At 46.5% G+C, this 52,014-nt stretch overlaps 4 protein-coding genes across 10 annotated transcripts; 2 read left to right on the forward strand and 2 right to left on the reverse strand.

The window, feature by feature from the left end:
• The first annotated feature begins 2,390 nt into the window (after positions 1–2,390).
• Positions 2,391–21,303, forward strand: DOC2A (double C2 domain alpha). The gene is made up of 11 exons (XM_028701754.2): positions 2,391–2,582; positions 5,781–6,027; positions 11,464–11,543; positions 13,682–13,756; positions 14,541–14,650; positions 14,779–14,905; positions 15,751–15,810; positions 16,928–17,085; positions 17,454–17,535; positions 17,664–17,760; positions 18,100–21,303. Exons 2-11 carry the CDS (start codon positions 5,796–5,798, stop codon positions 18,237–18,239), a joined length of 1,161 nt encoding a protein of 386 aa, XP_028557587.2. The 5' UTR covers positions 2,391–2,582; positions 5,781–5,795; the 3' UTR covers positions 18,240–21,303.
• A 138-nt stretch (positions 21,304–21,441) lies between these two features.
• Positions 21,442–30,832, reverse strand: INO80E (INO80 complex subunit E). Of its 2 annotated transcripts, XM_028701757.2 has the most exons (7): positions 30,627–30,821; positions 27,989–28,059; positions 27,264–27,316; positions 26,655–26,730; positions 25,108–25,225; positions 23,174–23,302; positions 21,442–22,302 (listed from the first exon to the last, which is right to left on the reverse strand). In XM_028701757.2, the coding sequence occupies exons 1-7, from the start codon at positions 30,714–30,716 to the stop codon at positions 22,099–22,101; spliced, it is 741 nt and encodes a 246-aa protein (XP_028557590.2). In that variant the 5' UTR covers positions 30,717–30,821; the 3' UTR covers positions 21,442–22,098. The 2 variants fall into 2 exon arrangements, with proteins under 2 accessions (XP_028557590.2, XP_028557591.1); XM_028701758.2 differs by lacking the exon at positions 23,174–23,302 and having other exon boundaries at positions 30,627–30,832.
• A 492-nt stretch (positions 30,833–31,324) lies between these two features.
• On the forward strand, positions 31,325–40,905 carry HIRIP3 (HIRA interacting protein 3). Of its 3 annotated transcripts, none has more exons than XM_028701753.2 (7): positions 31,325–31,443; positions 33,073–33,193; positions 33,345–33,498; positions 36,118–37,553; positions 38,295–38,469; positions 39,314–39,412; positions 40,139–40,905. In XM_028701753.2, exons 1-7 carry the CDS (start codon positions 31,367–31,369, stop codon positions 40,279–40,281), a joined length of 2,205 nt encoding a protein of 734 aa, XP_028557586.2. In that variant the 5' UTR covers positions 31,325–31,366; the 3' UTR covers positions 40,282–40,905. The 3 variants fall into 3 exon arrangements, with proteins under 3 accessions (XP_028557586.2, XP_077773137.1, XP_077773138.1); XM_077917011.1 differs by having other exon boundaries at positions 36,121–37,553; XM_077917012.1 differs by lacking the exon at positions 33,073–33,193 and having other exon boundaries at positions 31,334–31,443.
• A 1,183-nt stretch (positions 40,906–42,088) lies between these two features.
• On the reverse strand, positions 42,089–49,875 carry LOC114581933 (dual specificity protein phosphatase 14-like). Of its 4 annotated transcripts, none has more exons than XM_028702659.2 (2): positions 49,595–49,875; positions 42,089–45,561 (listed from the first exon to the last, which is right to left on the reverse strand). In XM_028702659.2, the coding sequence occupies exon 2, from the start codon at positions 45,554–45,556 to the stop codon at positions 44,915–44,917; it is 642 nt and encodes a 213-aa protein (XP_028558492.2). In that variant the 5' UTR covers positions 45,557–45,561; positions 49,595–49,875; the 3' UTR covers positions 42,089–44,914. The 4 variants fall into 4 exon arrangements, with proteins under 4 accessions (XP_028558492.2, XP_028558493.2, XP_028558491.2 ...); XM_028702660.2 differs by lacking the exon at positions 49,595–49,875 and adding an exon at positions 48,269–48,891; XM_028702658.2 differs by lacking the exon at positions 49,595–49,875 and adding an exon at positions 48,188–48,888.
• Positions 49,876–52,014: the final 2,139 nt, after the last annotated feature.

Consider the following 52,014-nt stretch of genomic DNA (forward strand, 5'->3'; position numbering starts at 1 on the left):
GAGAACAGAAAGCCATCTTATTTCTGACAGTTTTGCGAAGGCAGGTACCTCGCTGCCTTTCTTTGAGTTATGAATTTAACTGTCAAGTTCAGAGATAACACAAGCTGACACTGTAAATGTTCTTCCAATCAGTCAGACGTTTGGGGCTCAGACTTTTAAAGCCGAGCAGAAGCAAGAAATATGTGTGGCTCTTCCCCGCAATGGTAGCAATGCTGAACACTTGCTGCAAGGTCCAATTGTGACTATGAAATATACAGGGTTTTCTTTTAAAACCTGTGCTTCACAGTCCTTTGCTCAATCCAAGGTCGTTTCTGAAGCACAATAAAGCGTTGTCTTTCTCAAGGTTAGTTTATTTGGTTAATCAGTATGCTTTCTGAATCTGTGATTAAAACTCCAGTTGATGAATTGCCCTGGTTAATTGATTTCGCAGCTTCCAGCCCTAGTTAAAATCTTATCATAAGCCTAGATGTGTTAATTAAGCATTTATACACCTCCTGGGATCCCAGGAGTTGTGGATCCCATTTTCTCCTGCTCTCCTACTCCAAACCTAGGAGACTTTGGGACAGAAGGCACTCTGAACCTCCACATTTTGGGTCACCCCAGACATCTGTTTTATTCATGATCATTTGTGCACAGGATGCTATCAGGGAGGTCAGACGCATCCCTGCTTTCAATACACAATGTGCATGTGCAAAAGGTTTAGAGGCAGTCCTACTGCTTTTTTCCAATCAGTACATATCCTGTAACTTCTTGCTGAAATCCCATAACTTTTGATAACACAGATTTGTGGGGGGCAGGGCGGCGTTGTCCTGCTTTTGTTATGCTATACCCACTCCAGAGAGCAATAATGTGGCAGCACTGGGGAAGCATTGCAGAACGACCGATAAAGCAGAATAAATCCACCACGAATACACCATGTTGTGTCACAAACATGTTGCGGAATACACCCTCCAGTCTGGAGTGGGGGCCTTATTCTGTTCCACATATTCCAGGCAGGCCCTCACAAACAATGACTCTGATTAAGCCCCCTTTTCCAAGAAACTCGGGATTTCTGGCCTGGCTCCCCCTGCCTATGGAAAACGCAGGTTTATCTATTTGACTAACACACTTAAAATGTCATTCAACAGCATATGCAGCATCACAAATATTTCCTGGTCTGGAGTAGGTCCAGGACAGGGTTGCCATAGTAACAGAGGGGAGGGGAGGGGGGAGAGCGAAAAAACTTCAGTCCCCCAAAACTCAAGGGACGCAATAATGCCACGCAGCTTCAGATATTTTAAAGGTCCTCTGGGCTGCATTTGCAACCTCACGACACAACCCACATAAAACGAAAACGGAGTGGCAAGCTGGGTAGAATTCACTGTCTTGGGAGGGGGGGAGGCACCCCCACCCCTGTGGGGTGGGCAAGAACTTGTGGGTTGAGGTGGCAGGACCATGGTCCAGGGCTGACTTCTTCGGAGAAACCCACAGAATTGCTGCCATAGACTCCCTGTCACTAGCGTGCCCCTACGGCTCCTGTGCCTGCTTGCCTTTTGCCCAACTCTGGCACGATTCATGCCCAGGTTCAATACACACACACACACAACTTGTACAAACTGCCCTGCCATGGGGCACGCAACACCCCCTCCTTCCCCAGCCACCCTTGGAATTAAGCCAATGACTTTTCATCCTTTTACCCTGGCCCCAAACCTCTAGGGCCAGCTCCCCACTGAATCACCCACATCTACAAACATCACCACTTTTTTCTTTACTTTTCCCTATACAGTGTCTCGCTGCAGGGTGGGCAGGGTGCCCCCCCCTTTCCATCCATTCTCCATACTTGCAAATACTCTTTATCTTACACACACACACACACACACACACACACACACACACACAATTCCCATCCCGTCTGTCACATCAGACCCCTTCTCCTGCCTGTAGCCCATTCCTTCTCCTGACAATCCATTGCATTGGTAGGTGTTTTAAACTGCATTTTCCATGTGGTTTTGCAAAGCTTGTTTTTTTTTTAAAAAAACAAAAATCCCCACCTACCCTAAGACTAAAGCAAAATTCTTCAACCTGCTATCTTTCCTTCCCCCTATTCACTATGTACACACTTAGAAGGAGATTTAGGACACATATATTCTATCCAACTTTCTACTTAGATATTGCAGATCAGAAATGCTTGTATCACCCCTATTCCTATGTTATCAAGCCCCAATCTTTAGATCTGATTATCAGACGCCAGATCACTCTCTCTGGGTGTAAATACATGCACAGACTGTGCAGCCAGTTTTCTCTTGCTAGACACAGGCGTTCAGCCCAAACAGATAAAGTCCATCCTTCATCGTCTATCGGATCTAATCTATGTATTGCATATCAGATCTCTGCACCCTGCACCTCCCTTCCCCGGTTCTCCATTGTCTCCACCTCCCTGCCTGCAACCCCCCCCCCTTCCCTTGCGCTCTCTCTCTCCTTCCCTCCCTCCCTCCCTCTCTCTCCCTCTCTCTCTAAGTCTGTGGGATCCCCCAATCGGCCGCCTCTCATTCGCTGCGCTATCCCCCTCCCCACCGTTACCTGTTGACAGGAGCAGCACCCAGGTAGGATGGGGGCAGAGGGTGGGGGGGGGGAGGTTGGGGTCCCGTGGGTGCGAGGATAAGGTGCAGGCACTACTTTGGGGGAAGGTGGGAAGACAGTTGTGGGGGGCAAGTTGGGGGAAAGGGGGTGGGATGTGGGGTTCCAGGTTCTGGAGGAGTTTCTGAAGAAGTGGGGGAGTTGGAAGAGTTGCTTGAGAGGTCTTTTTGTGCATTGGGGTGGGGGGGCTAGTGCAATTTGGGGGAGGTTGGTGGGGGGTAGAAAAGGCAGATCCTAGGGGCAGTTTTTCGGATGTGGGGCTAGTGCAAGATGGAATCACAGGGAAAGGGCAATTCAGGCATCTTTCTTGGAGTCCGGTGGGGAATTAAGGATGTATTTGGAAAGTATGGGGGGAGAAGTGAAGGGGTAAATTGCTTAGAAGTGGGGGGAGAGCAAGATGTTAGGTAATTACAGGTTATTTGCTTTTATTTACATATGTGTGGGGCAGATCCTGGGCAGGAAGATCAGAGGGCAATTCTGAGAGTAGGTGAAACTGATTGAGAATTGACGAGTGAAGAGAGAAAAAAATCCACACAGACATAAAAGAAATAATAATAAAAAGACAACTCAATTTAGCAAACTCATTCTATTAATATCGGTTAATAATCCAATACCAATTAATTAAAAATAACCCTCGCAGGAACGCCGGTCTCTAAAGAAACTGTCATATCAAAATGCCATTATGCTTCTGGCGATGCAATTTCCTTATTCAATTAGAATCGGCTCACTACCACACACACACACACACACACACACACACACAAAACCAGCACAGTAAATGAATTCTACAGCTTTTGCCTGCGTGTCTACGGAGTTGTAAATCTTGCTGCTTGGCCCATCGACATTCCATTACAACATGACATCGATTTGTGAATGCTTCATTTAATGTCACTTCTAACACACTGTGGGGTTTTATAAAAACAAACAAAAACAGAAGTCACTCGCCATGCGAGCCTATATTGCCTACTCAGGAGTAAGCCCCACTGAGTTTAGTGAGACCTACTCCCAGGTAAGTATGTGCAGGATTGCAGCCTCAGTGCATGGATGGACCTCTGAAGAGCTCAGTTCTGATGCTTCAGAGGGGGGGGGGGGGGAGAGCCACCAGTTTTGCCCATTGCTCCTCACTCTGTAACTTTTGACTTTCAATAAACGAACATAAAACTCATTTTTAAAAAGATGGACAGGAGAGAGCAGATTTCCTGCATAATGTGAACAGATGCAGCTGAAAGTTCTTCCTTGGTATTTTCCAGCAAAAGAGAGAGAAAAATCCACCATTAAGCCGAAACATTCCTTTCGGTTTTACTGGGAAAGTTTCCCTTCTTTAGAGAATGGGAAGCATATAGAAAATGGGCACCAGCACAGATCTTTGTGGTGCTCAGTTTACACCCATAGCGTGTGAAGGAAGGCGAAATGTGTGGCTCTCTAAAGAAACATTGGATACGGGAACCAGCTGTAAGGAATCAGAAATCAGCCTGCCTGGTTAGAAAAGGCCAACACATTTAAGGGCTCTCTCTTAGGAAAACGATGACTGGGGAAGGGTCACAGTCAAGGAGCATAAATTTACACTTGGTGTGGACAGAGAAAAATTCTCTCTCCCTCATAACACGTGAATTTGGGATTATCCAGTAAAATTGATGTGGAAAAGATCAGGGCACAGGAAACATTTCTTAACACGATGTGTAATTGGTTTATGGCATTTGTTGTCACAGGATGTAGTGGTTGTGGTCTGGGGCTTAGACCGCTTTAAAGAGGGATGAGAAAATTTCATGGGGGGTGTCTATTGTTCCATCTAATAGTTAATTTGGGATTGGAGCCACTGAGGATAGAGGAGGGATTTTCACCTGCTTGCAGAAGTACCCCCACAAAAAAACTTTTGTAAAAATAAATAAATCCCTAGAGGGAGGGTGGGGAGGGCGTAAAACAATCCATTAAGGGCTGAGCCTGCTCAGTAACCATGGAATTGTTGCTGCTGGCATCCTTCTGTCTCGAGAGACAATGGAGTGTGCCTTCAAACCGTTGTGCTAGCAGCACCAAAGTGACCTCCCAGGAAACAAGCCTGAGCAGGGCATATGGAGGTCCTGGGCTGCCCCAGATGGCAAGATCCTTCTTTTGGCCTCACTGATGTGGTCCAAAGGAAAGCAGGGCAATAGGTTTGGCACCAGCTTGGCTGCAGGAGTTGCCAGAAGTGTACAAGCCACCACCCAACCCTCTTAGGGATTCCTCTCTGGATTTGTGTAGGGTTTACTCCTAGCCTTTACTTCTCCTGAAGACATCCTGCAAAGCAGCAGAGGTTTCGGATCGGAGCGTTTCTTCTTCTAGATGGGCTACCTTCCCAGGTTGAGAAACTCAGAGGGTGGAATGGAGTGCCCTGGTGGGAGGCATGGCTGGCTAGCACCCGAAGCAGGAGTACTCTTGCTAGGTGAAGATTCACTGGAACACTTTGCTGCATATCCCACTCATTGATGGCTGTCAGTCACGGTGGGCTGAAAAGGTAAACGGACCCCTGACCATTAGGTCCAGTCGTGACCGACTCTGGGGTTGCGGCGCTCATCTTGTTTTATAGGCCGAGGGAGCCAGTGTACAGCTTCCGGGTCATGTGGCCAGCATGACTAAGCTGCTTCTGGCAAACCAGAGCAGCGCACGTAAACGCCGTTTACCTTCCCGCCAGAACAGTACCTATTTATCTACTTGCACTTTGACGTGCTAGGTTGGCAGGAGCAGGGACTGAGCAACCCGTTGCTCACCCCATCGTGGGGATTCGAACCGCCAACCTTCTGATTGGCAAGTCCTAGGCTCTGTGGTTTAACCCACAGCGCCACCCGCATCCCAAGGTGGGCCAAGTGGAACAACAATAGTCAGAGGAGGCACTATGCCCCTGACTACTACCTGCTAGGAGTTTGCTAAGGGTGCTGGGAATTGTAGCAATGTGGTGTGTGGTTCACAGTTCCCAGGATTCTGTGGGGGAAGTAATGTGCTTTAAATACATGGTGTGTGTGCATCCTTCAACTGCTGCACAAACCTGGGCACCCTTACCTGAGAGCGACGGCACCATGAAGACTTACTTCTGAGTAATTAGACTTAGGATTGTGTTCCACATCAGCCTACACCTGGTGCTCACGATGGAATAATGAATCAAAATAAGCATTTCTTTCCATCCTCCACAGCTGACTGCACCTCCAATGACCGTCCGACGTGGAGAACGTGCTCCAGTCCCTATCCGGGAACATATGGCCATTGATGTGTCCCCAGGGCCAATCCGGCCCATTGCCCAAATCTCTGCCTATTTCCCACATCCTGGGCTGGAGGGAGTGTTGGCGACACGAGACAGGATGAGGGGTCAAGGGGCTGCGGCCATGCCCCCTGGAACCGGGGAAGGAGAATCGGCGGACGGAGACGATTCTGATGACAGCAGTGAGTATGAACCCTCTCTTCCATGCCTTTGAAGGGGAGAGGACCCAGGTGTTCTGGATCAAACCATTTATTCATTCCATGGGGGGTGGAGAGGGGTGTAGGCGGCCTGAACCACATATCTGATACATGCATGTTCACACATGCAGACTCTCTCTCTCTCTCTCTCTCTCTCTCACACACACACACACACACACACACTGGCTGTCATCTTACGCACCAGCTCTCTTGCCTTTGCACATTTTTACAGCCACACACGTGCACAAGAGAGAGTGGCTGCATACACACCACCTGCTGAATTACACTGAAAGCACATTTACCCTCCAAAGAATCTTGGGATCTGTAGTTTGTTAAGGGTGCTGGGAACTGTAGCTCTGTGGGGTGAACCACAGTTCCCAGGATTCTTGGGGGGAAAGCCATGTGCTTTAAATGTTGAGTGAATGTGCAGCTAGTAGCTCTGTCTTATGTGCATATGTATAAAAGAGTCTTAAACCAAAACAGGCACAAATTCGAGAGACATTTTCACACATATAAATGTCCATAATTTTTTCACATACTGTCACCCAGGGCTTCACTACAAGAGTCCTGCCAGCTGCTTTTTTATACCTATATTTTCTCTCCCACACACTTACTTCCTTAGATACTATCTCTCACCTGCATCTGAGAACGTAAGTCTTGCATTTTGTCACAATGCATTTCATGCAGCGGTTCTCAGAAACACCAAGCCTGTCAGATGATCTATACCTCCCAGCCCTCCCATAAAACAAACACACACTTGCCTAAATTTTACACAAGAATTCCCACTCAGAAGGGGTGCCCCCTAGAACCTCCTTTACATGTCAATACATTGAGAGGGCTCTTGTGGCCAGCCCTGTTTTCACCACAGAATGACTCAGCAATCACATCACTTGGTGGGAAAGTTCTCCCTTGCACTCTCACTCACAGCCTTGCATGCAGACCCTCATTCTTCCTCCCTGCCTCCTTGTATACACATATCAAGGCATTCCTGAGACACACGCTGACCTGCGAGAGGAAGCCCCCCTGACCTTACTTCTGGACTTACCTCTGAAGATAGGGATGCAGGTGGCGCTGTGGTCTAAACCACTGAGCCTCTTGGGCTTGCTGATCAGAAGGTTGGCAGTTTGAATCCCTGCAATGGAGTGAGCGCCCATTGCTTTGTCCCAGCTCCTGCCAACCTAGCAGTTTGAAAGCATGCCAGTGCAAGTAGATAAAGAGGTACCACTGCGGCAGGAAGGTAAACAGCGTTTCCGTGCACTCTGCCTTCTGTCACACTGTCCCGTTGCACCAGAAGTGGTTTAGTCATGCTGGCCACATCACCTGGAAAGCTGTCTGTGGACAAACGCTGGCTCCCTCGGCCTGAAAGCGAGATGAGCACCGCACCCCATAGTCGCCTTTGACTGGACTTAACCGTCCAGAGGTCATTTACCTTTACTTTTTACCTCTGAAGAAGCATGGATAGGATTGTGCTGCACATCTCCCGTCTCAGTAATGCAAGTTGTGCACCAAGGCTGCCAACTTAAGAAGACTCCTTTGGAAGTCGGAAAAATGACCAAGGCCAACATGACTTACTTCAGTCAATGTGCTGAGATTCAGGCCAGGGTTTGCGATACTTCAGTGCTCACATAGGTACACTCTTGGTACACTCACATAGGTACACACCTGTGCTCTTCTTCACACGCAGGTTTGTGTTCTCTCTCTCTCATACGTACACCTCCCCACAACTATTTATCACAAACAACTTTTCTCAGTTCACACAGAGGCAAAACTTCCAAATATTTGCCTTCATATCATTATAGGACTAGGAGTCCCCATTCATCACAAAGATCCTATGGCGGTAAGGGTGGGGTCTGGACAACAGAAGTAATGCTCAAGTTAAGGGCTGGCAATCTTTCTTCAGCCTGAGGGCCACATTTGCCTGTAAGCAACCTTCCAGGGGCTAAGTGACAGTGGCTACATGGGGCAACAGTTTGGCTGTTTCAGCCACATCACACAAAACACATATATCTCTCCATCCTGGTCCCTGAGTTGCTATCTCAGTTCAAGGATACATTCCAGCCAGGCAAAAGCAGGATGGACTGGGGAAGGTGTGGTCTGGGGAGATGGGGCTTAGCCTGGGAAGTGTCCTGAGGGCCAGACGGCACAGCCTGGAGGGCCACCATTTGTTTATTTATTGAATTTGTATGCCGTCCTTCATCTGTAGATTTCAGGGAGGTTCGCAACATAAAAAAAGGTAAAAACACAATACATAATAAAAACAAGAACAAACAACAACACAAATCAATAACACCCCCCCCCATGCACCTACACCTGAGATTCCCCAGCCCCTGACTTAGTGGTTCAACCTGCCAGACAGATTTGGCTTTGTTTAAGTAACTGGCACAGGTGATGTGTTGCCATAGGAATTAACGGTTGGAGAGCCTTCCGAGTCTCTGTAAGAACATTTTGTGTGCATCCCTGCCCGCCCCCCCCCCCCATTGGTCCCTAGAAGTCTTGATGGGGAGCAAGATCCATTGCAGTGTTAAAGCTGTGAATCGTGTGGGCCATAAACCATGGGGCAAACCTTGGTTCCAACTGCTGAGTCAGAAGAGATCTACAAGCCCAGGTTGGGACGACATCTGAGCGAAACCAAAGCTTAGCTCGGTGCAGCAGCATAGCAGAAAGAGCTGGGCGGAGCCAAGCAGCTGCAATCTCCTCTCTCAGCACAGTTGTCCCTTTGCACTAAGCTGTGACTTGGCTTAGCATGACAGGCAAACCAGGCCACCACGTTGTACACACCCCAGCCCCAGCAGTCATCGAAAAGCACTCTGGTGCAGAGAGCAGAAGCTTTTTGCTCCCATATGGTGCCGATTCACAAGCGACGCACACAGAGATGCATGAAGGAACACAGTCACACACTTCTGGGGACAAGCTCGCACATAACAAATGGCTCGCTCAGCCACCTTCCCCAATGAAAACAAACCCACACAAACTGACACCCTCACTGACACAACAGCCTGCCTTTAAGAGAGAGACGGTTTCGTATTCTCGTCTACGCATGTGCACACAACACACTTGCACGCAAGCAAGCTAGTAGAGTTGCATGTGTAGTTATACACACCAGAAAGGAGGGAGGGGAGGAAAGGCGGAAGGGTGGAAGGATGAATGGAATGGGGTGGTGGTGGTAAGGGAGAGCCAGAGTGGAGGAAGACAGAAAGGAAGATGAATAGATCAAGGCAGAGGGAGGGAGGGAGGGAGGGAGGGAGGGAGGGAGGGATGGGAAGAGACAGAAGGGCAGAAAGGTAAAATGTCCACGCCAGAGGATGGATGGATTTGGATGGACAGAAAGCAATTTATGAACCAGTGCATGTAAAGATGCGCCCAGATGGAAAGAAGCAGGGACAAATCTGTAGGTGGACTGACACATAAGCTCATTTCACACAGTCTTCCAACCATGCAGCCTGACTGTGTTAAGTGGGGGAGCAGCAGGATTGCACCGCTCTCCCTGTTCCCCAGTTCCATGTGTTCCCCAGCTCTGTGTGCACAGAGCTACAAGTGTACCATTTGCGCACCACAGGCTCTCTGTCCATGCAGCCTACTTCTCTCTGACTGTGTGGGGAACACCTGTGCATGTATGACTTGCACGCGTGTAGGCTGTTCTGTGTACCCAGATACAGCAGCTGGAGATGCAGACAAAAGCATGGTCCTCTTCTGCCTCCACGCATTTCAACTTTGTGGGTGGAAAACTGTGTGCGAAAGGGATCTGCAGCTAAAGACCAATAATGTAAGTGAGATGCATGGAGTAGGTAGAAGGCTACTTTTTTGTCACACCGGGTTTCTACCCTAGAATATATGGAGTGGTAACAATGCCTTTGAGCATGTGCAGAGCACAGAACCTTGAGTACTATAGCTGCTCCCTATTCACCTGAGATCAGAAGGTAGGCCATGCAGGTTCAAAGGGTGTGATTACGCGACTCCCAGGCAAGATCCAATTCTGTGCTCAGAGAGCTGCCCTGGTTGCTGATTTGATACCAGGCCAGGTTCAAGGTGTTATTATTAGAATAAAGGTAAAGGTAAAGGTACCCTGCCCGTACGGGCCAGTCTTGACAGACTCAGGGGTTGTGCGCCCATATCACTCAAGAGGCCAGGGGCCAGCGCTGTCCGGAGACACTTCCGGGTCACGTGGCCAGCGTGACAAAGCTGCATCTGGCGAGCCAGCGCAGCACACGGAAACGCCGTTTACCTTCCCGCTGGTAAGCGGTCCCTATTTATCTACTTGCACCCGGGGGTGCTTTCAAACTGCTAGGTTGGCAGGCGCTGGGACCGAGCAGTGGGAGTGCACCCCACCGCGGGGATTCGAACCGCCGACCTTTCGATCGGCAAGCCCTAGGCGCTGAGGCTTTTACCCACAGCGCCACCCGTGTCCCCTATTATTAGAATACAAAGCCCTTAACAACTTGATTTACCTATGAGATCCCCTTACCCCACATAATTCCCACTCAGCCACTTCAATTGGTGGAATTGGTACAGCTACAGGTGCCACAGAATACCCATTCAGCAGGGGTAAGAAATTTGATTGTTTAATGCACTTTGGAACTCCCCGTCTATTGAGATCAAGCAGGTGCCTTCGCTGTACACTTTTCGGCACCTGCTAAAAACATTTTTGCTTAGACGAGCCTACCCAGAAAGCTGAGGTAATTTTAATCTGTTTCAGTGTTTTAACTTTTGTATGTTTTAAAGCAGAGTTGTGAATTTTTCTGCATTTTATTGTTTTATCTTTTTGTAGACTGCTTTGAGGGTTGTTGTTGTTTTTACATACAAGTACTGTATAAATTTTATTAAATAAATACATAAATGCTAAGAACCTTCCATTGCTGTAAAAAAAAAAGAACATGCGTGCACACACACGCACACACTTTTCCTAGACCTGATGGCTGTAAAGACGGAATCAGAACTATATGGGTTATGTCTGATAAAGTATACCAATGGGAAGGGAGTTCAGCAGGGTTTACTGTACTCAGGATATAGGGCCCTGGTGCAGCGCTCAGCCCCTTTGATTCTCCCCTCCCCTGAGCAGAAGCAAAATAAATTATGCATACTTAGGTAAATTGGCCTAACCGGCATGATTTATGCAGGTCGCAGCAGAACATCCCAGTTTTATTAGTGCCTGGGTTATCTGGGAGAGGTAGGGTTTTGATTATTATTTTTTCGATCTCAGAGAAAATAGCTGCATCTATATGCCAGCTGGCTGACAGATGACTTCTACACAAACCTATAGTGGTGAGCAGTGCAGAAAGGTAGACAGGTAATATAGGCAGATGGAGGGAGCTCAATATGCAGGCAGATTGTATGATTGCAAGGAAGAGAGAGGAAAAAGAAAATTCAGATGCGACAGACTGATTCTTTTTCTTCATTCTGTTTGGCACCCGATTCCTTTCCTAGCATCGCTTGGGACTCTTGAATTTGACGTCCTCTATGATCCCGAAAACTGCACCCTTGACTGCACCATCCTACGGGCCAAGGTAATGATGGCAATCTGGCAAAGTGCCCCAAAAACAACTGCTCTCCTGCAAATGGATGATGCTTTTTGATTCCGACCCGCAGGCTTTCTGCATTCTGTGTCTCGTTTTCACAACAGAGGGACATGATTTAATAAGAGAGGCCACACAAGGAGGGGAAATCTCATTATGGAGCCAGCGCTGCTCATTTTCAGTCTGTTTCCTTTCTCTCGCCTGCATCTCAACCCGTTCCTTCTCCTCCAAGCCTCTGGAAAGCAGAGAGGTTCACTCAAAGGCCCACCTCTCTCACACAAACCCCCGAGGACTTCAGCCGGCTCTGTTTGCACAACCCCTACCCTCACATACATGCCAACAAACACAAGCCCCCTCTCCCCTGCCAGCTGGTGGGCTTGCAGCATCTTCAAGCACCTCGGCGACGCGCCAGGCAACCGGGTATCCGCAGGCATCTGGGGTTGCCGTGGCAACAGAGAAGGGATGGGGAAAGCAAGGGAAACAATGCGGCAGTTCAGAACCACAGCAAAAGTAGCGCTTGCCCTCCATCATCATTACCCAGAGCCCCAGCACCACACCTCAGGCTCCCATTCCCCCCCACGACTGATGACCATTCATCCACATACCATTCTCTTCTCTCTTTGCTCCCCCACGTTGCAGGGGCCTCCTCCCAAACTATTCTGGGTGTGTTAACATGATGTGTTTGTTGTTTTTCCTGCCTTCTATATAACTGGAAGTGCCATTTTCCCTGTGGCAATCCTTCAACGAAACCAATTTAGCTTGATGCTTTAGAAGCGGCTCTGAACAGTGTTTAAGAAATCACAGCACGAAGCATTCCAAGACTCAGAATAATTTATTTTAGCCACGAGTGGCGTTGAGTCTGTGTTCCCTTCAACAAAGGCAAGCCGACACTTTTATGAGGATTATTCAAGAAGGCCTCTCTGCCCGAACACTTGTCTCGTCCCACAGATTCTGCAAAGCTCACTGAGGCTCTCCCCAGAGTTCTCCTGTGTTTCTTATGCCCCATAAACAACCTCACTCTAATTCTGGCTTCATACATAGAATAACTACTACACAGGGCTGCTTTTGAAGAGTGTCTAAAAACTTCCATTGGCTCAGAAGGCAGCAACTAGCTTATTATCTAGGGCAGGCATAGGCAAATTCAGCCCTCCAGATGTTTTGGGACTACAACTCCCATCATCCCTTGATAACAGGACAAGTGGTCAGGGATGATGAGAGTTGTAGTCCCAAAACAACTGTATTTGGGTTTGCCTATGCCTGATCTAGGTTGAGGTGCCCAGAGCATATATTATACCAGTGCTATATCCATATCACTGGCTCCCTATTCATTTGCAGGCCTGATTCAGAGTGCAAGTCTTAACCTTTAAGTCCCTAAATCAGGGGTGGGGAAACAGTGGCCTACCAGATGTTGTTGGACTTCAGCTCCCATCACACCCAGCCAACATGGCTAGTCCAAGGATGATGGGAGTTGGTCCTTCAGCATTGGGGTGAGGGCACAGATACCCCCTTCTCTGCTGTACCTGCAGTTGGGACTCCCTCCTCCCCTCCTGCTTGGACATGTGGCTCAGCAGCTGAAAACCTGATCTCTGTCCCTTATCCTGGCATCTGAAATACAGTGGAAGAGAAGGAATACCAGGCAAAGCTAAGTTTTGGGTGGCCCATAAGACCACCTCATTGCTTGCTTTTAGTCAAGCAGCAGAGACCTGGCTTCTTAAGCATTTGTATGGAAGGGGATAATCCTTTGCATTACTGAGGTATCAGCTCATTTTTAAAAAATATCTATCTATCTGCTGCAGGTTTCTATTGCTGTTGCTTGTGCTTTGGTTGTTTCTGTTTCTTCGTTATGTTAATGACCTCAGAGGTCTGTCCATGGAAAAGTGGGGTGTTAGCCATGGCATTCAAAACATTTATACTGTAAGTCAAGATATGCAGTAGAAACACTGTGCATAAGGTCAAGACTACTGTCACACTTCTTGCTGCTTCTGTGTAGGAGTGTGGTCATGTGTGCAACAGTCGAAGGACTGCGTGTCTGAGAAAAAAGCATGAAGCATTCTCTTGAGATGTTAATGAAATGTATAAGGACAATATTTTGTTTAAAGGGGAGCTGATCACGGTCTTCTTATTCTCAGGGTCTGAAACCGATGGATTTCAATGGCCTGGCTGACCCCTATGTCAAACTGCACCTTCTGCCCGGAGCCTGCAAGGTAAACATGGCTTCAGGTTCGCCTCCACTTTCACTGTCTCACAGTTCCTGAGCCTAGCACTATCCAATATACACATGCACAGCTACCACCACCAACAAGCCATGCAGAGAAAAGTTGAGGTGTGTAATCAAGCTGGAGATATTGTGTCCCTATAGAACAGGAGGAAGGCAGTGTTTCTCAGGCCCCATCAGTGCCAAACATTTAAAGCAGTATCATACCATTTTATACAGACTTCACTTCCCCCAAAGAATCCTGAGAACTGTAGTTAAGGGTACTGAGCATTGTTAGGCGCCCCCCCCCCGCCCCCGTTCCCTTCACAGAGCTACAATTCCCAGAGTTCACTTAACTCATGCATCTATACCTCTGGTAGGTTCTGCTCCCAGGTCAACACTGAGCAGCAACAAATAGGTTGAAGGACAGTTCCTCCATTTCTTTGTAGCTAAGCAGAATAGCTCATGCAACTGGCTACTCACTCCAACATCCAGGGAGAAAGAGAAGGAGCAAGCCAGAGCCATGCACCTCATCAGACTAAGCCACGTCAGGCAAATATGGGAAACCAGGCTATTCTATTGCAGGCTCTTTAAAACACATCCAATAAAGCACAGTTTGGAAAAGGGGCTATCAGTAATTATCAGGACAGAATAAATAGAAAGACATTGATAATTCCATGCCACCATTCTCCTGCTTCCAGCCTAGGAAACAGGTACGCCTCTGGTCTTACTAGAATATTCTGCTCTTCCATTCCAATGCCTCCCCGCCCCCCAAAAAACCTTCTCCTCTCCAGGCGAACAAACTGAAAACACGGACCCAGCACAACACTCTCAACCCTGTGTGGAATGAGGCTCTGACTTACATTGGAATAACAGCTGAGGATATGGCCCGGAAAACTCTGCGGTAAGACCCCCCCCCACCCCGCCCTGCCCCGCTGACTTAAAATCCCAATCTACAGGGTCCTTTTTCATTCCCATGCTCCCTTTGGCGTTCACACCCTTGGGTCCTTTTTCTCTCTTTCTGCTTCCCAGAATCTCCGTCTGCGATGAGGACAAACTGACCCACAACGAGTTCATTGGCGAGACCCGGGTGCCCCTGAGGCGCCTCCAGCCTGGCCAGAAGAGACATTTCAAACTGTGCTTGGAAAGACAACAACCAGTGAGTCGGGCATAAGCCGGTTGCATATCTCAAAATGAGTCAGGAATCAGGATCTATTGGTTTATTTTATGAATTGATAAGGATCCTCTAGCTGCTTGGCTGCCCAGTCCCTTGTCCCCCTGTCCCAATCCCCACTAGCAGCTCGCAGGCCCTCTTCTCCCTGGGACCTGCCTGAGTTTCTCCCCTGCTCTGCCAAACTCAGTGCTTTCTGCCAATCACCAGCATCTCACAACTGATTCTTCTTCGCCAGCAGTTGGAATAGTTGCGAACACTTCATGGTGTAAAAAGCCCAGCTAACTCACGACGAGTGGAGGTGAAAAGACTTGCAGGCAGCAACCTGCCTGTAGCATATTTTATACACATGATTTTTGTGATCCTCCAGTAGGCTAAAAGGTGTCTCAGGAGGGGCAAGGAGGGGAGATAACTCGGGATTTTGAGTGGTGAGGGTGGGTCTCCTTTAGCTCCCCATTGACCAACAAAAGCAAAATACGTCACCTTACCAGCAAGTATGCAGTTCCATTCTACAATTTAATACTGTTCACAGAATTCAGATTTTATGGGTGTAGTAGATTAACACATCTCTGTCTTGCCACTGATTCCACCCACCCACCCCCATGCACAGGATATATTGCATTTTGATTCTGTTGGGTTAATCCCTTATGCCTACAAGTCATCATACTTGTGTACCAGTCTGTACTTCCAAATGTCAAGGGAGTTTTTCCTCTCCCTCCTCTGCGCACTTGCTCACTCACTCTGTCCCTTGACTCCTCCAACTTTGCTCATGTTTCTGTTTGGAAGAGCAGGGAAAACAGATTTTTTCTCTCAATCCTCACTTCCCTCAACAGCTGGCATCCCCTTCTTCCATGACAGCAGCTCTGCGTGGCATCTCCTGTTACCTGAGAGAGGTGAGAGCGTATTCCCGCCCCCTTCCTATTCCTCGCATTATAAAACCTGTAGCTTAAGAGTGAGGAACATGAGGGCCACATTTTTTCAGCCTGAGGGCCACATTCTCTTCTAGACAAGCTTTGAGGGGGTTACATGCCAATGGTGGGTGGGAACAGAGCTAAAAGTGGACAGAGCAACAAATGTGAATTTTACCTCTGTACAGTTTTAACACACACACTTTACACACCCTTTTTACCCTCAATCCGAGCAGGAAGGAACCATTATCCGAGTTCAAGGACTTATTCCAGCCAGGCAAAAACACCCAAGGAAGATGCACATCAGGGGTGGTGTCTGACTCTGGATAAGGGTCCCAATGACCAGATACAGAAGCTTGAAGACCCACATTTGGTCCCCGCTGTGATGTATCTCTTGATACAATTTATTTATATAATTAGGGCCCAGAACATAAGCCTGCCAAGCAGGCTCTTTCCCCCAAATATTATTCAGCTGTGAAGAAAAGCTGTATGGTCCACTACAGCAAAGTGATTACAATGTTGGGCTAGGAGTGGAGGGCCCCAGTTTTTTAATTCCAATTTCAACCATTTAAAAAAATTATCATGGAGACTTCCAGTCAACACCTCTCAACCTAAGCTAGGAGGAGAAAAAGCAGGGTGGGGGTGAAGAGGGTAAACATGTACTTTGGTTATCTTTAGTATTTTACCTTGCTATCCTGCTCACCCTCAGACACATCTTTCTTCTAAACCACTTCAGAGGTTTATTAATTATTACTACTACTACTACAACAGTCAAGTGGTATATTCATTTTGTGACATAAATAGGGTTGAGTCAGAAATAAGTTGCCAGGCTGAAATTTCGGGCAAGCGAAGTGGCTAGCGGGCCTGACAGGATAGAGGATCGAGTCAATGTTAGCAGGCAATGTGCCAGGGAAATGCCAGGGAGAGCTGCCTGCCAAGGATGGGTGAAGGAGGCCCAAGAGACCTTCTGAAGCCTTAACCAAGGGTGTCAAAATGCCCAGGGCCAGCCCTGACAGGCTGCAAAGGTTTGTTTTTGGGAGGCTGCTGGGTGGATATTTTGCACAAAAGCACTCCATGCTCTTTCCTTTTCCTTGCTCCATAGCTAGAACCCCCAGCCGGCTGGGCCCTGGAAGAAAGGGGTCGTATCCTGCTCGCCCTCACGTACCTCTCCGAGCACCGTGGATTGCTGGTGTCTATTCTTCGCTGCGCCCACTTAGCTGCCATGGATGTGTGTGGATACTCAGACCCTTATGTAAAAACGTGAGGAATTGTGCTTATACTTGGCCCTAAGAGAAAGGCCTACCCTTTCCTTAGCCTGCAGGCATATTCAGAAGACTAAAAGAAAAAAGAAATCTCATTTTAAGGAAAGCTTTCAGGGATTGTTTTTCATGACCCTGGAATTAACTTCGTTACAATGCTGTGTCTGTGTAGTCATTTTGCATTTTCTTCTATATTTCCAGCATTTTGAGTGTACAGTATAATGTTCTGCAGCTGTACGGTGGTGGTTTTTAGCACTTGCATGCAGAATTTTAAGGGTGGCTTAAAATTCCCTTTCTGGGAAGGAGACAGAAAGGAAGACGACAAATAGTCTAGACAAACAGGCTCAGTCCCCGTTGCTGTTTTGGCAGGTACCTGAGGCCAGACGTAGAGAAGAAGTCAAAGCATAAAACAACCGTGAAGAAGAAGACGCTGAACCCAGAATATAATGAGGTGATGAAAGAAGGACGAGTGAAGTAACTGCATGTTCTGGGACTTGGGAGGCAGTCAGAGCGAGGGGGAGGTTGAAGAGCCAACATGCTTCAATAATTCTAATTCTGTCTCTTTTCTGTGCCCAACAGGACTTTTTCTACGAGATTGAACAGTCAGAGCTTGGTCAGAAATCCCTGGAGATAACAGTTTGGGATTACGACATTGGGAAATCTAACGACTTCATTGGTGAGAAGAGCAAGAGGAGGAGGTGGCCGGGTTACAAAATGTGGATATGCCTTCTGGGACCCTCAACCAACGTCATAGATTTATAAAGTGGCTCTCTCACGGGACCGTGGGAACTGCCATTTCTTGTGGGTGGCTGTCTCTGTGATAAGATTTGCAGATGCCTCGCCAATTTAAAGCTCCCAAAATACTTTGCTAGAGAAGTCACAACACCAAAACTGGTATAAAAAAACAGAGGCATGCCCACTATTTCACAGGATGTCCCACGAGGGGGATCCCTGTGCTTCAGGGTAGAAGGCGCTATTTGCAAACATCAAGAACCAATTTATCTTTCTTTTACAGGTGGGGTGACCCTCGGTCTAGGGGCCCCTGGAGAATGCAGACAGCACTGGCTTTCATGCCTTCAGACCCCCGACTGCCGCCTTGAGCACTGGCACACGCTCACCAACGAGCTCCCAGAATCCTCCACTTTCGGCCCCTGAGAAGCCACCTCGATTGCCTATATAGAGTTGCATCCTCCCGCCCTGCCTGCCTGCCAAAAAAAAGGGAGGGGCACAGCACCAGGGGCCCCTCCTTTGCACGAGGATGTTTGCACGTTTTGAAAATTACTTGTCGTTGGTGTCCATTTATATTACGCTCTAGGGAAGGGCTTAAATGGAATGAATCGCCTCTTCTGTTTCCGTGTGTTTTAAGGCATTGGGAAGTGGGAGGTGGTCATAGCCGAGTGGAGGAGCCCAGGAAGAACAGGAGGAGCCCAGGAAGCCACTTGTAGAAAAAGAATTTGAATCAATGAAAAGTCACAGAAATAATTATCCGTCCTCTTCCTCTCTTAACACCTGTCTTTCCAAGCTGTCCATCGCTCTGAAATCCCACTACTTTCAAACCAAGGCTTAGCTTGGATTTTAAAGGACAAGATATTTGCTGGCACACAAAATTTGAAGCATCGGTTTTGATTTCTTTTTCTTTTTTAAAGCATATTAAAAACCCACTTCCCCATATGGAATTTCTTTCAGCCGTCCAAAATATATTTCCCTCTTCTTTCCACACCAGCTCCTTTCCCTACTCAACTTAACCTCAGAGTGCCAAATACAATTTATACTCCTGAACTGCTGGGGAAATAAACTATTGTTTATTGTCTCTGGAACTTCCTGCATGGATTATAGGGGCATTCACACGCCACGCTTCTTCCTGCTAACTCATTGTTAGAGGCCTGCCAACATAACTGTTTATCTGCAGTCTCTCTTGTTACAAACGAGGTTGACCCCGCCACTACCCACGCAGTTTTAAAAACAAGGTTGCAGGAAATTATTGTGCTGTTAATTCTTGCTTCCATTTGTCAGAAAGCTCAAATCACTGGAGGCGATCCAGGGAGAGAGCAATCTTAACAGCGGGCTGCCCAGCCTCTTCTTAAAAGACTTCCAGGAAGGGAGAGCACCTCATCTCTGGGCAACTGGGTCCCCATTGTGGAACTGCTATTTCTGTGAAAAAGTTTCTCCTAATCTTCAGCCAGCACCTGCTCTTCCTGTAACTTAAGCCCATTACATCCAGTGACAGTCCTGCACTCTGGTGCAGCACAGCAAGTCTTCTATGTAAGACCCCTTTAAGTATTTGAAAGGTGCTTTCTTCTCCAGGCTAAACATACCCAGTTCCTTCAACCTTTCCTCACAGGGATTGTTTTCCATACCTTTAACCATCTTCACTGCCCTTCTCTGAACCCATTCCAGCTTGTCTCTATCCTTCTTAAAGTGTAGCATCCACAAATGGACAAAGTACTCCGGATGAAGTCCAACTAGCACAGAATAAAGCGGAACTATTACTTCTCATGTCTTGGAAACGACGGCTGTATTAACGCCGCCTAAAATTGTTTGAGTCTTACAAAGTACAACTGGCTCATGTTCAGCTCAAGATCAACTTGTCCTGGGATCCTCTTCATTTTTACTGCTGCTTCCACCCTATACCTGTGCACTTGATTACGGCCATGATTATTTTGCCTAAATGCAAAACTCTGCATTTGTTTCTGTTGAATCTCATTTTGCTTCCGTCCAGTTTCCCATGCTATCTTTTCCTAGTTCATAGCATTTAATCAGCTTGCAAATCACATTATCATGGGGGACACTATTAGGTGTTTTGCTGAAACCAAGATCATTGCATTCACAGTCGTTCTTCAATCCACTAAACTAGTAACTTGATTTTATATTTCTTTCTCCCTCCCTCCCTCACACTCACACACAGTATATATAGACACACATTTATTCTTTGTAATTCGTGCAGGCTTCTGCTAACCATTGCATTGCTATCAAGGTGCTTGCAAACTGACTCCCTTGAAATCTATTCTAGTTATCCTCCGTAGCACTGAAGTCAGATAGACTCATTTCACAGATCCTAGTTTTCAAGATCTGGAACAATTGCCTTCAGCCCTGTGGCACTTCACCTGTTCTCCGGGATCTCCCAAAAATGATTAAGACAGAAGTTATGAGAGTTCACCAGTGAGTTCCTTTTAGTACCCTCTAGGATGCAATTCATCTGGTCCTTGAGACGAAGCAATTTCAGGTAGTGAGGCATTTCCTGATGAAATTTCTTACCAATCTCAAACAGAAGCTCTGGCCACACTACTCATGTGCTGACTATGCTACTTATGGAAGATGGAACACAATTCCCCTTTGTGGGGGGAAGACAAGAGGCAAAAGAGCAACTGAGCAATCCAGCCTTCTGTGCCACCTGTTAATATTTCACCAACCTTACTGAGAAACAGGCCTAGTGCCCTTCCTCTTCCTCCAAACACACCTTTTTATTGTTCTTGGTAGCATTCTCCAGCCCCAGCTTATTCTGATCTTCTGCTTTCCCATCAAGTCTGGACTACACAATCCTAGTGGCCTGCCCTTTCTTATACAATACATGTCTTTTTAAAATCTTCAGCTCATTAGGCTTTTCTACAGCTGCTCTGGCTTTAAGGGGGAAAAGGTCCCATTTTCCTCTCTCGCTGGCTTGTTTGAGATGGCTCTCGTTTTCTTCTCTCATTGGAATAGTGCCTTTAGTAACTCCTCCTTTCGGGATTTATCCTGGTCAATGCTGCAAATTCTGATGGAGAGTCACGGGAACAGGCAGTGGGCATAAGCCAGGGAGACTTATGTGTCCATCACACACTTCCAGGCCTGGCCTGGCCATACTTTTAGACAGGATAGGGAGGCCTGCCAAAAGCAACTGCGCTTGTGGTGCCATTAAGGGCAGCACATTGTCATGTATTTAACTTAATGTTCTTTTAGTAACGTATTTGGGGGGCCCATTTGACCTTTCCACACCGGGCACAAAACCATCTGTATCCATCTCAGCTAGACACACTTGTTTCCCCGTCAAACATTTCAGTTGTTCATCAGAAGACATTCAGTACCCAAGTGACACACCCATTTGCTGGGTTAAATGTGAATCAGCTCTTAGAAAGGCAGAGTCTTCCATCTATCCTTTTGAGCAAATGTTTGCAGCTAGGCAAAAATTTGGCATTTGCCCTTACCTTAAAACTCCTGTCACCCAGGCATGAATCACGACATTTTTTTGTCCAGTTTCTAAAGATTACTGTGTGTGCGCGCACTTATATTTGTAATAACAGGATGGTTTCTTGTATACATCCTACTACCACTTTAAAATATCTGTAGCAAAAATAATAATAAAAACATCGCAACAAGTAGCAAAATTTGGGTGCTTACTAGAAACCATCTAGTAAAATATATATATTTTAAAACACTGGTGATCTTTCTATTTTATGTAAAACAATCCCCAAGTGGGTTTTGAAGGATAAACTTCTCCACACAAAAATTTCATAAGCAGATTGACTTCAAATGTTTACATGTGCAGTGAAAAAATCTCCTGGTCCTTAAAAACGTTCACTTTTTTCTCCCCTCAGGAGATTTCCAGCACTTTTTCAGAGTTCCCTGCCTTTAAAGGGATTTTTTCTTTTGTAGTTTAAAAAAAAAGAAAAGAAGATTCTTCCCACCTCGTAAAGGGATGCACTTTTTCACAAAGATTTTTCTTAATCAATACAGTTTGTAGATGAAGGTACATGACTGAAGAGAATCAAGAAACCTCTGGCCTCAGCAGGAGGCAACTTCTTCTAAGGGCTCGTGGGGTTTAGGAGAAGAGGGAAGTTTGGGGTGGGGGTTTGGGGGAGGGTATGTGTAGAAACTGCAACTGGAATTTTTTATATATATAAAAAATCCCATTTATTGACTGGTTTGCATGTTTTTTGGAGTCTGTAAACAAAATAAAAATAAAAATTGTGGGGCGCAATCCCCACACACACCACTGCGAGGCCTGTGTCCTTTGAGCAGAGAGAGCCGCTTGCCACTGTCACTCGGGAATGTCGATTACCAATTCATCGTCACCATCCAGAGGGTCTTCGCCACTTCCCTCCCCTGTGTCACTGAACATCTGGTGGGGCACCGTGCTGAGGATGGTGGGCGGCGGCAGCTTGGGGGTCCCGCGGGGCGAAGGGAAGGGCAACCCCACCACCACAGAGGAACAGTCAGAGTGGGAGGTGGGGGGCAGCGGGAGCTGCAGTGGGGAAAAGAACAAGAAATTGTGGGTGGGAGAGTGAGCCAGGCAGCGCCAAACCTCCTCCTGCTGCATTGCATTCTCTAGTCCCACACAGAAAGGAGCAGCACGTTGCCCACCCCCGTATGAAATGGCAGAATTTGGCAGAAATTTCCTTCCACACAGAGTAACACTGTACTTATTTTAGCCTGTCCACGCCCATAACACTTGACCTCTCTTCTAGAACTTTCCATGCTTGCTACTGAGAGCTCAGCGTTTATCCCGGATGTGTAAGGACAGGATGAGCGAGCCTTCCAATAATTTACAGGGTGGGTCTGCAATGTTGTACGTAGCACTGAGACCCACCCAAGAGAACCTCCCCCTTCTGCCATGCCCCACATCGTTTTCTTCTTAAAATGCCTCTGTGTCTCTTGGCTAAAAGGTGCCGTATTGATGGGTTCAAACAATCCCCCAGAACAAACAAAAACTGTTCTGTGAGGGAAAGTGAAATTTCCCAGCGGCTCGCTCAGAAGAACCCTCCACAATTCCCAGCCATGATACCACAGAGGTTCAAAATGAGTTTTAAGTTTGCAGTGTAGTTGCAGCTTCATTGCTTTTCTATGTTATTATGCCCTACTGTGTTCAATGAGAATAATTCAATCTACATGTGCATAGAAAACATCCCAATGTGTATGCGTGTATATATATAGAGAGCGAGAAACACACCCAACATTGTATTCTATTCTCCCCATCCCCAAATTATATTGCACTACAGCAATATGAGCCCTAAATTTAATTCAGTCCCCTACATTCAGACTTCAACCTGTCCACTTAGTGGATTGCAGACACCCTCCGAACCCCCACCCCACCCCCAACACAATCTAGATGGTACCTTGAGCTTGCGGGGCCTTTGGAGCCGCCTGGCAGAGCGGGTGGCGTTGGCATCAGGTTGGGGGGGCCCAGGCTCAGGCTCTAGTGCCAGGTAGTCAGAGGGGAAGGGAGCATAAGGGGGTGAGGCCAGCTGGGTGGGAGAGGGGTGGAGGCAGGGTGGGGAGATGGAATAAGAAATCAAAGTATGAATGATGAGCATGCAAGCCCCGGAAAGGGGTTCCGAGTAAGAAGCCACACACATATAATTTGAGAAATCTATGCCTGTAAGCTTGAGATGGTCAAACATCACCACCGACCGTCTTAAGATCAGACCAGAAGGCCACCCAATCCAGCCCCCTCCCAGCAACTCATGTTCAGAGATAGCGTGCCTCTGAATCTGGAGGTTCTACATAGCCGTAGCAGCTAAGTAGCTTTGGGCAGACCTCTCCCCCTCTGCAGATTTGTCTAAACTTTTCTGAAAGCCACCTGAGCTAGTTGCCATCACACCTCAGCGGCAGCGGACTCCACAAGCCATTGCACGTTTTGTGAAGTAATATTTTCTTTGGTCGATGTTGAATCTCCTCTCCATCATTTTCACTGGGTGAGCCCAAGTTCCAGTATTATGAAAGGGGGGGGGGAGTCTCTCTCCACCTTCTCCACACCACGTGTCATTTTATAAATCTCTTACCACAGCCTTCCCTACCCTGATGCCTGCCGGAAGTTTCAGATGACGAGTCCCATCAGCCCCAGACTTACTTCTGAATAGACATGCATTAGGATTGCTTGGTTAGTCATCCCCCCTCCACCCGCCCCCCTAAAAGGCATAAAATTTTAGCCCTTCCTTGGTAGAGGAGGGGTTCCAGTTTCTTGATCATTTTGGCTGCCCTTTTCAAGCAAACGCCGAGCCTTCACTGAAATGGGCCTTCTCCTCTTTGAGGGGACCAGATGTACATATAAAACATGACTGACTACCCAAACACATAGCTCAGACCCAAACACTGCATGGGTGTGCATTATTATACAAGGTGTAGGTAACTAAACATCGCCCCCCCCCCCACATACCAGTATGATGAATTCACTTCTCCCAACATATTACGCTATCTCTGGCCAAGGCAGAGAGAGGCTCCATTTCATGTCTATATAGCATGTTAGCAACCACAAATAAATGCTGTAATAGAAAATAATGAAGCGAAATGGAGGTGGTATGGGAAGGAGAGGGTGAGGAACAGCCTTGGGCATTCTGACATCCATATCCAATGTCAGTCCTTGAAGTCAGGGAAGCCATTTTGAGAGAGAGGCCCAGAGTACTTGTGGCCATAATGAGAAATGGTTATCCTGCCAAAATCAGCAGCAATACCAAAGACACCAGAGTGACCATTTTGAATGCTGGCCAAGAATCTTGGCCAGAGTGGGCAATGGCATTCAAGCGTCTGTCAGCGCAGCCATGGTGGACGGTACACAAGATGAGCGCCTTTGTTTCGTCTTGGTCTAAGAAAGCAATGGGAACTTCATTGCCTCTCTAATCCCTGGCAGCATTGCCTCATCTCTATGGTAGGCCATGTTGAAGGTGAGGTTAGCTCAACTAAAACCTAGCCAAGCCATCTCTGACATTTGAGAAGGACCTTATCCAAGGCCATATTTAAAGCTCTAGGATGACACTTGGAATAGTCATGGCTTCTTCCCCCAAAGAATTCTGGGAGTTTTGTTAAGGGTGCCGAGAGTTCTTAGGGAGCCCCCTATTCTCCCCTCAGAGCTACAATTCCCAGGGTGGTTTAACAGTCAATCCCTCTTTCCAGGGATCTCTATCCCTCTCTCTCAGTGCTTTAAACCTACGGTGCAAAGGTGGCCCAAGTCTTTCCCTAGTTCACAGCATTTGAAGGCAGTGCCTGCAAGGTTTGATTTGAGCAGCCCTATCCTACCCAGTCCTTTTACCCAGACAGAAATGGAGTTACTCACAGAGGTCAAGTAGGGAGATGGCGTCCCTGAAGCTGGGAGCCCAAAGCCGGAAGTTGGCTGGAGGGAAAGGCCTGAAGACGAAGGGGATGAAGCACTGCCAAGCTGCGGACTTTGTTTTCTGTGGGTAGAAGGAGAAAGGAGTTGCCATGCGGATGAAAAGTTGCCACGAGCGCAAGCCACAAGGCCAGAGCACCTACGGGCATGGCTTGCGCATGGTGCCAAAGAAATCATACTGAGTGGCTCAGTTTACACGTCACACATCTACCTTGTACATGCCTAACATTACTCAATTACAATTGGATTAATATCCCACCTTTCCCTTTAAAGAAGCCCAGGGTGTCAAAATAGTGAATACTTTTTTGTATTCTAAAAAATAAAATAAAATAAAATTCAGAGTTGCCAGGAACAGTGTCTTTCAGCTATCAAATGTTCAGGTAAAATTTCTCCTGGAAGCCAATACTGAGGGAGACACACCTCGCCAGAGAGGGCATTTCAGAGACTGGGAATGGCTGCTGGAAAGACCCATCACGGCTCAACACCAACCAGGCAGCCCCCAGTGGCAGCAGCACCACCACCAAGGCTCTATCTGCTGATCATGTCTGTTCCCCACTTGTACTGGGAGGAACCAAGACAGAAATAAATATTGGTTTGGTTTGGTTTGGTTTGTTACGTATTTTGTGTTCTCATTTTGCATTTTTATGCTGTAAACCTCCCTGCAATCTTCAGATGGAGAACGGTAAATAAATTTAATAAATGAAATTTAAAAAACAAAGCCATGATAGCTGGCACAGGGTTCAGTCCAACCTTGGGATTACGGTTTGTTTTGCTCCAAAAAAAACATCACCAGTAAGCCAAGAACAACAAAACTTGGCTTGACCGTGGTTTAGTTGGGAGTGAAGAAAACTACAGTCCATGGTTCAGGCATAACACAAAGCCAGGAATCACTGTTTATGTTTCCTCCCAGCATGTCTGGGATAGAGGAAAGGAGGGGTGATTTGCTCATGCACAGTAATGTGTGGTTTATGGCTTACTGTGGCATGCAATGGATGATCAGCAAAACAGACATCTTTGCTTTCTGTAAAGATCACCCCCTAGCATATACAGTGGTACCTCGGGTTACAGACGCTTCAGGTTACTGTCTCCGCTCACCCAGAAATAGTACCTTGGGTTAAGAACTTTGCTTCAGGATGAGAACAGAAATTGCGCGGCGGCGCAGCAGCAGCAGTGGGAGGCCCCATTAGCTAAAGTGGTGCTTCAGGTTAAGAACAGTTTCATGTTAAGAACGGACCTCCGGAACGAATTAAGTTCTTAACCCGAGGTACCACTGTACATAAAAATGGTCCTGCAAGGTCATGTAGGAAAACAACATATGGTATTTTTTGCTTCCTAAAAAGGGAGAACATTTTGAAAACTGGCTGAACTTGGCCAAGCAGAAGGATTCTGCCCATTGCGGAAGCCCACAGGATATATCATCCCATGGTTGGTGGCAATGATCGCGGACACTGTTCCTCACCCTTCCTCTTGGAGACCAGGGCTCACACACTCACCTCTTTAGGGACTGTGGCTCTGTCCCCTTGGGGACCTCCCCATCACTATTGTCAGAGGAGGCTGTTGCCTCCGAGTCTGAAATGAAAAATGAGTTTCAGTCAGATCTGAATACCAACGTTCGGCTGAGGAACTCAAGTATCTAACATACATGGGGGTAATTTTATCCATACAACACCCTTGAGAGGCAGGTTAGGCCGAGAGACCTAATTTGGGCAAGATTATCCCAAGATCTTCAAGGCTGAGTGGTGGATTTGAACTCGTGTCTTCCCAGCCTAAGCTCATGCAGCTTCACTGCACTGATTCATGTGACCAACTCCAAGCGCAAGAGCTCTTGCCCCAGATCCTCCACATTTTGGGCCTCAAACTGCAGACATTTAGGATTAAGCTATAATGTCCTTTCAAATGACTTTTAGCTACCAGTCTTTCTACCACCACATTTATTGAATTGTACACTACCATGACATAATCATGACACTGCTTTGCTGTTACTGCTGCTGGGGAAACAACATTTCATTTTCTTCCACTTCTTTGCACATGTCCAAGACAGTGTGGGTGGGCGACCCTCCCCAAAGCACACAACCAGAAGAAAGTCGTGAGCCTTGAATTACCTGAGGATTCTTCATCCACGTTCTCATACTGGAGCAGGCGATCAAGCAGAAAACTGGAAAACAGGAAACGATCAGGAGGAGAGGAAGTCACAATCTCAAATGCAACACTTAATTTCTAAGCGGGGAATGTCTGAGGCCTGCACTCTGCCACCTGCCTCCGAAGCCCTGCTCTTCAAACCCAAGCGCACAGAGATTGCACCAGAGAATTCAGTAGCAGAAGAAAGGCACTCTGCACGTACACTGAGGCACTTTTCTCTATTTTTAGGGCTCAAAGTCTCAAATTCTGCTCTGGTATTGAAAACAAAGTCTGGATCTCAATGCTAGACATCTTTGACATAAACCAAGTCCTGCTGCCAACTCAGATATCCTGTTCCTGCTCCCTCCCCACCATTTATGGAACAGTCGCCTTTTCAAGGCAAGGCATGCAACATTATTAGCAGCTTTTCAGGCAGAAACCAAACAGGTGCAGTTTTCCCTATCATGAGATGTGTTGATTTTCCCCTGTCACATAGCTTTAAGGACCCAGGAACCCTGCCAAAAAAAGCTGGCAACCCTATCTATTATTTATTTGTTTGTAGAATTGATATCCCACCCTTCATCACTAAAAGATTTCATTTCTCCCGCACCAGGCCCACAAGCATCTCTCTGTGTCAGCGCCACAACCTCCCCCGTCATCTCCCCATTCTGCACCCCCCCCCCCGCCCTTCTCCATCGCAGCAGCTCACCTTTTATCCCGTGAAACTTTTAAGAGTTTCCTTTGCGCTTTTCTCAGTTCTTCCTGGAAACATTCTTGTTCCTGAGAAATAACAAGAGAGACCATGCAAGTCAGAATGAGACTTTAAAACAATATTAATATTACAGTTTTACTCATATTGAACAAAAATTATTTTGTTGTGAATGGATGTAAAGGTGGGAAAATATAATTTGTTAAAGTTTTTGTTTTGGAATTTAATCTTAGAGAGAAAGCTGGGGAAAGGGGAGAGATTCCACCCCCCCCCCACATGAAATTAGAAATGGTAGAAGAAAAAATTCCAAAGTTGAAACAAACCAGCAAGGTCGTAAGTCAAAAGAATATACTGCAAATATGAATTTTACGATTTGCTTTCAGAATTTAAAAGAGAATTGTGAGAGATAAAGGAAAACGTTGATAAAACAGCTCCTCAAATCAAATCCGGGAAAATACTAATTTACTTTCAGAGGCTGTGGGACAACTTAATGAGGTGAGCATACAAACCACTGAGTTGGGAAAGGTTGAGGTGGTAGGCTCGAGGAAAAGGGAAAGTAAAGGTGATCCACAGTAAAAATGGCACCTCGTGTGAATTGATCTGGGAAGATTTTACTTTGATGGAGACAAAACAGAAAGGAAGGGGAAAAGGTATGAGAGGCTACTATATGTGGTGGCAATGTAAAGTTATTAAGAAGGCCTGGGAGGTAACATATAAAGATCTGAAGAGAATGTTGAAAATGACCTTTGTTTAAAAAAATAGAAGCTATGATTCTGAAAGGTACAGGACTTAATGGATTTACTAGGCAAAATACTTTGTTCCTGCACCTGACAGTGGACGCCAGGCCAAGACCAGCCCAGAAGACCAGAAGTCACGGCCAAAGAAGATTGGTAAAATAAATTAGTGACCTATGCAGGACATATTAGACAACTTGAAACCCAAAGGGCATTGGTTTTCTCGTTTAAATAAGGGAAATGTTTAAATGTTCCCTTGTAAGCTTTGTGGATAGGCTTTTACATTAGTTGAACTTTTAAAAGTCACTTGTAATAAGATGAATAAGGTTTAAAAATTGAATTGTTAAGAATATAAGATTTTAAGGACGTGCTTGAATAAGAGTAAAATAATGGAACCGGGAGGGGAAGTGGAGGGAAGTCTATTAAGATTATGATGTAAATTTTTGAATGTGAATATTATTATTGTTTTTTATTTTGGCTGTTTTTGGAAAATTAATAAAATGTTATCGAAAAAAGAAAAGAATGCCAACCCGTTAGTCAGCCATTCTGGAATTAATTGCAGGACAACGAAGTGTGATTTTTGCAAGCTCTTGTGATAATTAAGAGACATATTTTGAACCTGAAAGGATAAATAACCACCATCTATTATGGAATGGGCCAAAGTATAGCTGTCTACATTTCCCTTTTTTAAAGGGAAATTCCCTTATTCCGAATAGGATTGCTCACAAGAAAAGGGAAAAGTTGACAGATATGGTCCAAAGACCCTAAAACTCTTCCTACATTTGAACAAAATTTTTAGAAATGCAAATCTCGCTTGGATATCTTTTTGGACAGCATATATTGAGCTATATGTCTAAACTAAAATGTATTGACAGTCATTAATGTGAACTGAGTGCGTTTTTGTTTTTCTTTCCTTTTGTTTTTTTTCTTAATTAGCAATAAACTAAATTACCACTAAACATAATTTTTTTAAAAAAAACAAACTAGGCTGTATTGTTTAATGCTGTACTGTTTTTAACACTTGATTGGGAGCCGCCAGAGTGGCTGGGGAAACTCAGCCAGATGGGCGGGGTATAAATAATAAATTTTATTATTATTATTATTATTATTATTATTATTATTATTAATTGAATGTACTGTATTGTAAATGTTTTAACTGTGGTGAGCTGCTCTCCAGACTGAAGAGCAGGATATTAAATGGATATAAGAAAGCTCTTCTCACACATTTATCTTTTTTTTAATGCTCAGACAATAACCCTGCAAAGTAGGTTAACACTATAAGCTCCCACATATTGCTCACTCTTAACCTACAGCTGCCTATCACAGAGCTCATGGTAAAGATAAGATTTGAAACAGGAATGCAAAACCGAAGCAGCTTCTCCAGTTCTTCTCCAGTTCCCTGCTCCCCAAATCCCCAGAAAAGCCCCCCAAACCTAGAACACACCCCTCCACGTCACACTAGGTTTCGAAAGATCCTAGGCATGTTTTTTTAGGGAACAAACCCCACTGAAACCAACCCCGCTCTCAGCTCTCTTACAAGTGAGCAGGCTATCCAGTCTCGGTCCAATAAAGGTTTTAAGATCTACTCGGATCTCCCTATAAAAAAACAAAAGCGCGGGTTGATTCAACAGATCTTAACCCGGGGCGCCCCACGTGCTCTCCCCCCCCCCCCCCGAGACCAGGATGCCCACAATGTTTTGGACACATGGAATCGGAAACATGTTGACACAGCATAACCTGCCCACCCTCGGCTCCCACCCCCCGTTTCTCACTTATCCTTAACTCGCTCCGCCTGCAAACGTAAATATTGCCCCCTCCTTCAAAAATAACATGACCTGCTCCCCCAGAAGTCCTTCCCTCCAGTGCCTCCCCCCTCCCCACCGCCCCCCCCCAAAGCTCCTCACATAGATCAGGAACTTCAGCCTCCTCTTCAAGGCCCTGTAGCGCCTTTTGTAGCCCCCGCTGCCAGGATCAGGCTCTCCCGCCCCGTTCATGCCCACCTGGGAGAGCACCTGGAGGCAGGAACTGAGACTGGGGAGAGAGAGAGCGCGGAGGGGGGCGGAGGGGGGGAAAGGTTACAGTGGAAGAACTACATTTCCCGGTGGGCTCCGGGAAGAAGCCTCAGCAAAGCGGATGGGCAGGAGGAGCAGGACTACGACTCCCGGCATGCCTCGCGGCGGGGAGGTGCTTTCCACAACAACCAACCCCCAATTTTTATTATTATTATTATCTGGAGTCCCTATTATTCACACACGTCATGGGAGCTTTTGAGGGGCCCAAACTCAGGGAATTAAACAAAGGGCAGCGCTGCGTAATATAAATTTCCCCATTGGACACGCGTTGGCTTGTCGCACCCGGAACTACCCGCTACCGCCCCGTTGCTATGGGCACGTACGCGTTGCTAGGACTACGTTTCCCGTCAGGCCTGGCGACGCCGTCAAAACCGCTCCCATTGGCTTATTTGCTAACCCTCGCGAACCACGCCTCCCGCGCCCTGCGTCGCTCCCCTGTTTCTCCACCCGCCTCCGTGAGAGGTTCCTCCGGTTGCTGGTGCTGCGGTCGCTGTTACTCGGGACTACACTTCCCAGTAGGCCTTGCGGGAGAAGGACCGCTTCAGCTCGGAGGACTTCGCTGGCGGGAAAGGATGGCAGCGGATCCCGCAGAGCTGCAGAGGATGGAAGCCTTCGTCAGGGCTCTTTTCCAGGAAAAGCCCGACCTCAGGTGAGAGTCCGGAGCCGCTCAAGGCTTCCGGCTGAGGGGGCGCCTGCAAGGCTGAACCCGGGGCCGGCGGCCTTTGGCCCTGCTTTCCGCGCTCGGGACTAAGGAAGACTGGGGTGCCTCTGAGCATCTGCAGAGTGCGTTTGCCCCGCCGCTGAAATAAACCGCACAGCCGGCCGCTTTCGCGGTGGGGGAAAGGCGCTTCCTCGGGAATGGGTGTGACGTGAGGAAAGATTGAACCGCTGAGCGCACACCTGCCGGCACCTTTTGCCATGAAGACCTGGCCTCCCTTGGAGGAGAAGGTCGTGGTCAGTCGCTGGCCGGGGGTGGGTGGGTGGGTGGGGGTACAGGATATCCCTCTGACCTGGTAAGGACGATGGATCCTGAATCTTTTTTACAAACTTACACCTATTGATCCACAGATGCTCGATTAACATCTTAACAGATACATGCCAGACCAGTTTTCCAGGGAGGGGTAAGCCCCCTACATGCCAAGCAATTTTATCTATTAGCAGGATTTACAGGTGAACTATTTTGGGGGAGGTATTCTCCCTCATCTCCTTCCTGCTACTGCAGAGAAATAGTTGAAGTCATTTAAGAGACTCAAAATGGCTTCAGAATTGCTCACTACATCTTTTCAGAGTATGGTTTATATACCTATGTATGTGCATCCACCCTGTGTATTTTGAACATTTCTTGTTTTGACATCTTAAAGTTTGGGGGGGGGGCGAGTACACACATAGGGTGGCGCTGTGGTCTAAACCACTGAGCCTCTTGAGCTTGCCAATCAGGAGGTTGGTGGTTCGAATCCCTGCGACCCCCTTTGCTGTGTCCCAGCTCCTGCCAACCTAGCAGTTCAAAAGCACACCAGTGCAAGTAGATAAATAGGTACTGCTGCAGCGGGAAGGTAATTGGTGTTTCCTTGCACTCTGGCTCCTGTCACAGTGTTCTGTGGGCAAACGCTAGGTCCCTCAGCCTGAAAAGCAAGATGAGCGCCGCAATTCAATAGTCGCCTTTGATTGGACTTAACCGTCCAGGGGTCCTTTACCTTTTTACCTTTTACACACATAGGCCAGTTCTCAGGTAACAAGCCCAATGTCTAGGATGAGGGAGCCCACAGACACCAGCTGTGACCATTTTGCTCAAGTACTTTTAAGTACATGTTGCATCTGTCTCTCATCGGGAGGTTGTGGACATGTAAAACCCTACATGGCTTAGGACCTACACACTCTGTGCATTGCCTGCTCCCATTTAAGCCTGCCCGTATGTTGTATTTATCAAGCACTTGCTATGTGGCAACACACAAGAGGGTGCCCTCAGGACTGGCAGATCAATAACGGAATGCCCTCCTTTCTCAGATTTAACAGGTGCCGACGCTGTTGGGCTTTTGGTGCCAAATAAAAATGTGTTTATTTGCCCCAGATTTCGGTTAATCCATTCATTGGTGCTGGAGGTGGGCATGCTTGTCTTGCTGGTTCCTTGTGACTTGGTGGCTGTTGATATTTTATTATTGTATTGTTTTTATATGCATTGGAACTGGAGATGGTACTTGAACTGGAAATGAAATTAACAGTGAATGTGTGGCTATTCAACAAAAGCCTCATTCCTCACCATTATTGCTGTTTCTTGCAGCACCCTCACAAATGCTATAATCCGGAAGAAATATCTCCTCCATGCCGGGCGGGAGAGTATGGCTGAAGAGCAAAAGGAGCAACTCAGGCAGCTGGTGGAAGTAGAGTTGAACCGGATGGAGGTGCGGGCAATGTTAGCGGGCAAAGGGCAGGGCAGCACTTTCGCTGGGAGAGCCAGCTGGAAGAGAGGAAAGGTGTGCTGTGCCACCGGGGGCAGTGAAAGGGGTCCAAATAGTTAAAGCTGGAAACTTTTCATTTTGATGTCATCTACAGGAGGAGGCTTCCGTGAATGCCGTAGAGTTCATGGCAAAATTCAAGACTCACATCAACTCCATGATCCAGAAGCGACCTCGCTGCAATTCTGATACCCCTGGCGAGGAGTTAGAAATCCAAGAGCTCAAGAAGCAGCGAACTGGAAGCATACCAGGTACGTGACAAGGTTGCAAAATGCTGTCCTGTATGCAAATGCTCCCTGGCATAGTCTTGGTCTCTCACTTGTGGAAGGGTGTTAAGGTTGGTTTTCACAATTATTTGTAAATGGCAGGCTGACAGTTTTTTGGGAAAGATGACTTTTCCCACCTGTTTACTATCCTTTCCTTGTGATATGCAGCTACAGGGGAGTATCTGAGACTCTTGGAGCATGAGTGTGTGTGTGAGAGAGAGTTCTGTGCATAGCGGTCAGCCTTCCCTTTTTTTGTGGGAAATTCCCTTATTCCAGCACTGTTTCCCACTGCTATCCCGGATTGTTAGATATCCCGTAGACTGTCCCCGGGACAGGTGAGGCTGCTGATCCCTTATTTTTGAGGCTGCTGATCCCTTATTTTCAAATCTTAAAGTTGACAGCTATGGTTCTGTGATTGTTTAAAGCAATTGCACAGTCCGTGAGGAAGAGCTGCTTCTTGCCTGTCCAGTATGCACTGCTTTCAGTTTGCTTGGATGATCTTGCTTTCTGGCAGGAAATTGCTGGGACCTTCCTCTGAAGGACATGCAGTACAGATAACTTGCTAATAGCAGCACATAATTGAAATCAGCTTCTCTTGTTTTAAAAATCCACTTTGTTTTGTCTTTTATCCCACACTGAGGCCCTTCCATCCATCACTGATGGCTTGCTTAGCTTCAGCCAGATTCCTGCATCATAGAATTGTAGAGCTGGAAGGATTCTGTTAGTTATGTTGAGAATTACCTTAATGGAGATCTGTGTCAGCTGCATTTTTATGTGTAAAGAGAAAGGGCTTTCAACAGAAAGCACGTGGTTACCTCCTTTATAGGCTCTCTGCCACTTTCAGAACAATTTTTTTAATGTATAAAAGAATGAGAAAGCTATATGCCCATGGAACACTGGCACATCTCTTAATTATCAAAATGCAGAGAGTTTTTCATGTAAGGGGGAACATTCATTCGTGTTTTCTGAACATACATTACCTCTGCCACTGTCAGCTTTCTCCTCCATGGGTAGATCCCTGTCCTGGCTTGAGCCTAAAAACAGGCCTCGCGGGGAGGAGGCGGCCATGAGGGAAGCACCACATCTTCTGAGTGTAGATGATGGTGGTCTGAGGTGGTGGAACATCTCTGGAATATTTGCCTGGAAGTCACCTTGGCACTACTACGGTGCCATGTCGTACCCACTCTGCATTGGTGCAAAGTCGATTGTTTAGAGGGCAGCACCTGCACTTTGGAACTCCCTGCCTCTTGAGATCAGGCCGACGTCTTCACTGTACAGTGGTACCTCGCAAGAAAAATGCCTCGCAAGACGAAAGGGTTTTTGGTTTTTTGAGTTGCTTCGCAAGACGAATTTCCCTATGGGCTTGCTTTGCAAGACAAAAACGTCTTGCAAGTTTGTTTCCTTTTTCTTAAAACCGTTAATACCCAGGGTGCATTGCTTGAAGAGGTGCAGTTGCACACGGTGTGGTAGCCTTTTTTGAGGTTTTTGAAGACTTTGGTGATTTTTGAAGCTTTTCCAAAACTTCTTTTGAAACTGTGCTTCGCAAGACGAAAAATTCGCAAGACGAAAAAACTCGCAGAACGAATTAATTTCGTCTTGCGAGGCACCACTGTATGCTTTTGGGCGCCTGCTAAAAACATTCTTTCTTTAGACAAGCTTACCCAGATGCTTGGAAAGCTGAGGTAATTTTGATCTGTTTTAGTATTTTAACTCTTGTGCATTTTGAAGTAGGGCTGTGAACCTACAAGGTTTGCTTGTTTTTTACAATCAAGTAGTGTATAAATTTTATGAAATAAATAAATAATACTGAGTCTCTAAACACTTTTAATAAACACATCCTTTTTTAAAAAAGTAATATTACTATTTTCCCTTTATTTATGGTGTTTCAGGTTTGTAATTCTTCTCTCACCAGTAGACAATAGGACAGTGGGATATTGTTATGCTCCACTTTCTTGAAGGCAGTAAAAACACCATCCTTCTCGGAGGCTTCTAAGTTGCCCCTCTGCAAGCAGCAATTTGTTTTTTCTGCCCTTGCTTGAAGCAGGCCAGTTTAATCACTGGTGTTCTTCAGGCCTTTAACTGCTGTTTTCTTGTGAGTGCAGTTACTTTGTGTGTGTTTGGTTTGCCTTTTTTGAGGTTTTTTTCCTCAGCAGGTTGTTTTTGTTTGTTATTAGATGGATTTTGACCTCTGATCACCGTAAAGATTCCTACTTGCTTTCCTCTGTGGCGTTTTCTCTCCTCCGCTGTTTGCTAAATTAATTCTACTGAGTCGGCCAATAAAATTGTGTTTTCTATTCTTTGCTTTAAAAAAAAAAATCGAACAAACGTTAAAAAGAAACAGGGTGGGAAATAATTTGAATTAAAGTCAGACAAGGGTATATTCCTCATAGTGGGTTGCTATGCGTTACAGGGCTATGCTATTATGGAGGGGGCACACGTGGCCCTATTGGCTCCACCACCAGCAGTTGCGACAACACTGGGGATGCCTGGTTGCCTGCGGACAGTTGTTAACTTGCCACTGGTGACCAGGTAAATTTCCAGCCAGGTAGACTGATTAGTGCCCCTTCTCAATATCTGTCATGTTGCTCACTTTTTATCTTCCAGAAGTCAGTTCTGATGATAAAGATTCTGGGATTGATTCCAAGAAGATACCTAAGCATGTTGGAGCTGGGAAATCTTCTAGCTGCTCCGACCAACGAGATTCTGGAGCAGAAGGGCAGGCTGGTGGATCTGAGAGTGAAGGGCAAAGTGCAAAGAAGAGAAGGAGGGAACGACCCCAGAGGGGGAAAGGTAGCAAACCAAACAGGGGGCAGCAGAGCAGGAGACAGAGAGAACAATCAGGGAGTGAGTCGAAGGAGGCAACAGAAGAGGAACAGAGTGACCTTGAAGAGATCAGAAAACATAAGGCAGCAAAAGGCCAAATAATCGAATCAGAGAGTGACTCTGAACAAGAGCTGAGCAACTACAAGACCCAGAAAAAGAAAGGGTTTGGCAAAGAACAGAAGCTGACTGAGACAGTGGGCAAAGGAAAGAACAGGAATATGGATGAGCAAAGGAGAAAAATGGAAGAAGAGTCGGAAGAGGACATGGAGCTGCCCAAGGCACGAAAAATGTGCAAGGGGGGAAGAATTGATGGAAGCGAGAGTGAAGAGGAGATGAAGGGCAGTGGCGGCAAAAAGGCTCAGAACAGGCCAAGACAAAGATGTTTGAAGGCTCAAGAGGAGAGTGAGAGTGAGGATGAATCAGAGAGCGATTCAGAGGATGAGCAGCCCAGCAGGCAAAACAAGATGAGGAGAAATAGTAAACGAAGCAGGGAAAGTGTGAGGGCAGAGGAGCTGGAGAGGGATTCAGACAGTGCCGGAGGCAAAAGTTGGGCAAAGAAGGAAATGCACAAGGCAGCTAGGAGGGCAAGTGAGAAATGGAGCCATAACTCAGAGAGCGATTCTGAAGACACTGGGGAGTTCAAGAGGCAGGCCAGCAAAGGAATGAAAACGACACAGAAGAGGAAGGAACTGGAGGAGAAAAAGCAGGGAAAGCATAAGCCTCCCAAGCAAAGCACAAGCAGGGAAGAATCGGAAAGCGAGAGAAATGAGCGTAAGAGCTCAGAGCGAAAAAGAAAAGGGACCAAGGAGCCCAGCAGTAGCGAAGATGAACCGTGCAGTGAGGCAGAGGAGATGGAAAGGGGCAAAAGCAAATCCAAGATGTCTGGGAGCAGTGAGGAATCAGAGGATGGGTCAGAAGAGCAGGAAAGTGGAAAGCGGAAAAAGAAAAGAGAGCTTAAAAAGAAGGACAAGAGTGTGTCTGGGAGTGAATATAGCTCAGAGGAAGAGTCGTTGAGAAAGAAAGGAGAGAAGTCCCAGAGAAAGCATACCATCGCTGAAAAAGATCTGGAGACGGATTCAGAGGACAGTGGAAGTGAATTGGTGGGAAGGAAAAAAGGCCTGCAGAAGACTGGGGTGCAGAAGCTCCAAAGGAGGAGGGAAGCGAGTTCAAGCTCAGGAGATGAAGATGACCCCCGTTCTTCCAAACGCAAAGGAAAGGTAAGGAGATCCTTGCTTGGCAATGCCAAACATTTATAGCTCTGTACAATTGTGGGCACAGTTTGTCCTCTCCCTCCCTCCCCCACCAGCATGTTAAGATATTCCCAAGATTGATATTTACTCAAATCTTTTGTGTTCTGGATGGCAGTTCCAGCACCATAATGTGCTGGTCAGTGTATATTCAGCCTGACCATGGAGTGTAGTGTGGCACGAGCTTTTGCTCTCAAAAGTAACCTGAATCATTGTGCGAATGTCAGACACGCAGGGAGCACAGGGTTTTGGGATTAATGGCCAGTGGGGGCCCTCAGTCTAAGCAAGGTGCCCGCCTTTACTCTTTTGCTTCTGTATCAAAAATCAAATTTGTGTGTGTCTTTTAACTATGCATCCTGCCTTTCAGGATACACATCCTTCCAAGGCATTTCACTTAAGACCATAGGAACAGAATCTCAGACCATTGGCCCATCTATCTCATTGTTGTCTACATTGACTGGCAGCAGCATCTTTCCCAGCCCTGTGTGGAGAGGCTGGGGGTTGAGCCTGGGAATCTTCTGCATGAAAAGCTAAGGCCCTTCCACTAGCATGCGGCACCCAAAAGGGAATGTGGCTGGAAAAGTTTCCCCTCCCTTGCAATAAGGCACAGCGTGGTTATTTTAAAGGAATGGCTGCCTTTTGAAAATGCAGCGTTTTTATGGACCCCGTGTCAGGTTTTGCGATCTCTTCCCCGTTCTCCGCATGCTGCAGGACAAAGAGCATCACTCCAGGAAGAATGAGGAGCACTCTTCAATCCGACGCCTGAAACGCTACATCCGAGAGTGCGGGGCCCATCGGAATTACAAGAAGCTGCTTAGCGGTTGCCACTCCCGCAAAGCTCAGCTGAAGGTGCTCAAAGAGGAGCTGGAAAACCTCGGCCTGAAGGGTAGGTGCAAGTTGGATGCTTTAGGCAGAAACTGGGAAGGGCAGGGAAAGCCTGTTTTCAAGGGGAGGAGAGAGGGAGGGAGGCTGGATCCAGGAACTAGGGGTCAGCAGCACTGTGTGTGCTTGCTTCCAAACCCCATGTTCAGACCAAGGAAGTTGTGGGTGCTGCTACCAGCCTGTAGGAGTTACGCACGCGCAGCCCATTTTCAAAGTCAATGGTTGATCTTGTGCGATTATGGAAAGAGCTGTTGGGAGTCCCGTGATCACACACCCCGCCTTCACTACTGTAATTCCTACTTGGGGGTCCTCTGGGTCAGAAATTTAAACAGGTGTCTCCAGAGACTATTTTTTACAGCCTCAAAAACCAGATTCTTTGCATGATCCAGAAATCCATCAGATGAAGCTGTCTTTTAATGTGTTGGACGACTGTTCCTTCTGGCTCAGCATTGGCTGCCAGTGACTCTCCCGCACTTTAGGCAGGGGACTTTTCCAGCCCTAACTGGCGATGCCAAGGGTTGAAGCGTGGACCTTCTGCATGCAGAGCATATGTTCTGTCACTGCGCTAAAGCCCTTCTCTAGTTTCTCCCATCCATCAAGGTTTCTTTGGTTTGTGAGACTTGAAGAGAACTTGCTTTCCTCACTACTACATCCCCACATGAATGAAAAGCTGCCCCTGTTTGAATTTGTACCCATCAGGCTCTTTTAAAGGCACCGTACCTCAGGGAAACTACAGCAACACCTTTTTCAGAGTGTGGCTATTTTTGAGTCTTATCCTTCTGAGCACAGGGGGACGCTTGCCCATGTGTCTCACTTCTTGGCCTGTGTTTTCCCTCCCCTTTTCTCAGGGGCACCATCTCTGGCCAAGTGCAAGGCCTTGAAGAAGAAGCGGGAAGTGGCCGCCGAAATTGCTTCGCTCGATCTCTGCAACATCATCGCCACACAAGGTAAAGGTGGGAGGAGCCAAAGAGAAGGGGCATGGCTAGTGGTAGATAGGAAGAAACCTGGAGACTTTTAACTTCCTGATTTCTGCCTTTGTTTTGCATGTGTATTTGAGCCTACCTGCCCCACGCAGGGTGATATCCAGTTAAGTCACACTGAGAGCAGGCCCACTGACATCCGTGGATTTAAGATACTAAAGCCCATTTGATTTCAGCACTCCCACTGTGTGATTAACATTTAATATTGTGCATCATCTGGTGGGAAAGCTGGAAATCAGATGTGGGGCTTGTGATATGCTTCTTCCCAATCTTGGATATTCTACTTTTCTAACTGATTGTTGTTTACTTCCAGTCTTGTTTTTGCTTCTTATTTCTGACCAAAGGATGCACGGTAACTGTTCCTTTTGGTGATCAAGTAAATACTACAGATATTCCAGTTTCTTTTTTCTTTTTCTTTTGCATGCGGGGGCAGGGAGGAAAAAGAGCACGGGTGTAAGAAAAATGATGGTAGACTTCTAGGGGTGTCGTTTAGATGCGAGGGGAGTGAATGCTTTACGAGGGGAGAAGCCAAGAGGGGGTTTTGCTTGAAGGCATGTGCTTCACATCTTGTGGTTGTGAGCACAGAGTAAGTGGGCTTGGTCCATGGAGCCCTACAGGTGTCCTTAGAGCCGCAGCTGTTGCCTCTTCATGTGAAACTCTTTTCTGTCTCTCTCTGCCCTTTTATTCACACAGGCCGCCCAAGGCGTCAAAACGTCTGGAGTCTCTACAGCAAGCCTAAGCAGCTCAGCTCCCCAGAGGATTCACCCGTCCACAGTCCTATTAGGGACTGGTCCCACCTTAAAGGTGTCATCAGTTCAGATGGGGAAAGCAATTGACTCCAGGGCCGGAGGGAAGTGTAGGCATTCGTGGGTTGCTTGTTGCCCTAATTTTGAGGGAAAACGCAACTTGGTCTGACCCTGACAACCAAGAGAGGGCTTCATGATGTTTTTGGCCCATTTTACCCCACTCGACATGCATGGCAAAACAAAGATAATGTTAATATTTTTGTTGCCGTTTCCCCATCACCAGCATGAAAGGTGGGACACAAATGTCTCTGCTGAGGGCAAAGGTTCATCCCTTCCCAAAATATGTACTCCTAAGGGAGATGGGTAGAAAGAGACAGCACCAGTTCCTTCAAACAGCTGTATTATAGTTGAGGTATGGCCACCTTCCCCTATGACCCTTCTTTCCAAGAGTAAATAAGAATCCTAAACAAGAACACATGCAAGAGTATATTGCAAAGGAGGGGATGTGGAGCTTCATTTCCCGTATGGTCTGGTACATCTTTTCATATTTTGTGGCATTTCTCTTCGCTCTGGGCGCCTCCTAAATGAGAACGAAATTGATTCACTTGGTTGGAGGACACATGTGGCTTTGCAACGTGGACCACATTTGATTATGGATGTTGTTCTGGAAAATGTTTTATATTTGTTAATAAATGTTGGACTTTCTAAGTGAGACTCTGTACACCCTCCCGATTGCTCTTTCTATGAACGTATATGCTGAGTAATTCACCATAATCCAACAACTGGTGCAGAAGCTGGATCCATCAAAGCGTCTAAATTATTGCAGCTTTTTCTAAAAGGGCAAATTTCTAGATCTCGTAGAACCAGAGGCTCTGGCACAGGGGTCAGCAACCTTTCTCAGCCATGGGCCGGTCCACCGTCCCTCAGACCGTGTGGTGGGCTGGACTATATTGGGGGGAATGAACAAATTCCTATGCCCCACAAATAACCCAGAAATGCGTTTTAAATAAAAGCACACGTTCTACTCATGTAAAAACACGCTGATTCCCAGACCATCCGTGGGCCGGATTGAGAATGCAATTGGGCCGCATCCGGCCCATGGGCCTTAGGTTGCCTACCCCTGCTCTAGAATATTGGGAATGGAGCTTCTGTGGCTGCATGGCTCTTCCCCCTGTGACATCATCCCACACTGCTGGGGAGTGCGGGTGCTGTGGGCTGCAGTGACCTCACCCATTTGGCTACAGACTTGGCTTACTCACACCGATACACACACCTCTACAGTCTAGGATTCCGCCACAGGGAAGTTGCTCTAGATCCTTTAACGTTGCCTCACTTGCCCAGACTTCTCATCCTTGTCACAGCAACATGCTTTGTACCGATCTTTGAATGCATACAAAAAATGACAGTGGAGTTTTTTTGCAATAGCTACAAAAACATAAAAAATAGCAAGGTCCTAATAAAGTATATGGGTGTGGCATGTGCTGATGAAATACTCTGCAAGATTGGGGTTTCCTGGGACAGCATCTTTTGGTGCCTTACACAAAGTGAATCATTCATCATTCAGTCCAGTTTGGATTATTTTGAAAGGAAGCCTATCAAAATCCCCTCTCTGTTTCCTTGTTTGTGCCTCCTAGGAACCAGCTTTATAGCAGGGCAGAAAGTTGATGCATTTGGCCCAGGGTTGTGCACTGGCTCTTCTGGGTCTTAGGGAGGATTATTTCCCATCAGCAGATCCTTTTAACTAGCCAAGGATTAAAACTAGGCTCTTATGTATACGAAACATACACTCTATCATGGAGCTGTGTGGTCCCACTCCCTCACATGAATGCAAAAACAAAACAAAACCCCATTTTATGAAACTCTAAAACCAATAGGCAATAACACTGCAGGGAGCGGCTCATTTACATTTTTATATTTATTAAGATCTTTTGTCATTGAACTGAAGCAATAAGAAACCCTAACTTTAATTAATATAGATATTTTTTCTTTTAATCCTCTAGTATTTACAAAGTATACAGAACTGCAGAGGTTTTATGTACATATTCACCACTTGAAAGGAAGACCAGCTTATGCTCCATCCTCTGTAACAATTTCCTCCTCAGACAGCAGTAGTTCTGTTTCTGAGCCCAATTCAGAGATACTTTCGGAGGACAATACACACTAGATGTCTCTACATTGACCAGTCCTGTGTTCAGTCTTAGAAGATAGGACTCTTTCTTTTGTGTTAATTCACCTATTAAGATGCCAGGCCTTTGGGGAGATTTAAATGCTCTTCTCTAACTTGGGGGTTCAATGTCTAATTTTGAAGCAGGAATATGTAGTTGTATGGGTAAAAAGTTATCTTTCCAGATGTCACTTTCAGCTCAAAATCCTTCCTCTTTAAATAGCCCAAACCTTTGGGCTTTGACACCTATACTTGAAAACATACAGAGTGAGGGGTGTTTGAGTTTTGCTCAAAAGCAACGTAGTTTTCCCTCAGTCTTTTCAATAGATGAATGTTCAGCTGCTAAGAGGTTTGACATAAGGAACCACTGTACTAGCGTTAGTCTACAAAAGAAAACCTAATATGTTTAGAATTCCTTAACCAAAAGAATTACACTTCTACATTTTCATTAACACTGTCTATAATGCATGACAATGTTGACACAAATGAATACATTGTCCACTTCAATTTATTCATGGTGAGTATGGTATGTGTGGGGCAGTCGTCCACCTTCAAATATGAGAGAGGTCCTGAGTTGCCAGTTGCTTATCTATGCTTCAAGACATTTCGAATGTAGTAGAAATTTTGCAGTGAGAACAGAGGAATTCAAAAACCCCACCTCCACACACACACTTTATAAATTAGCCTTGAAATATTCAGCTAGTAAGTGATCCTTTTCTCAGATACCACACAGGCCTACTTTAGCTATGAGCTTCTAGAACTTTCTAGCCAGGCTTGATTGACAGGCAAGGTTCTGGGGGGAAATCGCTCTGAAAAGTCAGTGCAAGCTAAAACTTCCAAAAGTGAGGGTGAAATAAGTTCCTTGTTCTGGAGAGAAAAGCACTGAAAGCACTGTGGAAGTCCTAGTTAACCACACCTTTTACAATACTATAATAAAAACCAGTACTAACAGAAACAAAACAACAACCAAGGGGTTGCTGAGTGTTAAGCCCATCCATCCAACAGGGCAATAACTTTGCTAAGGAAACTTCTTTAAAGGGGTCTCTCTATCTGGAACATCCTTATTTGGTGAAGATTTAAAATGACAACATTTGTGTTTTCCAATAATTTCTTTAAAGCACTTGGAAACCTGTACCTCCAAAGCTAATTTATATGGCAGAACACCCTATGTAACTTCTAAAACCTATTCCATTTGGAATATTTTACTCCCCACTACCTCACAGCTCCTTATTGTTCAGCTAGGCCTTGAACATCCCAAAGTGTTCCCTTGACTTTCAAATAATCAAATTAATTTGAAATAAAATGGCTGGATTTTAACTAAACACACACTTGACTCTGGATTCACCTCCACCTTTCACTCTCTGGTATAGTCAGAAAATCTTCAAATAGACCCTAGTTCCCCTTCACTAGCATACTTAACTGCGGATCCATCTCCTCAGATGGTAAATTTACCCCCATAACTATTGTTATCCTATCATTTTGTCCTCTCTGTGGCATTAAAAGCTTTTAAAAACACATGCACACATTCTACTCTGAGGGATTTTTTTGTCCAGAAAACGTTGCTCTCAACTTGTGATTAGAAAATGGTTTGCCCTTCCCCACACAATGCCAGAGCCCAACCATATTGTTCATTATTCCTGAGGAAGCGAGGTAACAGGCTTTTAATGCTGAACAGTAATTCCCCAGTGTCAGAAATAGATATAGTTTTTTACTTTCTCCCCTCCCCACTGGACAATTTTCCTTTCTTTGTGCTTTTTGCCCTCCACAGTTAGTCCTGTACTGAGGTAATATGAGCATTAATCCTCTGTTCCCCACACGAGTGGATTTTCCTGGATTGGAACAGTATTATACTGAAACAGCAGTATTCATTATACCCATGGGCTGCTGGCTTGTAGCCTGCACAGTGAAAATTATTGTACTGAAGACTCCCTCTGCTTTCTGGAGCTGAAATGTACCAGCTGCCCTTGGAAGTTTGATCTTCTTCAGCTTCTTCACTTCTGCCTTCTATTGGCAAAGCAGTCCTTAAACAATGTGTGCCTTGGGAGCAATGTTAACATTAATGCCTGTCATTACTGCTAAGATTTCACTCTCTGGGGGGGGAGTTTATTGTGTTTGTTAAAACCAAAGTAAACCCAGGCCCTACTGCCGGGAAGTAATTCTGAAGCTGTCTTCAATAAATTATTTTTCTCCCTTTCCTCCTCACAAAGGGAGGGTCAATTTATTCAGATCTCGAAGCTCTGCTTTAGATAAATATATTTACTGCCTATATTCTGCTATTAACCATCTTCTCTTAATACAAGCAAAACTATATAAGTTCTTAGTAACATTTGACATGGCGGAACCAGTCAATCACACTGAAATGGCCAAGCAACTCAAGGTCTTTTTCATGATCTAATCATATTGCAAGGTCTCACAAAAAAAGACTATCGTAACAGCATTTTCTTACCAAAGTCCACCATGCCGGAAGTTCTTAGGAGTGGTCCGAACATGGTGGAACGTTTTGATCCTAAATTCAAGCAGCCCACGTCACCCAACCACATTCCCAAAGTTGCCCAGCGTCTATCTTAAGTTCCACAGGGGGACCAGCCCCCGGGTCTCTTTCTCGTAGATATCTGGGACCAAGCCAATGGGTGAGGGCACCATCTTGACGGTGTTCTTGCCAAACAGCTTGCGTTCGTACTCAATGAGTTGTCTCCAGAAGCCGACATTGGGCCTTACGACGGGTCGTCTGCTCTTCACCCACTCGTGGGCATCCAAGAGACTCAACCGGTGGTATTTCATCAAGTAGGCGATGCAGAGGGAGGCAGATCTACTGACCCCTGCCACGCAATGGACAAGGGTTCTCCCGTTCTTCTTCCCTGTCTGGTGTATCCTGTCGGCCACAGAGTCAAAGTACAAGGATAGCGGAGCGTGAGGGAGGTCGGGGACAGGCACCTTGACGTAGTCAATATCTGGCCAGTTGGCATTGGGGATTTCCATGGTGGCGTTCACGACGCAAGTCACTGCCCTGGAGTAGACCATGTGCCTGTTGGACGCAGCATTGCCGGAGGAGAGGTAGAGGCAAGGGGAGATCTGAGCGATGCCTCCTAAGACGGACAGAGTGTTGCCAGCGGCAGGGCCAGGCTTGGCCACAGAAGGAGGCGGAGAACGGCGGAAGAAGCCGTGGTTCCGGAAATTCATGGCGGATGGTTCAGCGTACATAACAGCTAGGGGGGGAGAAAGAGGTGATAAAGTTCAAAGGACTGGTGCACTTAAACAAACAAACTAAAGAGTTAAAAGATGCATGATTCCATTCTTTCACTTGAGCAGCTGCTACTGAGAGTTTGGCACGCTCCCAGAGAGCAAAAGTCCCTATGCCCTGATTCTGCCTCCTCCTTTTCTGCTACCCCCCCCTATTCTAACAAATACAGGAACAAGCATGGGATTTGGGGAGGTGTGGGGTGAGACAGAGGTGGGAAATGAACTTGCAATTTTTTAAAGCAGGTGGAAGAGATGGATAGGTTATTTGTGGCGCTGTGAAACAGGAGAGAAAGGTGGGTGGATGAGCAGACAGAGCAAAGTGAGGTGATAAGGGGAGCAAAGGGAGTGAACGGGATGCAAAGATGGGGATGTGGAGGGAGCGAGATCAAAGAGTTCTGCTTCCGTGCAAAGCCAAACGTCTCCCAATAGCCTACCTACCTCGGTCATTCCGTAGCAGCTGCTGCTCTCATCTCAGGGTTAGGTTGTGGGGAGGGAGAAAAGGGAAGGAGCTAGAAACTGTGATGCTGCAGGAATGATGCGACGATGGTGGGAAAATGGAGGAATAGGGAGTAGGAGTGGACAGCTTCTTAAAGGGCCAGCGGACTCTTTACCAGCCCCTCCCCATTCAACCCACTCTGCCTAACCCATGCCCATTCCTAATTGGCTATCTGCACCCCACCCTCTTTGCCATCACAGCCATGGGCTCAAAGCGTGACTCATACTCAATGATTATTGGTGCAAAGGGAGGGTGACAGTTTTGCATCAGAGGTTCCCTCCTCCTGTATAGGAGGTGGGGCATGTTTGTAATAATCCCCCATAGTTTTTGCTTCTCCCCTCAATGTTCATCCTCTCATTCAACAATCTGTCCCCATCTCACCTCTACAGTAACTACAGCTAAGATCCAACTAAAAGACCACTCCCTCAGTAAATAAAAAAATTAAAAAATAGCAGGGCATTGTGGTCCTAACTAGATATTTCTGGTTTGTCCTGAAATTTGAGATGTCAGGGCAACACATATTTGACATCACGGGGTCTGCTGTGAGTATACAAAATGCTTCATTGATGCATTCTGCAAGGATTGTAGTGGGTCCATTTGGAACGCTACATCCTGGAGAATAATGCTGGGTCTTGCTGGGGAATTCAAAAATACACCCATTTTCCTATTAATCGGGCTCAACACATAGTCAGTTCAGATATGCCACCAAGCACAATTATAACTTGCCACTCCAATTTACTTTAACTCACACAGAGAGGTTCTCATTCTATTTCACTTCCTAACTGAAGTAGAGTTCATTCAACCGTTCTTGTGGGGTGCTTTCAGATGCCTCTACCATTGAAAACTAGATGAGGATATGGGTCCAGGGAGGGCATATACTCAAGATCTTTTAACACAGATCAGTTGGAACTCGTGCTTTAAACTGATCTTCAAGATCAAAATCAAGAGAAATCCTGGATTTTGAAAGGCTCCCCCCTCCCCCCATGCTTCCATCTTCTTAGGTAGCAGGTCGTGTGTTTGTGTGTTAATGCTGAGGGGAAATGGTAAGGCCGTCTTTTGAATTAACAAGCAGAATGTGTTCTATGCCTGCTTCCTCTTCACTCAACTTGTGAGTTCCCCCCGCAACCAGCTTTGCTCCCAGTTTAGATGTAACACGAGTCCAGTCTGAACAGCTCTTGAGGGAGCCTCACTTTGGATGACAGTCTCCATCTATTTTATCTCTTCATCCTATGAGGTCCACTCACCTAAAAATCTCTCATTCTCAACCTCCTTTGTTTTTAGACATGACTGTGATATTGAATCACATTCCTTTCAAACCTCAAAATGCATAAACCTCTAGCCCCCTCTCCCTATTGCCTGCAACCAATAAACCCACACCCCTGGGCCCTTAACCTCTGGCTCTGCACCCCATAAAATGCACAATTTCCTTGTGTGTATCTAATCCCTTAGCCTAGTTTTTTTACTCTTTTAGCTAACACAGGCAGACATGGATGGCTTTACCACTAGCAAACCTCCACCCTGGTATTGTTTAATACCTAAACTGATTAAGAGTTATGGAGAATTTGAATGCTAGCACCCTATTTTGTGATCATTGTCTTTTTCTGGCCCAATAAAGGTATCTAATATTGATTTTGGAATTTAGCGTTGCAGCATCTAACACTGATTATGTCAATACCACTCCCTGCAAATGTTCGTCCTCAGTCCAGCCCATCGTTCAGAATCATACTGGAGAGCACAGCACAGCCACCCTGTGCCTGTGTGTGTGGAGTCATGCCTCTTGATAAGGGTGTGGTAGTTATTGTGGCTCGACTCGCTTTAAATCTTACATTTATCTTGCTCCCATGTCACCACCAAAGCTGATCCCATGTGCTCCTCCTCTCAGTACCCCCAAATTATTTGCCTCAAACTCCCCAACCGCTTTATTCAAATAAACACACATCTAAGAACACCCCCAGCTGCCATTCGACCTTCCCTCCCCCTCAGCTTCAGAAATCATGACCCTTCTGCAGAAATAGCAACACCACAATCAGTTGTCCCCTCTACTCCAAACAATCCCAAACTTTGAAAAAGGAAATGTATGGTTTTTTTTTAATTACCAGGCAGTGCTGTCTTTCAATGGAAGCTCTGAGAACAGCTCTCAAAAACTCTCCCCACGAAAGAACCCCTCTCTGGCCCACCTAAATGGTTTCGAGGAAGGAGGCTAACAGGCGAGAAGACGTCTGAATGTCTCTGTTTCCGATCGATCTCGTAATCCCCTTCTTCTCTGCTTCCAAACAGATCTCCCTTTACAGGTGTATCTATAATCTATTTTAATAAATACTATATATCTCTATATAGATTTTTCTCCTCCCGGCCTTGCTTCTTCTCTCCCAGCGCCTCTTTCCTTCTGGGTGGGGATCAGGAGTTTCCTTCCCTGGCTCCCCCCCAGCATTGCCTATATACCACCCTTGCCAGCCCCCTCCCCTCCTGGACCACTCAAGCGTTGGAGGTAACAAAAGGTTGCCATGGCGACGGGATGCGGGGGAGGATGCTGTCGTCAGAGCCAGTGACACAAGCCGGGGCTCGCGAAGGGGGAGGAGAGGAGGAGGAGGAGGAGGGACTGAAAACCCACGGATTTTCCCTTCCCGCCTCCGCTTCCGGGGTAGATTCTCCTCCCTCCGCTGCAAACTGTGGAGGTTAAACCACCTCCTCCAGCTGCCTTGGAGACTTCAGTGTTACAAAATTAACCTCAAGATTAGGCAAGACTACTGATAAGGGGGAGCCTTATCAGGAAGTCCAAAAAGGCTCCATTCCAGGAAATAAGAGGAGGGCAACATTATCTCCCCCACTATTTTCTGTGCGTGGATGGGACACTGCAGCAGTGTGGGACACTGTCCTCTCTCTAATCACGGGCTGCGGCATTCACACGTACACAGAGAAGTACCAACTGGGAACTCGTCTTCGGGTCACCGTTTTTGGGGAAGCTCACGCCACTGCGGAGAGCCTCCCTCCACCCATCCCCCTGCTCTGTGCGTCACAATCAGCCCATCATCCTCGCCCCACTCTCACGCTTCCACGTTCCTGTGAGCGAGGAAGGTGCGGGGAACACGCGTGAGTCACAGCGAAGGTGCCAACCGAGGTTCCCGTCCCTGGAGGAGAAGCGATTGCAAAGCTGTTGGGAGAAAGGGAGGGTGCGGGCTGCAGAGGTGGGATAAGAAAGGCCCAGGGGTGGCGGCGGCGGGGGGGAGGTGTTGTTGGGAAGGCTACAAGTTAGGATCGAGCGGCATCCTGTGCCAGGACACGGCAATAAATTAAGACCGTGGATGTGGGATACTGAGGACTGGTATGGAAAGGCAGATATGGCAGAGCTGCCGCCCTAAAATTAATATCCTCCCCCCCCCCCGGATTTATTTTCCTTGAAGAAAAAAGGTGGCCTTTTAAAGCTCCGTGTTCAGGGGCAGTGTATCTGCAAATTGCACCCCTTGGAAGCGTGCAACAGCAATCGAGGGCGTTTGCCTTCGTACCTTGGCCGTGGGCTTCCGGGAGACATCTGGCCCGTCGCTGTAGGAGACGGGACGCAAAACCAGAAGGACTTTGCTCTGACCCAGCAGGGCTGTTTTTAATGTTCAGCTGCGTTTCTCTTTTTAAGCCACGCCTCCTCCAGGCACACTTTGTCACGGGAAGAAGCCATTCTGTCCCTGCTTAACAATGTGCAAGAGGCTTGGTTCCATTGCCCCAGAAGCTGGTGCGTTGCAGGCAAGTTCGCGTTCGATGCTGAGTAAGGATTTCTTGCATTTATTTAATACATTTATAAACCGCCTTTCCAGGGGAAACGCTTCAGGAAACAAAGTGCAAATACAAAATTGCCCTATCGTCAAGCAGTGCAAAACATATTTAAAACTTTTAAAACATCTGAGAGCCACAATGATCTTAAAAGATCAATAAGGATCCGCCTGCAGTTCTGTTACGTGCTCAAAAGTTACGGATAGTAATCCTAAAGTTTGCACCGTCCAATTTAGTCAACACAAGGGAATACAATACAGTACACTGTATACCCAAACGGAGGGAAAAATCATGTCCTTGTATCTAGCTTATTACGGTAAGCGTGACTCAGCGTATCGCTTTCTTCGTCTCACCTCCTATGCGGAAAGCGTCAAAGCGTTACCGTATTTAGCGGGTTAAAGCCCGCCTCGCCTCAAAATAATAGTGCGCATTACCGTAACTACTGAGTTGTGTGCCACTTTGTAAATAACATATAAGATGCTGCCATAGTAAAGGATTCGAAACATTGCAGGATGCAATGGAGTAAACAGATTCCCTGGAGATATGAAACCAGTACAACAATTGCGGGCATATATAGCTCCATATGAAAAAGGATATACAGTAAGTGTTTAATAGAGGAATAAAATATGTATCTAGGACATGGACATTCTAAGGCTGGGGTTTTTTACGGCTGTATTCTGCGACATGTCATTGACACATTATTAGTGCATTAGTTAAAGTAACTGCCTGATAGTCATTGGTTGTGGATTTTATACTGGACTGCCCATACATTTATTAGCTTTATTAGCTGTTCTGTGGTGCTTCCTCAGTGTTACTGCATCGTTTCACTTTTGCTCTGTAGCACAGCAAAAGTAAGATTTTTTTAAAAGTGGAAAATTTGCGTTCTAAAAAGCTGCAGGATTTCAGGAGGAAATCACAGCCCATGCACTGTGGGAAGGGAGCAGTATATCCACGCCAAAACTTTTGCAGGCACAAAAAATATTGGAAGCAGGATTGGGAATAGTCACCCAATACCTCACGAGAGCAGAAATAATCAGGGACTCACAATAAAAGACTCTGGAAGGACCCTTAGTGAGGCAAACACCAGAGTAAAAAGGTGAAAGGGGGAGCAACTATGAACCAACAGCTTTGGGGGCACCATGCAGGCAGGCTGCCTGTCACACACACCTCTGTTCTCCAGCCAAGGACCATGGAGGAGGAAAGGAAGACCAGAGACACCATCATCTGCCCATCTCTCACTGCCTAATGACAGGACTGCTCCCACGTGTAGATGGGGACATTGCAGCAAGAGTGGCTTTTCTCATCCCTGCATGACCAATTGCACATGCCGGGTAAAATTCCCTCTTTTACGCAGCTACATGTGCTCTACAAACATGAGTTTATAGATATATAAGCCAGTGTGGTGTAGTGTAGTGGTTATACTCAGGGCTGGGCCAGGGTTCAAATCTCCACTTAGCCATGAAGCTCGCTAGGTGACCTTGGGCCCGTCACCGCCTCTCAGCCTAGCCTACCACACAGGGTTGGTGTGGGGATTAAATGAGGAGCAGGGGAGGACAATGTTCAGCTCCGTGGATAAAAAGCTGGGGTAGAAAGGCATTCAATAAGAAAAATACATGCCCTGTCCTCTTCCCCACATTTCATCGCCCAATAATCCCAGGGAATGTCGTTTGATTAGGGGTCTGCCGGTGATGCCTAAATTACCTCAGAGGACTGCAGTTCTCAGGGTCTCCTGTGGAGAAGAAATGGCTGTTCAACTAATTAATGCATGAAATGCAAAGGGAAATGTTTATTCTGCAATTGGTCACCCTGCACCAGAGCAAAACCACAGAAAACTGTTAATTCGGTGTTTTTCAGTGCTTCAGTGTTTTTCGGTGCTTCAGACTAGAAAATGCCAGTAAATAATAAGAAAATGGACTTGACCACGTACAGGTTTCTTCAGCACTAAATTACCACAGCCCAATCTCATATGTCTGGGATTATGAGCACAGTTGGAGGCCAAGCACTTGTTTGTTTAGAAATCCAGCGCTATCGTAACTGCCAGGTGTCCTGGAGTGAAAAGGCTTAGTTGTCATAGCAGCAAAAGCTGGCCTCCCCGTCTTTTTAACCTGCTTGCTGTTTGCCCATAGCAAAGGACTGTGGTCGTGTTTTGTCCAGCAGGACA

The sequence above is a fragment of the Podarcis muralis genome, chromosome 13 (assembly GCF_964188315.1).
Source record: "Podarcis muralis chromosome 13, rPodMur119.hap1.1, whole genome shotgun sequence".
NCBI classification, from domain to species: Eukaryota; Metazoa; Chordata; class Lepidosauria; order Squamata; family Lacertidae; genus Podarcis; species Podarcis muralis.

Excerpts from the sequence above, each read along its gene's own strand:
- DOC2A (XM_028701754.2), top strand. The coding sequence starts at position 5,796 with ATGACCGTCCGACGTGGAGAACGTGCTCCAGTCCCTATCCGGGAACAT. Across the intron at positions 6,028-11,463 it reads AGACGATTCTGATGACAGCA|CATCGCTTGGGACTCTTGAA; the intron begins GTGAGTATGAAC and ends TTCCTTTCCTAG. Across the intron at positions 17,761-18,099 it reads GAAATCTAACGACTTCATTG|GTGGGGTGACCCTCGGTCTA; the intron begins GTGAGAAGAGCA and ends TTTCTTTTACAG.
- INO80E (XM_028701757.2), bottom strand. The coding sequence starts at position 30,716 with ATGAACGGGGCGGGAGAGCCTGATCCTGGCAGCGGGGGCTACAAAAGG. Across the intron at positions 27,317-27,988 it reads AAAGTTTCACGGGATAAAAG|TTTTCTGCTTGATCGCCTGC; the intron begins GTGAGCTGCTGC and ends CCTGTTTTCCAG. Across the intron at positions 26,731-27,263 it reads CGTGGATGAAGAATCCTCAG|ACTCGGAGGCAACAGCCTCC; the intron begins GTAATTCAAGGC and ends TTTTCATTTCAG.
- HIRIP3 (XM_028701753.2), top strand. The coding sequence starts at position 31,367 with ATGGCAGCGGATCCCGCAGAGCTGCAGAGGATGGAAGCCTTCGTCAGG. Across the intron at positions 31,444-33,072 it reads CAGGAAAAGCCCGACCTCAG|CACCCTCACAAATGCTATAA; the intron begins GTGAGAGTCCGG and ends TGTTTCTTGCAG. Across the intron at positions 33,194-33,344 it reads TAGAGTTGAACCGGATGGAG|GAGGAGGCTTCCGTGAATGC; the intron begins GTGCGGGCAATG and ends TGTCATCTACAG.
- LOC114581933 (XM_028702659.2), bottom strand. The coding sequence starts at position 45,556 with ATGTACGCTGAACCATCCGCCATGAATTTCCGGAACCACGGCTTCTTC.